Source organism: Balaenoptera physalus (assembly GCF_965194825.1).
Source record: "Balaenoptera physalus genome assembly, chromosome: 5".
Taxonomy (NCBI): domain Eukaryota; kingdom Metazoa; phylum Chordata; class Mammalia; order Artiodactyla; family Balaenopteridae; genus Balaenoptera; species Balaenoptera physalus.
In genome coordinates this window covers 150,189,912-150,243,461 of record NC_138884.1, presented here as the reverse complement: position 1 = coordinate 150,243,461, position 53,550 = coordinate 150,189,912, and the positions used below count along the sequence as shown (strand labels likewise).

The following is a 53,550-nucleotide window of genomic DNA, read 5'->3' as shown; positions in this document are numbered from 1 at the left end:
GTGCAGCGTCCCACTGGACGTGTGGAGGGTGACTTCCCGTCCACACGCTGGTGGACACTTGGTTGTTTCCAGATAAACCTGCCCCGAGCGTTCTTGTATGTGGCTTTTGCTGAACACACACACGTGTTTTGTGGGAGGAGTGCCGGTCTTGTGTTACCTTTGCTAGACAGACGGCTGGCCGGCATGGGCACCCCACCCCCACCCCCGCTCACACCGCCGCCGGCGCCCGGCCTTCCACGTGGGCTGCACGTGCTGCTGGCTGTGAGCACCGGCTCCCTGTGGGCTTGTTTAGTTGTGAAAATGGCACGTGTGGAAACACAGATCTTAAGTCAATAGCTGGATGAGTTTTGCTAAATAAATGTTCACACACATTAGCCAGCAGGCCCAGGTGGCCAGCGCCCCCGGCCCCTCCAGACTGTCTGCTTGCCCTGCGCACAGCCGTCGCTCCGGTTTTCATAACTTAGGTGAGTTTCGCCTTCACTAAAATCAAATCACGGACTGAGCTCTTGGTCCCTGACTCGTCTCACCCAGAAACTCCCGTGGTCTCTGTGGGCCACTGCTTCTCTATGCGCACCCGGCCTGGCTGTCCACCCCGCCATGGACACGCGGGCGGTTCCCGGGACGTTGGCACCCCCGTCTCTGGACATTCCTTCTTCTCTCCTGGGTAAAAACCTGAAAGTAGAGTCCCTGTGTCCTGGTGTCGTCACGTGTTTAAGGTCGCAGCCACCAAGGACTTCCTGGAGCGGCCACACAGCCACAGCCCTCCGCGCGCCCCACCTCATTCTCTTCTAGGTGTGTTTGTGCTCTGCGTTTCCTGGGCTGGGTCTGCCTCACTACCCGCTGACTGGTTAGTCATAACGCTGTCAAGCCTTCTGCCCCGTTTTCGTTGGATTACCTGTTATCTTAATTAGTAGGGATTCATTACATATTCTGGCTACCGACCCTTTGTCAGAAATATGTATATACACTTTATTGACACTGTCATTTGATCAGCCGAGGTTTTAATTTTAGTGAAGTTCAATTTATCAATTTCTTCTTTTATGGCGAATGCCTTTTTGTATTCTGCGAAATACTTGCCTATCTCAACGTCACAATGATATTCTCATATCTTCTAGAAGATTTAGTGTTAGCTTTTATGTTTAGGTCTGTGATGCATCACAAATTAACCTGTGTGTGTGGTATGAGGGAGAGGTTGAGGGTCATTTCTCCCCGGTGTGTTTATCCTGTTGTTCCAACATCAGAAGACTTTCTCCCCATTGAATGATGGTGGCTCCTTTGCTGGGAAAATCACCCCCCGACTCTCTCTGTCTGGGTCCGCGTCTGGATGTCCACACGCCACACTCCATCTCAGTCACTGGAACTTTAATGGAATTCTTGAACCCAGGGAGTGCGAGTCCCTTTTGTTCTACTTATTTTCTAGGTTTTCAAGATGGTGTCAGCTGCTCTACTTCCCTTGCACCCCCATGTAAATTTTAAAATCAGCTCGTAAAATTCTACCGGGAAAAAAAAACCAGTCTGCTAGGATTTAAACTGGAATTGCGTAGAATCTCAAGATCAATTTGAGGACAGTCTTAGTCTGCTCAAGCTGGGTGGCTGAGACAGGAGGATATTTCCTCACGGTCCTGGAGGCCAGAGGTCCAGGACTACGGTGCTGGCAGTTGGGTCCTAGTGAGACCCCATCCGTCCGGCGTCTTCTCCGTGTCCTCCCAGGAGGACACCGGTCCTGCTGCATCGGGGCCCCGCCCTTATGACTTCATTTAACCTTAATTGCCTCCAAACAGTCACACAGAGATATGGGTTGCGGGGGGTGGGGGGGGTGGGGGGGCCTGATTCAGTCCATAACAGGGACTTGAAAATCGGCAGTTCTGAGTCTTCTAATCCGTGAACACAGGCTGTCTCTCCGCATATTTATTCAGATCTACTTTCATTTCTCTCATTTACATTTTGTAGTTTTCAGTGTACATCATACCTTGCACATATTTTGTTAATTTAACCCTAATTATCTCATGATCTTTAACGCTATTGTAAACTTAATCTTTAAATTTACCTTTCCAATATTTCCAATATGGTAACAGACAGACATAGAGTGATTCTGTATATTGACCTTGTATCCTGTGACCTTGCTAAACTGCCTCATTAATCTTAGTAGCTTTTTGGTAAATTTTAAGGAATTTTCTATGTACACAATTGTATCATCTGTAAATAAAGACAGTTTACTTCTTTCTTCCTAATCGCATGCCTTGCTTCTCTTTTTCTTCCCTTCTTGTACCAGCCAGAGCCGCCAGCTCAGGGCTAAACAGGAGGGTGGACATTGTTGCCTTGTTTCCAATCTTGGGTGGAAAGCATTCTCTTTCACTGTTAAGGGTGATGCTTGCTGTAGGTTTTCCTGGGTGTTCTTTCTGAGGTTGAGGAGGTCTCCTGAAAATTATCACCATAAACTGATGTTGAATTTTGTCAAATGTTCTTTAGTTTGTCTAAGGAAATTACCATATGATATTTCTTCTTTATTCTGTCGTCATGGAGAATTACATTCTTCGATTTTGAGTGCTTAAACAAACCTTGCATTCCTGAGATAAATCCCACTTGGTATGTTATACTCGTAACATATTGCTGGATTTGTTCTGCTAGACCTTTGCTAAGCACATCATCTATAACGTACTCTATTATTTTGTAATGTCTGTAGGACATGTAGTGATGTGCCCTCTCATGCCCGTTGTTGGTCATTTGCTTCTCCTTATTTTTTCCTTGATCAGTCTAGCTAGAGTCAGTTTTCTATCAATCAGAATTTCTATCAATTTTATAGATTATTACAAAGAAGCACCTTTTGGATTATTTTCCCCTGTTGTTTGACTGTTTTGTTTCATTGATTTCCGCTCTTTATTGTTTTCTCCCTTCTGCTGATTTTGGGTTTAAGTGTTCTTTTTCCAGCTTCTTGAGGGGAAGATTAGATAACTGATTTGGGGCCTTTCATTTCTAACATAAACATCCCATACATTTTAATAGTTTTCATTTTCATGCAGTTCAAAACATTTTAGTTTCCCTTGTGATTTTTTTCTGTGACCCACAGACTATTTAGGTGTCTGTTGGCTAATTTCCAAATACGTGGAGATTTTCCAGATATTTTTGTTATTAAATTCTGATTTAATTCTGAAGACCTTCCTGTAACATTTCTTCCACCACAGATCTGCTGGTGATGAATTCCCTCAGCTTTTATTTGTCTGAAAATGATTTTATTTCACCTTAGTTTAGTTTTGGGGGGACATTTCACTGTACATACAATTCAAGGTTAACAGTGTCTTTTTTTTTTTACTGCTGCAAGGGTTTTGTTCCACTGTCTTGGAGCTTGTGTTGTTTCAGGCCGGATATCTGCTGCTCTCTTATCTTCGCAACACGCCTTTTCTCTCAGACTGCTCTTAAGGTGCTTCTTTGCCCCTGGGTTTCCACAGTTTGACTATGACGTGCCTTGAGTGGTTTTCTTCATGTTCACGCTGCTTGGGGTTTATCATCCTGAAAAATCCCGTTTGGTTGTCTTACAATAACTTTTTAGTTCTCACCACACTTCAGCTTGGCTAATTTTATTTATTGATTCAACATTCAACAAGTATGGAACACCTACTGTGTGCCTGGCATCATGATACAAGACAAAGAGCCCTGTTTTCATGGAGCATATGTCCTGAGAGCAGAAGAGGAAAAAACCCAATAACCTAGTAGTAAGATTACAAGCCTGTAATCCTGTGAGTGTGAGATAGAGCTGCAAGTACTGTGGGACAAAGTACAGGAGGTTAAGAAAAGGGCAGGCAGGCCGGGCGGGGGGCGCGGTGAGGGAGGCTTATCACAGCAAGGGAGGCGCGGGGCTGCAGGAGAAAGCGCTGGGGTGGCTCCAGGAAGCCTGACGTGGCTGCAGGGGTGAGCGGAGAGCAGGAGGGAGGAGGTGGGGCGGCCGGCACAGACCAGGAAGGCCCCGTGGGCTGATAAAGCCTTTTGCTTTGCTCTGGGATGGGAGCCACTGCAGGGGCGAAAGGGTGACGTGATCTGACCTTAGCCTCTAGAGGGTCCCTCTGGCTGCTGCAAGGTGAATGGACCCTAGGGGTCTGAGGGCGGAGTGGGCAGAGGTGACTGCAGTGACCCGCTGAGGGGGATGGTGGCAGGGACCTGGTGGTGGCCGTGGGTGACGGAAAGTGCTCCGGTTCTGAATACGTTCTGAAAGTGGGCCTGTCTGGACTTCCGAGTCGGGTGAGAGGAAGAAGGGTCCGGGGGACTCCAAGGTCATTGGCCTGAGCGAGTGGAAGGACAGACGACCATCCATCAGCTGACACCAGAGGGCGGGGGGCAGGTGGCTCAGGTGGTGCGGGCACAAGGCTGGACTGGGCCACACAAGCATCTTGGGCAGCCTGGGTCGGGGCCCGCACAGCGCTGGGGAGGAGCTGGCAAGAGTCGGGGCTCGTTAGGTCAGGAAGCAGTTACCCTGTAGCTGCAGAAGGGAAACAGCTCTTGGTGGCTTGGAGCAAACCCAGAGGCCTGAGGTCTGGGCACAGAGAGGGCGGGCGGCCACTTCCTCTCTCTTTTTTGTGTCATTTTTTAATTCATTTTGTCTTTTTCCTTCTTTCTTTTCCTTTCTCTTAATAGCTGCTTATTGAGATGTAATTCACATACCACAAGAGCCACCCTTTCAAAATGTACAACTCAACGTTTTAATACAGTAAGGAGGCTGGGCAACCACCACCTCTAATTCTAGGTCACGTCTGTCGCCCCAAGAAAGAACCCCTGTGCCCATCTGCAGGCGCTTCCCTTCCCTTCCCTCTGCTGTGGGTTTGCCTCTTCTGGACGTCTTGTCTAAGTGGCATCACACATTTGCTCTTTTTGACGGCCTCCTTTCACTCAGCGTCCTGCGTTTAAGGTCCCTCGTGTTGTGGCGTCTCAGCGCTTCACGCCGCTTTGAGAGGCTGGAGACAGGCGTCTGGTCACCGTCGGCCAGGGAGGGGCCCTGCCTGGGCTGTGCGCTAAGGCCGCGGCGCCCGCGCTCTGGGGCAGGCGGCCTCTAGCGCCGTCACCCGCTTCGGCCGCCACCCCGGCTCGCGGCACATCCCAGCTGCCCCCTGACGCCGCTCTGTGCCGGCGCCGCGGCACCCAGAGCCCGAGGCAGGCGGGCAAGAGCTGGGGAGGCCGCGGCGCTGCGGAGGGAGGGCCGGGCGCCCGGGGCCGGTGAGCGGGCGAGCGCCTCCCGAGGGCCTGGCTGCGGCGGGGGTCCGAGGACGCAGGGGCCGCCGGGGAGGGCGGCTGGGGTGCGGGGCCACCTGGCTGGGGGTGTCACCTGGCACCTGGGGTCCCCGGCCGCGTGAGGACCCAACGCCCAGCCCGGGGTGTCCCCGCCTCCGGGACGTTCGGCCACCGAGCGGGCGGGAGACGAACCAGGGAGGGTCTCCCGGGGAGGGTCCCCCGGACACGGCTCCCAGCGCTGCCATCGGACCCGGGAAGTGTAGCCGCCCAGGCGAGGCCCGTGCCGACAGCGGGGGCGCCACTCCTCGGGGAGGGTTGGGGGGTCATCTGCCGAGGCCCCGGGCCCCGGGGAGCCCGCGCCCCCTTCCGGGCCCTCCGAGCGGCGCCTGGGGAAGGGTCTCCGGCGCTCCCGGAGAAACGCGCAGCGGCGCCCACTCGGGAGTCCCGTCGTAGGGGCGGGGCCGGGCCGGGGGACCGCAGTCCTCCCGGCGACGACGCCGTGAACGCCGAGCTCGCGCCCCTCAGCCCGGCCCCGCCCCGTCGCCCGCGCACGCGGCTCCTTTAAGAACTTGCTGCGCCCGCCCGCCTCCTTTTTCTCGCGCGTTGCCCTCCCTGGCCACCCCGCCCCTGCCGGGAGCGCGCCTGCGTCACCGCGCAGACCTCAGCCCTGACCCCACGTCCGCGCCTCGGGGGTCAGGGCGAGCCATTGCTTGCCGAGCTCGGGGGCGCGTGACAGGAGGCGGGCGGGGCCTCCTCCGGAAGGGGCGGGCCAACTTGAGAGCAGCCGCGTCGCGGTGGAGACGCTATCTTGGCCTGGCCGACCTTCGCCCCCGCGCCGCCCGGGCCAGGGCAAGCCAATGACTGTCGCGATCTGGTTGCATGTGACAGGGGGCGGGCCCTTCGCCGGAAGGGTGAGGTGAGGCGAGCGGCCGGTGGCGCGGTAGGTACCGTGGTCCTGCGCCGCCGGGTAGGGGCGACGGGGCGGGGGCGGGGGCGGGGGACCGTAGGGCGAGCCCTCTCTCGGGGACGCCCCCTGCGTCCCCCCCGTGATGCCCCTACCGCACCCCTCACCGGACGCCCTTCCTCAGTCCGGCCGCTCCCCGGACTTCAGGACGGGGGCGGAGTCGGCCCTGACAGGGCCGTGGGTAGCCGGGTGCTGGCGTGTGCTCGGGAGAGCGGCTCCCGCCCCGGCCGCCGAGGGTCGCCGACGATAAACGTTACTGTTGGCGGGCGCGCCGGGAGAGGCTGCACCCACCTTCCCGGCCTTTCGTTCCACTGGTGAAGCCGAGCCCTGCAGCCAGCCAGGCGTCCTCGGCGCCCCAGGCTCAGGGCGACCCCGGCCCCTTCCTTCCTGCGCAAGTGCTGCGCGGGCGCCCCGGCCTCCGGGCGGCTCCCCGCGCGCAGATCGAGTCGCAGCAGTTCGCTCCGGGTGTAGAGGCCGCCTTGTGGCCTTTGGATGGATAGTCGTGTTGGCGAGGGAAGAGAGGCGGCGGTGGTCCTGTGGGAAAGCTAATTTAACTAAGTGCAACTTAGACCGTTCGGATCCTTGCCTTAGCGCAGTGCGTGGCCAGAGGCGGAGAGCAGCCGGGGCTGCAGCCTCTGCCGCGCTGGTGGGGTCGGACGGTAGAGCTCCAGAGCTCACGTGCTGTAGTTGCTCCTTTCCTCATTTCCACCAAAAAGGTCTTGTTGGGCTGACTCGGAACGTCACTTTGAATTGTATTTTAGCATCGGGGGTCACCTCCCAGAGGCCAGGGAGCGAGGACCCAGCCTTGCGCCCACACCCCGATGCCCAGCACACAGTGGAGCCCAGCAAACATTTGCTAATGAAACCCAGAGCCCTGAAGTACTGGGTGGTCATTTAGCCTGTCTGCGTTCCAGGTTTGTACATATGGACCAGAAACTTTCAGAGTTGGTGGAAGAGCTCACGACTTCAGGAGAGCCCCAAGTGAACCCTAAGAAAATGAAGGAGCTGAAGAAAATTTGCAAGTACGTCGTAAGCGTTCACGTTTTAGGTGACGGCTGCCTTAGCAAGCCCGTGACAGCCCTGGGAGATCGTGGGGCTCCCCCGGGGTCCGCCCTCCCCTGCCTGTCCCCACGATTGACCCTCTGCCAGGAAAGAACCAGCAAAGGGACACGCCCGGGACGTCTCCCCAGGGCCCTGCAGCGCCTGGTCGTGTTCTGGGTGGCGGTCCCAGGTGGGGGTGTGTGGCATGGGGAGAACCCAGCAGGGCTGTGGTTGGTGTCTGTTCACTCCCGTGTGTGTGTGTGTGTGTGTGTGTGTTCTTGAGCACACGTGTGTGACTTATGGATTAGTTACTGTTGGAACGTTCGACGGGTGGGAGGTTAGAGATCATAGCAGGTGGGCTCTGCAGGACCTGTTTTTCAACACCACCCCTTCTTTTCTCCCACTGCCGAGGGCCTCTCAGATGCTGGAAACATAAACCAAGGAGATTTACTGATCATTCTCATTCTGTGTTTTTAAAACAGGAGAATCTAAGTGATTGTGTTAGTGATTTACGTTTTGTTAAAAAGTAGTGGCTCAGATCAGGTTTCGCTGCACACCCCAGAATCCCCCCAAACAGCAGGGTGTGTTGAGGGGCAGGGATAGCCGGGAAGAGGAGCAACGAGGGGTCGGGGTGTGTGCCAGCCCCGCCAGGGCGGCTCCCAGAGGCCCACAGAGCTTTCTGGGGGTGCTGGGACGTGTGGTCTCCCCTTGGGGTGGGGTCTTTGCTACGCAAGTGCAGGGCCGGCAGACCTCTACCCGCGGGCCGGCCGGGCGGAGAGTCCTTCCGGCTCCGCAGGCGGTCAGGTCTGCTGTGGGCACTGGGCTGTGGACGGGCGGTCAGCCGCTGAACGAATGAATGGGCCTGGCTGGGTCCCAGTAAAACTGGGCACCCACGCTGAATCTCACATGTCAGGAGGGGTTACACTTTTGACTTGTCTTAACCAAAAAAAGGAAAAATTGTTCTTGACTTGTGGGCTATGCAGAAATAGGCAGGGGCTGGGTTTGGCCCGCGGGCAGTAGTTTGTCCACTTTGCCCTGGAGGAAGGGCAGAGGGCTGTGGGAGGGCCCGCGTCCCTGCCACCTGTGGGTGCGTCAGGCACCTGATGAGGATGGCTGTGTCCCCAGGTCTTCGGAGGAGCAGCTTGGTCACACCTACCACCTGCTGATGGCCCAGCTGAGCCAGGAGCACGCCGAGGTCCGCCTCTCCGCTTTCCAGGTCCTGGATCAGCTCTTCGCCAGGTCTCACCACTTCAGGATGCTAGTCGTTTCCAACTTCCAGGAGTTCCTGGAGCTCACACTGGGCACCGACCACGAGCGGCCCCTGCCGCCCCCCAGGGAGGTGGCACAGAAGCTGAGGCGGGCCGCCACCCGGGCCGTCCGCGGCTGGAACGAGAAGTATGGTACAGCCTATAAGAAGCTGGCCCTGGGCTTCCACTTCTTAACGCACAACAAACAGGTGGGCAGGCCCCAAGCTGCACTGCCCCTCCCCGCGGGGAGACTTGCCTGGCCCCCGGGGGTACTGAAGGGGGCGGGCCTCAGGGGCTCCCAAGACAGGAGGAGCAGCTTTGGGGGAAGAGCCTCAGCTCGTCCCCACGTGTAGGTGGTGCTGAGCCTTTGGACTTGGTTTCTAGGAAAGATGAAAAAGGAGGAGGGGGGAAGATTCAGCTGCTCAGACGCAGCCCTTTTCTGTGCTGGGCTCTGCGCTCGGACTGTCCCCCGCTTTCACTGTGAGTTGCTGCCTGGGCTGCCACGGGCTCTGGCCGGCCCGGGTGGATGGTACCTACCAGTAGCGGTAGTGCCAGCCTCCCCCACGTGCCCGTGCTCCCGGCCTGTGGCTGCCGCCTTTCCTGCTGCTCCCTAGGGGTCCACTCGAGCGTTGTTCTCAAGCCCCTCGGTCCAGCCAGCAGCCTTCTTTCCCACTAATTGGAGCGAGCTTGTTGCCTGCCTGCCTGCAGCACGTGTGGGGCTGGAAGTCTTTTACGTCTTATTTTACTAGGAGACGCTGTTGGCTGTGTTCTTTTCGGGGGTTAAACATCGCAGCTGAGCGTGTCGCTGTGTGTGTTAAAGCAGCGCGTGTGAACTTGAGACCCGTAGAGGTCATGGCTGTAGCTGGCGCGGCTGTGTCTTCCCTTACGCCAGTTTTTGTTGTTTTTTTTTTTAAATTCAGTTATTTTATTTATTTATTTTTGGTTGCGTTGGGTCTTGGTTGCTGCGCGTGAGGTTTTCTCTAGTTGCGGCGAGCGGGGGCTACTCTTGGTTGCGGTGCGCGGGCTTCTCATCCTGGTGGCTTCTCTTGCTGTGGAGCACGGGCTGTAGGCTTGCAGGTTTCAGAAGTTGTAGCACGTGGGCTCAGCAGTTGTGGCCTCACGAGCTCTAGAGCACAGGCTCAGTAGTTGTGGCGCACGGGCTTAGTTACTCTGCGGCATGTGGGATCCTCCCAGACCAGGGCTCGAACCCGTGTGCATTGCATTGGCAGGTGGATTCTTAACCACTGCACCACCAGGGAAGCTCCCTTAGACCCATTTTTGATTCTTGTTTTACTTGGGTTCATGATGGTCAGATCTGATCTTTACCTCAATTTCTCAGGTAGATTTCCACGATGTGGACGCTAGGACTCTGGCGGAGAGAAAGCGAGCAGAGGAGAAACAGAAGCGCTTGGACAGAATCTACAAGGAGAGGTCTGAGCAGGCCGTGCGGGAGATGGAAGGTGAGCTGTGGGGACCGGGGGTGCCCCCGCGCCCACCTGCTGCACCTTCCCAGGCAGAGCTCGGGTCTCCGCCCAGCTCTCCGTTCTCCCGTCCCGGGGTCTGGTCCCTGGCGGGGGGGGTGGGGTGGGAGAGGCAAGTGGGCAGGCTGGCTGGGTGGCGCTGGTTCAGGTTGAGGGCTGGAGGAGGCACTTAGCCACAGACCCCAGCCCTCCCCTCTGGAGGCCGGGCAGCAGGAGGCACCCTGCAGGCCATCCACGCCTCCCCCTTGGCCCTGGCGGCCGTGCTGGAGACGTGCACCCCGCAGTGGTCTGCGCACCCCTTCCATCTGATGCTCCCCCACCCCCCAGCCGTGGTCTTGCCGGCCTCCTCCCCAGATCCCCACCATTGGCCAGCCCTTCCCATGAAGGGCAGCCAGGGTAGGAGCACCTGGAGAAGATGCCTGGCCTCAGGACAGCCGCAGAGCAGGGAGAGGTGGTCGGCCCGGGGGAGATGCCGGGAGGGTGGGGGGCGGCCAGAGCGGGACGGTGGCGGTGTGCCCCCTCGGCTGGCTGATGTCTTCCAGAAGTACTGCCCACGGAGGCTCTTGCTGGGTGTCCGTAGACGCCGCCAGGCGCCGTCGCAGCATGAGTCAGGACTGAGGGTGGTACCCAGGACGTCTTGAAGGATGGCCTTGCCACCGGCCGGGTGGTCTCTGGAGCAGGGCGCCTGCCTGCCCCTGTGGAGGAAGTGGGCGGGGCTGGTGGCTGGTTGCATCCCCACCCTCGACGGCCAAGTCCTGATGGGACTCAGTGAGCCCCGTCTCGTCCTCCCAGAAATGTCCGGGGAGATCCGGAGCTGCCTCATGGAGCTGGAGAGCTGCTTCCGACTGCTGGTGCCCTTTGACCTTGACCTGACCCCGGGGGCTGCCTTGCCCGTCATGGCCGAGGAGGGTGGCAGGGACGAGGAGCAGCCCTGCTGCAGCAAGACCCTGGCCATCTGCGCCCGCCGCCCGGGAGCCGCGGGTGCGGAGGGGCCGCCCTCGGAGGACAAGGACGAGGACAGCGACCCGGAAGGGTTTGTGCGGCACCACGGGCTGGGCTCCCGCGGGTACACGCTCGAGGTGGAGCTCTCCGCAGGTACGCGCTGCGCCCACGCCCGGCCGCCTTGGCCACGGCCCCGGGCGCTTCCCAGAGCTCGGGTTTCTCGAGCTGTGGGGTCAGGGGTGACTCAGGCTCGTGGGTCCTGTGGCCCCCGCCCCGCGGCCCTCATTGCGACACACAGGCCCGGCAGCGAGGGTGGGCCTGACGCGCCAGTGATGGGGCGCCCCTGGGGAGGGGTCAGACGGTGGCTGGGAGAAAGAAGTCATTGAGAAACAGCTTGTCACCACGTTTGTGACGACACAGGTGGTGACAGGCGGGCCCCACGTGGCTCCTGCTTTCCAGCCACCGGTGGGGCAGGGGCACTGACCCCCCGTCCGACCCCACGTGGCCCGGGCCCCTCGGGCGGGGCTGGAGGACAGCCGGGCTGCAGGAAGAGCCCCGCAAGCCCCAAGGAACCGACGCCCTCTGGCCGGGGCCATGGAGGCAGGGCGTGCTGGAGGTTGGGGTGCCCGGCTGAGGCTTGCGGGCGTGGCAGAGCTCAGAGGGAGGACCCTGGGCCCCCGGGGTGCGGCCTCCACCCCGAGAGTAGTGCGGGGAGGGGTCGCCCGACCGCCTGGCGTGGAGGGAGGCCTTGGGGTCAGGCTAAATCCATCGTGGCCGAGATCACAAGGCAGCGAGTCTCCTTAGGGAGTCAGGTTTGGAGTCCCGGGTGACACGTGGCTGGAGCAGGGTGGGTGGCAGTGCGGGTGGCCCGTCAGGGGTGCCCGGTGACCTGCCCGGACGGTGGCCCCTCTGATGACCTGTGTGCTTGCTGCAGACGGCCTGAAGGTGCACGAGGATGAGGACAACCTGGTCGTCATCCACGTGGCCCAGGACACGCTCAGGCTCATCCAGAACAGGTTCCTGCCAGCCGTGTGCTCCTGGGTCCAGGTGGGCCAGGCGTGTGGGCAGAGGGTGCCAGGGTGACCCCGGGGGAGGGAGGGAGGGTGCCCGGCCTGCTGAGTGATTCCCCGTCCTCGCAGCTGTTCACCCGCGCAGGGGCACATGGCGGGCACTTGGAGGGTGCCATCGACCTGAAGGCCGAGCTGGAAACTGCCCTGCGGCGATCTCGGGAGCTGGATGTCATGCCTGAGGAGGGCTGCAGGAGAGAGGTGAGTGCCGCCGGCCCGTCTGCCCGTGAGGACAGCCAGGGGACCTTCCTCTGATAGCAGCTTGGCCTCCTAAGCAAGCAGGCATCCCTGGGGCCCCAGCGTTGTTCCTCCTCTTCCTCCCTGGGAACCGACTTCCCCGAGCGGGAGCCCTGGACTGAGCACCAGAGGCCACAGCCAGGCCCCCGCCACACGTGGAGGGACTGGGACCGGGTCTTGGCAGAAGGGCGAGGGAGGTGGGCTGGGCAGCGGGCGGAAGGCTCTAGCTGGGGAGGGGGCTCCCAGGGCCCAGGCAAGGATGTGCGGGAGGCGGCCTCGCTGAGCTGGGCTGCCGCCTGGCCCGAGCACCTAGTAGGCCCCTTCCCGTGAACTCGGTAGCAACTTCCAGCCTCGGGCGTTTCTCCTGTCTGTGCGTTGGGGCCGAGGGTGGCTGCAGGACACGGAAAACCAGGACGTCTCTCACACACAGAGCAGTGTCCCAGCCTAGGGCGGCCGAGTGGGGTGGACGTGGGGACTGGTGCCCGGGTTTGGGAGGCTGCTCAAGGCCCGCCATCTGCTGGGCATACGGCGCCGCCTCCCAGGTGCCACGTCGTTCGGGAGCGGGGAGCTGATCTTTGATGGCTGTGTCTGCAGCAAGGCTTGTGGGGCGGGGGCAGGCGTGTGGCCCTGGTCCAGGGGCCCTGGGGACTGGGCGGGGGTAAAGCCACCTGCTCCCGGACACCAGGCCCCCGTGCGGTGACCCCAAGCCTCAGAGGTGGTGGCGTCCAGGCCCCCTCCCGTGGGCTTGCACCAGGAGCTGGACCTTCTTGCCTGAAAGGGACAGAGAGAGCTGGGTCCTCCGAGGGTGTCCCAGGGGACCGTGGGAGGGTGGGGAGCCGCTGCAGCTGGAGGGTGTGTGTGGGCGGAGGTGACAGCCACAGCTGGATGTTGTCAGCGATCAGAGCCGAGAAGCCTCTGGTTGGAATCAACGAGAAAACAGGCAGCAGAGTGCACTGTGCCCCAGGGACACCCAGAGCCCAAACCCCACAGGGTTGAGCTGTGGCACCTGAAGGGGGAGGAGGGCGGGGGAGGGGCAGGTCCCTCCCCCGCCTCCCTCTCCCGTTTCCTGAGGAAGCCCTGGGGTTGGGAGAGCGCTGTTCTTTGCTGAGGAGAAGGTCAAGTTTGAAGCCCCTCAGACTTAGAGGGGAGAGTGGCCAGCACCCTGGGCCTTGGTGCCTCGTCCTTGCCCCCAGGGGCCCACGGGGATGGGCCCTGCGAGAGTTTCTGAGAGTTTCCGAGCCAAGGGCCGTCCTCTGCCCTCCTCTTTGCGGGTGTGCAGCCCCCGGGGACCGGCAGAGGGCGATCTTGATCTTCTCCCGAGACACGCGGGCATGAGGCCTGGTCGTCAGCTGGGGGCCTGGCCCTGCTTCCATGGCCGGTAGGGCTTTGCTCGGTGCATAACTGAACAGGAAATAAGTTCTGTGAATTTTGATCGAGATACTTGTTTCACAGTGAGAAAGGGTGCTTTCTGGGCCCGGGGGAGGAATTGGTCTGGTCCATGCATCCTCTCAGGTCGGGGGGGGCTTGTTTCTGAGCCTCAGCGGACTCGCGGCGTGGTGTCAGGGTGGAAGGCCGGGCCGAGAGCAGTGAGGGGTGTGGGGATCAGGGGTTGGCACCGTGTGTCCCCTTCACGGGCACCTGAGACCGGCTTGTCTTGCTCGTAGGCCGCCTTTCCCTCGCTGTGTCTGGCGGGGCTGGGGCAGCTCCCCCCTTTTCTGAGCAGCAGGCATCCTGGAGCAGCCCGGGCTTTGGGGGAGAGCCTCAAGGAGAGAGCGGGCAGCACAGTCTGGTCCCTACGGGTCTGGGGCCAGCCTGCACTGCCCAGGCCGGCAAGACTCGGAGCCCAGAACTGGTAGCAGAACCTTCCGGATGTCTTGACACGGCTCCCTTGAGGGCCACTAGGTGAGGCCAGCTGCTGGGAGCGAGCCCTGAGCGGCCCACTGGGTCTGGTTCCAGCTTGAGCATCAACGCATCCTTGACTGTGGCCGGGCAGCCCCAAAACCCGGGAGGCACGTGACAACACGGTCAGGTCAGAGTGCACTCCGTGCAGGGCGGCGGCTGAGGGCACGAGCTGGGGTGGCCGGGGTCTATCGGGGTGGGCGCGTGGTTGGGTGTGGGAGTGGCGCTGCCCGGTCAGGTTCCTCCAGGAGTTGATTCCAAAGGCCCTGAATCCTTGGAGAGCGTGCTCGCTGGTTCACTAGCAGTGGCGGCGGGCCTGTTGATGGAGTGATTGGGGCTTGGCCACTGAGTGGCAGCGCCCCGCTTGCTCGGGCAGCCTGCTTCCCAGAATAGACGCGGCTGCGGTCTCTGCACATCTGCGCCCGCTCCAGGCGGCCCAGTGGTGGTTAGAGTTACGGACCGGTGTTTCTTGCTCGCTCGTTTTCACGTAAAATGTCCGGGGCTTAAATCCTTTGCCTGGTGTTTCCCCACTTAGCGTGAGCCGAGCTGGGAGCGTGTGGTTAAATATTTGAGAATTTTAACAAATGTGGAAGAGACCGAAGCTGATGTGAAGGTCGTGCTGAAGCTTAGACGATGGCTCCGACCGCGACAAGGGTGGGTCGTGCAGGGGCTTCTCCTGGGCAGCCTGACTGCAGCCAGGCCAAGGGCCTTTTTTTCAGATTTCCTGTTTCAGTCTGTGTGTTGCCGTATTGTTTTCCTTTTGATGTACGCGTTCTGTCTTTAAAGAATACTTAAGCCAGCTTAAATACGTTTAACCGTTTGTTTTATAGAGTGTCTGTCCCGGTTCCTTGTGGAAGCGGGCCGGGGATAAATCTCAAGTAGATCGATATGGAGCGTCGTTTGGTAGATTTAGTTTCCAGTCCTGCTGCTAGAGGAGAGGTCTCATAGTCCATGGCTGCTACGTCCGTTAAACTGATAAAAATCCTTTGAAAACTTTTAAATTGCCTGCTGTTTAGCTATGTAGCTACGATCGCCACTTAACTTTGCATTGTGTAATTAACAAAATATTAATCTTCCCCCAACCAGTAAGTCAGAAAAAAATAACCCCGAGCGTCAGTCTGTTGAAGCTGTGGACTGTGGCGTCTAGTCAGTTGTCGGGCTCCTCGATTCCACGGCTGGAGTGCCCGCGCGGATGCTCTCGTTCTCACGGCTGGAGTGCCCGCGCGGATGCTCTCGTTCTCACCCCTTGGCCGTCTGAGGTGGCAGCCACAGGGTTTTAACTCAGACACACCCCGTCTCATCGCAGAAGTGGAGATCGCTCTCTTAACTCTGGGTGAGGTTTTCTTCCTGTTGTTCGCCCAGGCGGGTGTGCGGGCCAAGGCCAGGCTGCTGTCACGGCTGTGCTGTGCGCTGGAGGCGTTTCTCTGCTGCCGGAGCTGCGTGCTGGCTTCCTGTAGGTGAAAAGGAAGGAGCAGGGAACAAGGGGAGTGAAATGTTGACCGCGTCGGCGCCCCAGGGAAGCAGGGGAACTAAATCAGCCGGCAGTCAGGGCAGTCAGGACCTTGTGTTCGACAGGGCCAGTAAACAACCTTCCTGGTGACGCGCCCTCTCCATCACCACCTCGCTGAAGGCTGCTGCGTGAGGGCTGGAGCCGGGGGAGGGGGCTGCACACGTTCTCGCGAGGACCGGGAGCGTGTTAGCTGCTGGGGGGGCGGGGGTCAGCCGTCCCCCCCCCGCAGCCCCTGGGCCCTCCCTGCCCTGCAGCCCATCCTCCCCAGCGCCCTCCAGGGTGGCCGCTCTCTTCCAAACACTTTTCACGGGTGGTCCCGTTAATACCAAAATCAGCCCTATGAGGTCGATTCCATTTTCACCGTCCTCTGACAGATGGGAAGACTGAGCCTAGGGGGAGCCGCATGGGTCTTCTCGCCAAGGACCTCGCTCCTGCTAGGAGGTCGCGCTGAGGGAGGAGAGCGAGCATCGGGGCTGCGTCGGGGCTCCCGGGAGGAGGGCGCTGCCCATCTGCACGCGGAACAGGCTCAGGCCACCTGGCCTTGGCTTGGAGGTGGACGTCCAGGCGTTTGGTGGCCTCCTTGCGCACCCCCGGCAGGCTGGCCGAGGTGCCAGAGCAGCTCCCAGGGCTCGGCCGCGTGGGAGGGGGTGAGGAGGGGACAGTCGGTCTGACTGGTGGCCCTCAGGCCCCCGTGCAGGAGGTGAGCACACGCTCCACGCCCCGTCCGCCTCCTGTTCGCGGGCCCGTGGTGGTCACCGCGCGTCCTCTGCCCTCTGAGCTGCGTCCCGGCGGTGGAGATGCGCGTGAGATATTGGCCTGGCTGGGCAATTTGCGCCGCGTCCAGGGAGGGCATTAGCATATAAATAGCAGATGTGATGACGACCATCACAGCTGAGCACGTTTAATTTTTAGTTTATAAGATAGAATGGGGTTTTAAATGCGTTGCCATCAAGCCGCAGAGACAAATGCAGCTTGGAGCTCACTTGTCTGACGAGGCCTTACATCATTTTTTTTTTAAAAAAAGGGAAACACACACATATGAAACTGAACAAAAGTGATTTCTTGGGTGAAAAGTAATGGAGATGGTGCCCCGAGTTAATTAGATCGCACAAAATTTATTTAATGGTCCAGCTGTATCGGGCATGCCTTGGGCGGGCAGACCTGGGAGGTGGCTCTTCCCATCCTTCTCAAGTAATTAGCAACCCACTGCCCTACTTCTGTAAACGGATTACGTTGTATATCTTAGCTGTTTTTATTGCTTGTTTAATTATGATCGCGAAGCCTCATTTTTCTAAATCCTTTTAACTGTGGGCGAGAATCAATTTGTGTGAAACCAGAGGAAAGCCCAGGGCATCCTCCACACCTCCCTGCGGCCTTGGGAGGGTTCAGTTTGGGGCCTAGCCCTCACCCAGACTGTTGACCGCAGGGCTCGGACCGCCTGCCCGGGCCTCCGAGGCCCTGGGACTTGACCTGTTAGGGAGGGTGGGCGCACCCCCGGGGGCGGCCTGGCATGGCCTCCTGGCCCCCAGACGAGGGCGGGCTGCTTTCTCAAGCACGTCTGGTGGTCTTTCTTCCCCATTGGGAAGCTCAGCTCCCAGCGAGCAGCTCTCGAGAACCACTGGCGAGTCTGGCCCCGTTTTGAAGGCCACCCGCCCTCAACCGATTCCTCCCTAGGGCGTGACCTCCTCCTAGGCTCCTTGGGCCCCTCCTCACCCCTGCTCGGCCCGTGGCACCTCTGCCCGCACCCGGTGTGGCGTCGGACCTGATCTGTGACCTTTAACCTCGAGGGGAGGCTGCCACCGCGACTGCCTGGGACCCCTGGGCTGGCCCCTGGAGCACAGGTGGATGCTTTCTCGTGGGCCTCGGTGTCCCCAGCCATGTGCTTGTCGGAGGCCTGGAGAGGACTGTCCAGCCTGAGGGCAGGGGGTTTGCTTCCTCTGAACAGGCCCTTGGCCCCAGGTGTTCCGTCCGCAGGGATCGTGCCTCGGGACATCTTCACTGCTGTTCTCCCGTGCGGGTAGTGTGCCCAGAGCTGGACGCAGAAGGTCCCGCTGTGTGCCCAGGACATCAGAGCCCAGCCCAGCCCGTGTGAACTAGAACTCAAGAATGGGTTCGTTCAAGCTTGAGTTCAGTGTCAGCAGCGAAGCCCTTGCTTCCTTCTGCAGGGCTGTGGTTTGAGGGTCACCCCAGCTGCTGAGGGGTTTAGGACGCGAGCGTGGCAGCGATGGCCAAGGTAGCTCTCGTACGAGGGCCCCGGGGCCGCTCATGGCAAAGCTGTGCCCGAGGACCTGGCCGGGGGCCCTAAGGAGGCAGCTCTTGAGGGCCAGACGGTCTTCCTGGGTGCCATACGGCCTCATGGCCTCATCAGTGAGAATTTAAGAACAGAGGGAGCCAGGGCTTCGTGTTTAATCACGGGGATAAACAACTTTAGTTGGGGAGAGAGAAGGTATAATTCCTAATAGTTAGCTAAGCAGCTAAATATTTTCTAGGAAAGGAAAATTTAATGAAAGTCCCAGGTGAAATTCAAGGGTGTGAGCAATAAGCATAATATCTTATGAAAATGAGCCCCATGTTTAAAGTCTGGCACTACGTGTTATGCATCGTAGCACCCGGTCCACATCTACCTTTTAGAAAATTAAAACACATAAATTCTGTTTAGTGTTTGATACGCACTGCACTAGCCGGGACCGTGATGCCCTAAAACCTTGGGCTGCTTTCCACCTTTCATAAATTCCTGGGTAGGTTCTATACAAAAATAATTTTCAGGTCCGCGGCTCATTGTTATTCAAACGTGATTGATCGTCGTCATTTGCTCAGCTCCGGAGTTAAGTGCCCCTGTCATTTCCAAAGAGTATAATTGGGACGTTTCACAGGTCAGCGGCGGAGACAGGCTTCCCTTTTGATCAGTGTTAGACCGATAACAAAAATTACAGTTTCCAATGATTAATGTCTCCGTGCTTCCCAGACGCACGCTGCGGGTTGTGCCCAAGCTCAGTGCATTTGCATCTGATTAGGCCTTGCGGGCAGCTCCTCCGTGGATTCCGGGTCTGCAGGGCGTGGGGCGTCCCGGTCCTGGCAGTGCCAAGGGCAGCTGCGCCCCGGCTGGCCTCCTGCCCTGGGGGTCGGCGTGCCTGTGTGCCCCTGAGGCGTTGCTGTCGAGATGGGCTCTGGAGGGGGGGGCAAGTCTGATGGATACAACCATTGGTTGCTATCACCCCGACAGTGGGCTGCCTTTCTGGACGTTTCCTTCGGGTGCGCCTGAGAGGCTGGAGGCAGGCAACGCCCCCAAGTGTTTCAGGATGGCGCTGGCAGCGGGGCCGGGCTTCTGGGCGCCTTCCTGCCGTGACCCTCTCAGGAAGGACAGGCCCCACGCCCTGTCCTGGAGTGCGGGGGGTCGTTGAGGATGGGTGAGGGAGAAGGGGAGCAGGAGGCTACTCTGGCCTCGGGGGGGCTGCGCCTCCGGGTCTGAGCAGCATGGGCTGTCGACACCTCATTCATGCTGCACGTGGCCCCAGCACGTTGGCACGTGTGCGAGGCCGTCGGTCATCCTGCTTTTTGGAGGGCCCTCTGGTCCCCACGAGGTGAGCCCTCCGTGCTCAGGGTCCCTGCCGCTCCTACCCAGCTGGGCACTACCCAGGAGGGGGTGGGGGCAGAGGCGGAGGGGACGGATCTTGAACAGAACGCCCTGGGTGGTTCTTGGGTCCCTGGGCTTGAGGGGTGGGGGGGCTCCAGGCACAGCACAGTGACCCTGCCGCGCAGAGCAGCCGGGGAGGTTGGCGTTGTCCAGAGGAAGCTTCCTCTTCGGTGGTTTTTTAACAAGGCGTTTTGAGGGTAGAGTATTCCGGAAGTGCTGTGGTCACAGCGGCACCACTGGATGCCCAGGTGGGGAGCCAGCCCGGGGCAGGACGAGGTGCTTTGGCCTGGCTGGAGCTGGATCAGGGCCGTCATCCAGGCCCTGCCTGTGCGGCTGAGACCTGCCGCTCGTGGGGGCTCTGTGGGCCGAAGCAGTGCCCGTCCGTGCATCTCAGAGGGCCGGCCGGTGGAGGAGCGCGTGCGGCTTGTGTGGTTCAGGGACGGGAGCGGACCTCAAACACGGCCGTCACGGTCGACACTAAACCCCAGCCTGGAGAAAGTCCCCAGAAGCAGGACTGGGGTTGTCCGGGTCTCCGCCTGCGGTGTCCACTCACAGGGCTGGGGGTGTGTTCACAGGCGGCAGCCACGGGAGACAGGGACGAGGACGAGGACGACGAGGACTTCGTGGAGGTCCCGGAGAAGGAGGGCTATGAGGCCTGCATCTCTGAGCACCTGCAGCCTGAGTGTGGTGAGTGGCCGGGTTGGGGCCGGGCGGAGGTCCCGCGCAGGACGCTGCCCTTCGGGGCAGACCTCACGTCCGGCCTGGGGCCCGCCAAGCAGGGAGCTGGCCGTGGCAGGCACCCCGAGTCTGTGCCGCCTGGCCCTGCGGTTCACCGCGTCCCCGCCCGTCGACCCTGCGGAGCCGCTTTCATTGAAAACCACGTGATTCTCATTTCCTGATCGGGGCGCTCACTGGCCTGGGCCCCGCCCCGGGTTCCCGCTGTCCCCTTGGTGGGCAGGCCCTGCTGCCACTTGCTGTGGGTGCAGCCAGGCTGTCCACACACGGAGGCCCCCGACCCACCCCACAGGCCCACACTGAGCCCCCCGCCCTGCAGCTTCAGGCCCCACCACGGTGAGGGGCAGCCCTGCTTGGGGTCACAGAAGTCTCAGCCGTCGGGAGCGAGTCCAGGGTTGGAAGGGCACCCTCAGAGCAGAGAGCGCCTCCTGGGCTTGGGGGTGTTGGGGGCACGCGATGTGGTTCCCGCGGCGGTAGGGCCCTTTGGGCTGGGAGGGAGTCGGGGGGAGGCCACTGCCTCGGTGGGTGGGGGGCAACCACCCACGTTCTCTGGGCTCCCCTGCTGTCCAGTCTCCGTTTCTCAGGGGAGTCACAGGTCAGGCGGTGTCCTCCTTCCCGTTGATGGAGTCGCTGCCTGACGTCTGGCCCAGGAGCAATGACACACCTTGAGAAGGCGTGCTACCCGTGACCTGTCTTTCCCGTGTAGCATTCTTTTCTTTTCCAAAAAATCTCCAAAAGCCTTGACTGCACAGGAGGCATCTCTTGTCCAGAGGAAGCTAATAAAACCAAGATCGCGTGTGGGTTTGTGGCGAAGTGGACAAGTTGATTTGAATCGGAGTGTGTGAGATGAGATGTGAATTTGTTAGTTGAGACGCTCAGGCAGTTAGTTGGAGTGTGAGGACATGACCCGTTAGGCGTGTCACACCAAGTTACCACACCAGCTTCACGGCCCTCCAGTGTTTGGGTCCTGCCGTCTGCGCCACGTGACCCGCCTCCTGCCCTCCCGGCCCCCGCCCCGCCTTCGGTCCCGGCTGCGCCCACCACGCCGTCCCAGCAGTGGGGCTCCTCTGACCACAGGGCCACTCCCCGTGCCCTCTGTTCTGCCTCGTCCTCCAGGTGCCTGGCCTGCCCCCCGCGAGGCCTCGTCCCACACCCGTGAGGCTGCTAGGGGTGCTGGAGGCCCTGGGGTGCCATGACTGCCCTCCCAGGTCTCCCCTGGCCGCCCCGCCTCGAGGGAGCTGCAGCCCCGCCGGGAGGCTCCCAGGTCGCCAGGCACCACTGTGGGTGACCACCTCCAGGTGTCGCCGACCCGCTGCTTGTCTTCCCAGCGGGGCCCCAGGTGTGACAGAGCGGAGCTGAGCCATCCCCTGGTTGTTCGTGGGCCGGGCAGCCTGGGAGCCCTCGCACGACGGGACCTGCTGCGCTCCGGGTCTGTCCTGCGGCAGTGGGGGGCTGGGTGCCGTCCCCCCGTCCCCTGGAGGGGTCTGGGGCCTGGTCTGGAGTGCAGAGCTCGGGGCCGCAGGGCCACTGCAGGAAGTGCTGGGCGCGCCAGTTCATAACTGTAGTTGATAGTCCGTCACTGGTTTTTCAATTAAACTCAGGTGACTCTGCAGTAGATTCGGTCTAAATCCACAGCTGAGGAGACGGGTGCCGGTTTTCCTTCTCATTTCTTTCTCTGAATTTTCACTGAGGGGCTTTTATCTTCCCGTTAATCCTACCATTTCTGTCAGGACGTAATCTCTTTCTCAAATTTACATTTTAATTACAAGGCCAGCTGAACTAGGTAAAATCAATAGTGTCAGGCTCGCAGCCGAACTCCACGCGGAGCCCCCGCCCCTCCATTTCCTGCCATCGATCCCGCCCGCCCCATCTGCTTTAGCGCTGCAGGCACGGAGGTGCCACTTGGTCAGTTTAAACCAGCCCAGGGGCTTTGGGCATTCTCATGACTCTTCCTCAGAGCCACCGAGAGAGCAGATTTGAGCTGAGATCTGTGTTTGAGGCAGACGCCCCACGCGGGTGGGTGGGGCTGGCGGGGTTCGCCGTGACCTGCGACCTCTGGTCTCCCCGGACTCAGTGTTCTCCCCGAAAGCACAGCACCCGGGGCCGGGGGACACGTCTGCTTTTCGGACTTTTACCTTGCAAGTGTGTTAGGGAGATTGAATTTCTATAGCAGTGTGAGAACGGTAGTGTTTTTTTAGTGCTCTGAGTGTTTACCCTGCTTCAACATGCTCACCCATCTTTTTAATGGTTTAAAACAACAAATCAATGGAAAATATATTTCATGCTTGTAACTCTTAGGAATTCTCGTATCGATCTTTGGGTTGCGATTGTAGCCACCTACGTGAGTGCCACAGCGGCCACTTGCCAGTCCCGCCTCCCCGTGTGCGCGCGCCCGTGTCGGGGTCTGCGCCAGCTGCGACCGCTGCATTGTCGGCATGCCGCGTGGGGGCGTCTGGAAGGCTTTGTGACCGGGCCGGCTCCCTGCCGGCCTCCGAGAGCACCCAGGCCTCAGAGCTCAGGGTGCTGCCGGCTGACCAAGGTGGACCCTGCCACGCCAAGTGCTCTGCGCCATGTCCTCCACTCTCAGCCACGGGCACCTGAGAAGCAGGGGTGGACCCCGTACTCTCAGGGCCATGCGCAAACTTGGAGGGCGTCTGGAGCAGGCAGGGCAGGCGTTTTGGTGAAGGGCCTGGGGTAAATGATTTCGGATTTGTGGGCAGGACGAGGCCTCTGTCGCAGCGACTCCCTTGCCGTCATCTACAGAAGCACCAGACAGCACGCTGGCCGTGCACGTGGGCAGGCCACGTGCAGACACCGGGAGGACTTGGCCGCGAGGTCTGCCCGCCCTGCCGCGGAGAGCCCGGAGCTGATGGCGGCCGGAGCCAGCCTTCCCAACCCGTCCTTGTCGCCTTTCTCCCCTCCCGCCCCCTCCCGCTTCCCCTTCCTCCCCCAGGAAGCACTTCCCCTGGCGTCCAGCTCTCAGTGCTGTGTCATTTCCCTTCTGGTTTCTCTCTCTAAGCGGGGGATGTTCTCGAGTCCGTGCACGTGGACGGAGGGATGGAGATGCGCCATCAGGAAGGCCAGGCTCATGGCGTCACGGGCAGTGCTTTGTGTCGGTGTCGGTGCTGCTCTGCTCCCGTGGCGGCTCTTTGGCCCCTGGAGCTGCCTGCCTGGCTGTCTTGTCAGTTTTCCACGTGTCCTGGGAAGGACTTCTTAGACGTGAGGCCCCAGGGTGTCTGTCGTAGAAGCCACGACCTCCCTGACCCTTCGTCCACCCCCACTGGCCAGGGTCTGGCCGGAACTCCCAGGGCGCTCATGAGGCAGAGCCATTCACATCCGTGACACCTTCACACACTCTTCTTATGCAGCTTTTTGATGTAGAACCCAGTTTTTCTTGTGGTGACATCGGCTCAGCTTCCTTCTAGTTCCCGTTGGCACAGCGAGTGTCTTCTCATTTTTATTTTCTTTTATTTTTAGTCTCTGTTAACCTTTTGTTTTAAGTGGTACTTGCCAAAGTGGTAAATTGCTGATTGTTTTTAATTTCATCAGCGTGTCTTTTCGTTGACTTGAATCCATTGAGTTACTACTGTGTTCTCAGCTGGGGTTGCCAGTTTGCTGCACATCTGTTTGCCATTGTTGCTACTGTTTTGTTTTTTTCTTTTCCCTACCTTTTATTTGCTGGGTAAACTTTTTTTCTGCTGGTTTTGAAAGTGTTCGTCCAGTATAAATGAAACGATGAGTATTTTTGCTTCTGATGGTGGTGCTTGCTCGGGAGAGTTGCACTCACACTTCCCCTCGCCATGCACCTCGCAGCACGTCCCTGTGTCCACATCCTGCACAAGATGGGGGACATGCTGGCTCCTGCGCGCTCAGGCCCCCCAGCCTGGCACATGGGGTCGTCCAGGTACCAGCTTACTTCTGATGGTTGTGGGTACTCGGGTTTCGGGAGAGGCGGGAGTGAATCTTACCAAGTCATTTCTTGGCCTTTACTCCCCGTGTCTCGCAAACCCTCCTGAACCTCCAGGTGAGGCTGTGTCCTTCACCTGCATGTAGAAACCTAGCGTAGCTGGGTATAAAATTCCGAGTTTGATTGTTTCCCAGACCTTACACTCACTGTTGTTTTAAAGACACTGGTGCCTGTGGGATGCTTATGGCTTCCAAAGGAAAGCTTCTCAGACCTTTCTGTTCATCTCTCGCATTCCTGAACATCCTTGTAAGTGACTTGCACGTTCTTCCTTCTGTCTCCTTCCTGACACTCAGTGAGCCCCTCGGTCTTCCTCTGATTCCAGGAAGGTTGGGCTCTTTATTTCATCCACTCCAGTTATCTTTCCTCTTTCTGGGGTCCAGTAATGAGGAAGTTGATGCCTGTGTGAATGCCCTTCACGTCTCTGACCAGAGAGAGCTGCCCATGGGTGTGCAGCTGCCGTCCTGTCCTTCAGCCCGGCCTGGAGTCGTCCTCTCCTCTGCTTGCCTGCTGTCTTCGTCTTCCTGGCTCCCTCTCTGTGGGGCCCTGGGGGGGGTCTCCAGCTCCTCTTTCTTTCTCACCTTCCAGATATTTTGTTTCTTGTTCACCTCTTTCTTGGCAGCGGTTCCCTGTCTGGAGGAGAGTTTGGGGAGGGAGGCACTGCCCTTGCTCTCGGGATGGAGTGCCTCTGAGGTCCTAACCCACACCCTGCCCCGTGCCTCCTGGGCAGCCCCTGGCCCAGGTGCCCAACTGGGAGGGGCTGGCAGGGGTCAGGGACAGCCTGGGAATCGGCACAGGTGGACCAGTAGGCCCCAGTAGTGTCAGAGAAGCTGCCTTCCCCCTGCCCTGGGGACCTGGGCACGGACCCTGGCCTGCAGAGGTGGCCTGGTGGCCTTGCCGGTGAGATGCTGGCACTGGGGCCTCGTCTGGCTGGTGGGGCAGGTGCTGTGCTGATGGAGGGTTCGGCGCCCTCACACGTGCTGTGCCGTCACCGTGGGATGGGGACACGGCCCCCTCCAGGGGTCTGTCCGGGGTCTTGGGGATGGTGGCCAAGAGCAGATAACGTCTCTGTCGCAGGGCTGAAGAAAGACCCGGCCACACTGGCCTCGCAGGCGAGGAAGAGAACAGGGAGCAGCGAGGAGGCCTGTGACCCCACCTCTGCGGCCGCCCAGCTGCGTTGGCTCCAGCGCCACTTGCCCCCGGCCTTGCCCCCGAGCCCCAGGTGATGCCCGGACACCCGCCCCTGCCCAGGCAGCCCCGCGTGTGTGCCCCCGGCCGGGCAAGCGCCTGCCAACGTCCGTACTGGGGCGGGGGCTGCAGGGGCCGGGGGTCCTCAGCGCTGGTGTGTAGGCCAGGCCATGGGGGCGGGCCAAGGTTCTGGGGTTCAAGGGGGCAGGCGTCAGGACACCCCTGGGCCCAGCGTGAGGACCGCAGATCTGAGGCCAGCTCCCCTTGTGGTCTTGGGATGGCCAGCCTTTTCGTAGGGCTTCAGTGGCTGCCCTGGGTTCCAGGTCTGAGGTGGCAAAGGTCACAGCCCAGGTGTGTGACCGGGAGCTCCGGGGGGTGTGGAGAGGCAGGTGGCCGAGGCTGGCTTCCGGCACCACATCACTGAATCCTCCTCTGCTGTCTCCAGGGTGCCGCTGGGTCCAGAGGAGGCCGAGAAGCTGGCGGCAGAGCGGGCCCGGGCGCCTGTCGTGCCCTTCGGGGTGGACTTGTGCTACTGGGGCCAAGAGGAGCCGATGGCCGGGAAGATCCTCAAGTGAGTGCGGGCGTCCCGTGGGTCCTGTGGGCCACCCAGCCTGCCCCCGGCCTGGGCTCAGGGGACACACAGCTGGCGCAGAGCCCGGCTCTGCCATGCAGGCCCTCATGCGTCCCACCAAGCGCAGCTCTCGGGCTCTCGTAGGCACGGTGCCCAGGGTCATACAGCCCTGCCCAGAGGCCTGTGGACCTTCTTTGGACCTCCTTGTTACTCCCTGGGGGGATGTCCCCTGTTGTCTGCCCTGGTGGTTGGGCGTCATGACAGACGGCATGAAGGCTTGTCTGCCTAGGACTGGGGTCCGGCCCGGCCCAGCCCACTGCTCCAGGCTCTCCGCCCAGGCCCTCGTCACGACCACCCTCTGGTCCTCTGACTCGGATCTCTGCGGGCCGGGCCTGGGGCTCCGCAAAGAGTTTCCGGGAAGCCATCCCCGTTGCTGCGCTGGACGCTTTCTCTCCAGGGTGGGCACGGGGCGGGGGGTGGGTGGATCTGTTCTCTGTTAACCTCCGTCAGGGAGCCCCTGCCCCGGGTCCAGGCCAGGCTAGGGCGGCGGGCCGCCGGGGTGGGGTGGCTGGCGGTGCCCCCACCGTGCTAAGCGTCCCTGCTCGTCCTGGATGGACTCACAGGCCCAGGGGTGCCCCCTGCTCAGTCGCCCAGGCCAGCCTTGCTGCGGGTGCTGTGGTGGCCACCCCGTGACAGCGCTGAGCATCCGGTCCGTGTGCAGGTCTGACTCTGAGCACCGCTTCTGGAAGCCCCGCGAGGTGGACGCGGAAGTAGAGAGCGCCGCTGTCTCTGAGTCTCTCCGGAGCCGCCAAATCACCTTTGCGGGGCGATTCGAGCCCGTGCAGCACCGGTGCCGTGCCCCCCGGCCCGACGGCCGGCTCTGCGAGCGCCAAGACCGCCTGAAGGTGAGGAGGGTGGAGGGCTGGGCAGTGGGGTGGCCACCTCGGCCAGGCCAGGATGGGGCCGGAGGGAGGCGCTGGGCTCCAGCTTGCTGGTGCCAGGACCTTCCCCCGGGTGGGTGGTCTGACACGTGGGCACAGGGATGGGTTGCTCTGCCCTGGTTCCTACGTCCCCGCCCACATGTGTCTCCTGAGCGCGCTCTGTGCTGGGCTGGGGGTCCACGGAGGCGGCCCTGTGCGCCAGGCGGGGCTTTGGCCAGACTGACACCAGATCTCCCTCCGTTGCCTGGCTCTGTCACGGCTGCGCCCGAGGGCCCCTCCTTTGAGGGGTGTGTGGGCAGAGGGTGGTGTGGGCTGGCCGTCTCCGAGAGCCGTGAAGGTAGGGATGGCCAGTGACCCCCTCCCGCCTCAGAATTGCTCCGTTCTTCGCCTCAGTGCCCTTTCCATGGGAAGATCATCCCAAGAGATGACACGGGACGGCCCCTCCATCCGGAGGACAGGGCCCGCGAACAGAAGCTGCGGCTGCAGAGGCCGGCGGGGCGCCGAGGTAGGTCCGGGGGACGGGGTAAGGGCATCCACGGCGTGGGGGACACCCTGGACCCCGGCAGCCTACAGGGTGGCCCGTGGTTTCCACGGGTGGTCGCCTGCCGCCTCCCGCTCAGTCATAACTCACAAGCGTGCCCGGGACACACTGTCCTCGGGGCTAGCAGGACACTGAGCGCCAGCCTGACCACATTTTCACACGGCTCCTGACGGGCGATGTGGACACACCCACGGCCAGAAACCAGCTTGTCATCGTTTGTTTGGGTTCTGGGTTCTTAAACCTGTTTTTAAGCAAGTGGAAAAACTGAGGCGTGAAAAGTTAACTGGCTGAGCCCCGACCTGCCTCCAGGACGCCAGCTGCCCCCCTCCGTCATCTGCTGTCTTGCAGAGCATGCACGAGGGGCCGGGCAGGAGGGCTGTGGCGTGTGTGGTGTGCGATTTGCGTGCACGTGGACTCTGTGTGCACATGTGTGGGCAGAAGGTGAGGGTCCTGCCCGGTGGTCCCAAGCATCCTTGCTGAGCCTCTGAGCCTGGGGCGCTCTCTTGGGGACCTCCTCAGGGCCCCCGTTTTCCGGCCTGTAGGCTGTTTCGTGCCAGACAGAGAGGGGCTTTCGTGCCAAAGCCACTGAGACGCTGTTCTCCGCCCGTCAGGGAGCTCATCTCATCCTGGCATGTGAGCCGGTGCTGTGTTCTGGCGCGAGCCGCGGGTGGCGGCTGCTTGGCCCCCAGAGGCCCCTGAACAGCGGGCAGGGTGGTGACCCGCAGAAGCGGCATCCCTGGCAGGGCAGCACCCGGGCACGCTTGGGGTGGGGTTGGGGGGGCCCACCAGGGCAGCCCTGACCCGTGTCGACGTCCCGTGGTTTGTCAGATCTGGGCTGGGGTCTGGAGGCCGTGCTGCCTCAGGCCCCTTTTCTTGAAAGAAAGGCCAGACCCACGGTGCAGAGCCCCCCGAGGCAGAAGGCGACTGTGTCTGTAGGGGTGGTGCTAGTGTGGGTCTCAGCTGGCCCGTGTGTCCTCTTTAGCAGGGTTTTTCCCTTTGTCACGAGAGACAAATGTTAGATTTCGGCCTCACACGCAGGGTTGGCGCCTGGAGCCCTGGAGGGCGGTGGGGAGGGGCCCTGACCGATTAATCCGCGGGCGAGGCCTTCCCTGGTGGCCCACACTCGGGAGCAAATTAAGTGCCTATTTTTGTGTCAGCCCTGAAGAGTATCAGGTTCTGCAGCCCTCGGTGACTTGTTAACAACAGGTATCGGGCCGGGGCCGCGGGCCAGCGCTGGCCAGTCAGATGTGAAATAGCATCTCTTTACTAACTACAGTATCGATCCCCGCCTCCCTCACACGCCGGGCAATTTTCTTTTCCCTGGCGCTAACCTCGGTGACAATGCGCGCGGAGCTCCAGGGCCCGTCAGCACGCAGGACGGCCCCGCGGCCCAGCTCTTATTGATTTTTTTCAAAGGCTTTTAAATTGCTCCTTCATTTTACTGAGATGCTCATTTCATCTCTACTGGGTGCCAGCGTTTTTCCGTTGTGTTTAAACAATTGCTCCATTCACCGGGTTCCTAAACTGTGACGCCTTCTCGTTACTGGGGATAAACTGTTTGGACGGTTTCCCTTCATCTTGGATTAATCGCTCCTGTATCTGGAGTGTGCCGCCCCGTATTCCTTCACTTCAGAAATCAACTTGGGGAGGCCTCGCTATCTGTCTGGGCGCGTGGCTTCTCCCTGCTGCTGGACGTGCCCTGCTTGCTGCCCAGCCCCTCTGCCGCAGCCCCCCAAGGGGCTGTTGTTTGCATGGTGGGCGCCATCGGGCTTTGGGGTGTCCAGCCCCCTTCTGCCAGCCAGGGCCTGGGTCCGTAGGTGTGGGCACGTTGGGGGGCTGTGCTGTCACACTCCCGACCAGGGCGGCCTTCCCGAGCCAGCGGGCTAGATGGGGCCTGAATGTCAGGGACCTCCCCCGCCCCAGCAGAAGGAGACTGAGGCGGAAGTCGCTGCCAGGGCAGTGGTGGGTGGAGTTGGGACGCTGGCCTCTGACTCCGATGCCTGTGCCCGCCGCGTTGGGAGACCCCATTTAGACAGTTAACGCTTCCCGTCTTGGCAAACAGGCGCACTGACCTGTCTCTGTTGCAGCCGGGTCTGGTGAGACCAGGCCTTGGGGCTGGGTGACGTTTGTTTCCCTGCGGAGCACCGTCTTCTGACCTGAAGGGCCTGGGCCGTGGCGGGAGGAGCAGGGCCGCCTGCGTGAACCGACACCCTCGTCGCTGGGGCCTGGGGCCAAGTTATCTTTGGACCAGTAAAGAGGCCGTGGCCACCCTGCTGTGCATGCCCTCTGGCCAGCAGATGGGTCCGGAGGCCACGCCTGGGTTCTGGTGGGGCACCGTCAGCCTGGAGGCGGAAGCAGCCTGCGCGTGGCACTGCCCCTGGCTGCCAGCCTCGGTTGCCTTCCTGCCTAAGGGGTCAGTGGAGGCACCCACCTTGGCCTACGGGGGCCTTGCGCCCACTCCTCGGGCAGCCGGCGGCCCTCCCTGCCCCAGTGTCAGGGAGGACTCGGGGCTCAGGTGAGGTCGGCGCCGGGAGTTTTCTGCAGTGTCGGGTGTGTTTGCAGCCTGGCAGGACCCTGAGCTCATGAGGGACGTGGAGGCAGCCACTGGGGTGGATCTCGGCTCGTCCAGGCCCGGTGGGAAGGGCAGGCGGCGGCGGTCCGGCCTCACCGACCTCAAGCGGCAGGCGGACACAGCGCGTGCACGCATCGCCAAGAAGGTCTTCGCCAAGTAAGAGCTCCTCGCGGGGTCCCGCCCTCCACCTCAGGCCCGGTGTTGCTGGCGGCGAGAGTGGAGAGGCCGCCAGCCCGTGCCCCCACCGCCCACCCCCCACCCCGCACCCCACTGCTCTGGCGGCCAGAGGCGCTCCTCGCGGCGCTGCCAGGTGCCCTAGAAGGCGCGAGGGTGTCTGCGCCCAGGCCCCATGGGCGCCGTCCACCCCGGGCAGAGGAGGCGGCGCCAGGGCCCTGCCCGAGTCGGGTGAGCAGGAGGGCGGCTTCCTGAGCACCCGCGCAGAGCCCCCACGGCTCCTCGCCGCTGGCCTGCCGTGTGCGTCTGCATCCAGGGGAGGGCTCGGCCCCCGGGCTCCGGGCATGAGGCTGGCTCCCCGTGGCTCAGCCAGGGGTGATGGTGCCGTGGGTGCTGGCGCCCGGAGGAGCGGGGGCCGGGGGCGTCCTCCGAGGGGCCGGGAGCTGTGGCCGGAGCCTCTGTGATCTGTGAGGGAGGTCGTGCCTGACCCCTGGAGTGGTACCCGTGTCCGGGTCTCCTCAGTGCCAGGCCCCAGCGGCTTCCTCCCAGGCACAGGCGCTACCTCGTCACGGCAGCCAGGCTGGCCGTGAGACACGCGTTCCTCGCCGGGCGTCGGGCTCTGTGCACAGTGGGGCGAAAGCAAGCTGGACTGAGTGGATCCAGCGTGTCTTGACCGCCTCTGCCCACACGCTGCTTCCCGCCCGGTTGCTGGGCAGGTGGCACCCTCGTTCTGGTGTGCACCCTGGTGCTGGCAGGATTCGGGATCCTGGGAGCTGCCTTCAGGGCTCAGGGAGCGACGGGAGAGGTGCCAGGACGCAGCCAAGGCCACGTTTGGGGGCAGAGCCACTCACCGCGGTGTCCGGCTCTGGATGGGGAAGCTCTGGCTATTTCCGAGCTGTGTCACCTGTCCGTAGGGAGCGGACGGGCAGCCGGCCCAGGACCCATGCCTGAGCCCAGCCAGGCTGCAGTCAGCAGCCCAGAGCCCTGGCCGGTGCCTCCCTGATCACGTCTCGCTGTGCTTTCCCTGCAGGGCCGCTGTGCAGAGGGTGGTCACAGCCATGAACCAGATGGACCGGAAGAAGCATGAGAAGTTTGCAAACCAGTTTAACTACGCGCTGCATTAGAGCGCCAGGCCGGGTCCACTCTGGTCGTCAGCTCCTCTTCTGCTGCTGATGAGCTAGGATGGGAAGGCAGACCCGGGTCTGGGCTGTAACAACAGCCACAATTATAGTGTGTATTTAACGTGAAGAAATGGTGCACTTTCTGCTTAAAGCGCCCCAGAGGTGTGGACTCTCCCCTCCTGCGGGGGACCACGGCCATCGCTTACGGGTCTGACTGCCTAGTAGCCTGGGGTGAACTCGGGCAGCCGTGTCCACAGGTGGGTGTCTTGTACAGCCTGTGCCCTCTGTGGTGTGACTCAGGGTCGCTCATCATCCAGGACGAGTGCGCAGCCTCCAGCCCTGCCCCCCAGCCTTCTCCTGCTCGGAGGAAAACCCACATTTCACGTTGACACGAAGGGGAGCCAGCTGTTTGCTCTCAGCGTTGCCAGCTCACAGGCATGCTGGTGGTGGTTCCACGTCAGAATGCAGGGAACTACCTCACTCTTTGTTTTTCTGAAATCCACTTTAGTGAGACGTAACTCACGTACCGTAACGTTCACGCCTTTGAAGTGTAGGGTTCGGTGATGTTAACACACACTCACAGTGTTGTACAATCTCCACCCCTGTCTAGTTCCAGAACTTCTCATCACCCTAAAAGAAGCCCTGCTCCCAGCCCCGGCTCCCTCTGGCCTCCTGTATCTGGATTTGCCTTTGCTGGACATTTCCTGAGAATGGAGTCATAGCAGCCTGTGGCCCTTTGTGTCTGGCTGCCTTCACTTAGCACAGCGTGTTCAGGGTTCTTCCCTGCTGGGGCCTCTGTCCGTGCTTCATGCCTTTTTATGAGCGGATAACTCACCCCTGTAGGAACATACTGCACTTTGTTTATCCGTTCATTGTGGGCATTTGGGTTGTCTGCACTTCGGGGTGATTGTGGATGATGTTGCTGTGGCCACTTGTGTACGGGTTTTTGCGGGGGCATATATTTTCATTCCTTTTGGGTTTATACCTACAAGTGGAATGGCTGGGTCACGTGGTAGCTCTGTGTTTAACTTACTGATTGAATTGCCAAAACATTTTCCAAAGCAGCTGCACCGTTTTCTATCCCCACCAGCAGTGTATTAGGGTTCTCGTTTCTCCATGTTCTTGCCAACATTTGCTTTTATCAGTCTTTTTAATTTTAGCCATCTTAGTGGGTATGGAGTGGTGTATCATTGTGGTTTTGATTTGACTAATGATATTGAACATCTTTTCATGTGCTTATTGGCCATTTGTGTATTTTCTTTGGTGAAACATCTAGATCCTTTGCCCATTTTAAATTGAATTGTTGTTTTGAGTTGTAAGAGTTCTCTATATATTCTGGATACTAGATCCTTATATGATTTGCAAATATTTTCTCCCATTCTGTGTTTTCACTTTCTTGATCGTATTCTTTGAAACACAAAAATTATGAATTTTGATGATACCCAATATATCTATTTTTCCTTTTGTCACTTGTGATTTTGGTGTCATATCCAAGCAGCTGTTGCTTACTCCAAGGTCATGAATATATACTCTTATGTTTTCTTCTAAGAGTTTTAAGATGTAGCTGTTCATTTTAGGTCTTTGGTCCATTTTGAGTTAATTTTTTTTTTTAATTTTATTTATTTATCTTTTATTTATTTATTTTTGGCTGTGTTGGATCTTTGTTGCTGCACATGGGCTTTCTCTAGTTGTGGCGAGCGGGGGCTATTCTTCATTGCAGTGTGCGGGCTTCTCATTGTGGTGGCTTCTCTTGCTGCGGAGCACAGGCTCTAGGCGTGCTGGCTTCAGTAATTGTGGCTCGCAGGCTGTAGAGCGTAGGCTCGGTAGTTGTGGCTCGTGGTCTCTAGAGCACAGGCTCGGTAGCTGTGGCACACGGGCTTAGTTGCTCCGTGGCACGTGGGATCTTCCCGGACCAGGGCTCGAACCCGTGTCCCCTGCATTGGCAGGCGGATTCTTAACCACTGCGCCACCAGGGGAGCCCCATTTTGAGTTAATTTTTGTCTGTGCTTCATTCGTGTGGATATTCAGTTGTCTCAGCATCATTTGTCGAAAAGATTATTCTTTCTTCCATTAAATTGTCTGCACTTTTCTTGATCATCAATTGACAATAAATGTGTGAATTTATTTCTGGACTCTCACTTCTATTCCCTTCACCTATATATCCTATGCTACTGCTACAATGTCTTGATTAATGTAGCTTTATGGTAAGTTTCGAAATCCTCCAACTTTGTTCTTTTTAAACATTGTTTTGGCCATTCGGGGTCTTTTGCATTTCCAAACAAATTTTTGAGCCACCTCACGTGTCTGTCGCTGTTGCTAAAAATAAAGGGTAATGGAATCTCAAAAATGAATGAATGAATGAATGAATTTGTGCCACCAAAAAAAAAAAAGGGGGGGGCATCTGAGATTTTAGGGATTGTGTCGACCCTAGAGATCACTTTGGAAAGTATAGCTGACCTTTGAAAAGCACAGGTTTGAACTACACAGGTCCACTTACACAAGGACTTTTTCAGCAGTAGATACTGCAGGGCCGCGTGAGCCGTGGCTGGTTGACTCCTTGGAGGAGAACCACAGACGCAGGGGCTGACGGTGCGGTTACACGTGGATTTTTGACTACATGGAGGGTAGGCTCCCCTAAACCCTGAGATGTTCAAGGGCCAAGTGTAATGTCATTTTAATATTAAATTTTCTAATTAGTGAACTTACTATCTTTCCATTTATTTAGGTTTTCTTTATATTTTCTCCGTGTTTTGTAGTTTTCAGTATACAAGTTTTGCATTTATTTTGTTAAATTTATTCTTAAATGTTTTATTCTGTTTGATGTCATTGTAAATGCAACTCTTCTCTGAATTTCATTTTTGGATTGTTCATTGCTAATGCATAGAAATACAACTACTTTTTGTATGTTGGTCTTATATCCTGAAACCTTGCTGAACTCACTTATTAGTTCTAATAGTTGTGTGTGTGTGTAGATTCCTTAGGATTTTCTATACACACTATCATGTCATCTGCAAGAGAAAGTTGTATTTCTTTCTTTGCAATTTGGATTCCTTTTATTTCTTTGTCTTGCCTAGGTGCTCTGGCTAGAGCCTCAGTACAGTGCCAGATAGAACTGGGGAGAGCAGACATCCTTGTCTTGTCCCTGATCTGAGAGGAAAAGCTTTCAGTCTTTTACCATTGAGTGTAATGGTAGCTGGGTTTGTAGATGGCCTTGTATCAGATTGAGGAAGTTTCCTTATGTTCTTAGTTTGTTGAGTGTTTTTGTCATGAAGGGAGTTGAATTTTTGTCAAATGCACTTTCTACATCTATTGAAATGATCGTGTGGTTTTGGTCCTTTATTCTTTTCGTGTGGTGTGTTACGTTAAGTGTTTTTCATATGTTGAACCACACTTGCATTCATGGGATAAATCCCACATGGTCAGTTTCAGTAGTCTGTATATTTCTAGGAATTTGTCCATTTCATCTAGGTTATTTGTTATCGTTTGTTGACATACAGTTGTTCATAGCATTACTTTATAGTCATTTTTATTTCTGTAAGGTTGATAGTAATGTCTCTTCTATCATTCCTGATTTTAGAAATCTGAGTCTTTCATTAATTTTCTTGATTAGTCTAGCTAAAGGGTTATCAGTTTTACTGATCTATTCAAAGTTGTTTTTCTCTATTATTTTTCATTTTTTACTTAATTTCCACTCTAATCTTTATTATTTCCGTTGGGTTGCTTTGTGTTTAGTATTTTTCATTCTTTTTCTAGTTTCTTAAGTGGAAGTGTAGCTTATTGATTTGAGATCTATCTTCTGTGTAACGTAGGTGTTTACAGGTGTAAATTTTCATCTGAGGATTGCTTTAGCTTCATCCCATACGTTTTGGTATGTTGTGTATCCATCTTTATTTATCTCAAAAGTATTTTCTAACTTCTCTTGTGATTTCTTATTTTACCCATTTTTTTTTAAATTATTAGCACCTTTAATTATTATTTATTTATTTATTATTATTTTTTGGCTGTGTTGGGTCTTCGTTTCTGTGCGAGGGCTTTCTCTAGTTGCGGCAAGTGGGGGCCACTCTCCATCGCGGTGCACGGGCCTCTCACTATCGTGGCCTCTCTTGTTGCGGAGCACAGGCTCCAGACGCACAGGCTCAGTAGTTGTGGCTCACGGGCCTAGTTGCTCCACGGCATGTGGGATCTTCCAGACCAGGGCTCGAACCCGTGTCCCCTGCATTGGCAGGCAGATTCTCAACCACTGCGCCACCAGGGAAGCCCCTTACCCATTGTTTATTTAGGAGTTTGTTGTTTAATTTCCACATACTTGTGAATTTCCCAAATTTCCTTCTGTTATTTGATTTCTCATGTCATTCTGTGTAGCCAAAGAACACATTTTGTGTGATTTCAGTTCTTTAAAATTTGAGACTTACGATCTATCCTGGAGAGTGTTTTATGTGCAGCTGAGAAGATGAGTATTCTGCTGTTGATGGGTGTCCTGTAGAGTCTGTTAGGTCTAGCTGGTTTATAGTGTTGTTTAAGTCTTCTTTTCCTTATTGATCTTTACCCCAGCAGTTAAATCCATTATTGGAAGTGGGGTATTGAAATCTCCAATTATTATTGTTAAATTATTTATTTCTCCCTTCTCTGTCAGTTTTTGCTTTGTGTATTTTAGGGCTCTGTTAAGTGCCTATATGTTTATACTTCTTATTTCTTCCCGATGGGTTGACCCTTTATAGCGCAGCCTTCTCTGTCTCTAGTACTAAACAGTTTTTGCCTTAAGGTCTCTTTTGTATGATGTTAGCATAGGTTTTGGTTGTTTGCATGGTATATCCTTTTCCAGCCTTTCACTTTCATTGTATCTCTGAATCTAAAGTCTTTCTTATGGACAGCATATATTTGATCATGTTTTTAAATCTGTTCTACCAAGTCTCTGCTGCGTGAGTGGAGCGTTTAATCTATTTACCGTTAATGTAATTGCTGATAAGGTAAGATTTATGTCTGCCATTTTTCTATTTTTCTACATGTCTTTTTAAATCTTTCTTCCTCTGTTACCTTTTTTTCTTGTGGCTGTTTAATTCCCTTGTAATACTTTAATTCCCTTGTGTCTCTACCACTATTTTTTAAGTAATTTTTTTCAGTGGTTGCTTTGAGGACTACGATGAACAACTTAATACAATCTAGTTTGGATAAATAACAACTTAATTTCAGTAATGTACAAAAACTGCTCCATTAGAGCTCTGTTTCCTTCCAGCTCTTTTCTGCTGTTTTTGTCATACAAATTACATCTTAATAGATTGTAAGCCCATCAACATAGTTTTGTAATTATTGCTTTATGTAGTTGTCTTTTAAATCAGATAGGAAAAGAAAAGGTTTACAAACATAAGCACATTTATACTATCTCTTATCTGGCTCTGTAGTTCCCTTTCCCAGTGCCCTAATTTCTCTTTGAGGATTTGAATCTGGTATCTTTCACTTCAACCTGAAGCACTCCCTTCAGTGTCTCTTGTAGGGCAGGTCTGCTAGCAGTGAAGTCTCTTCATTTTTGTCTCTCTGGGAATGGCTTCATTTCTCCTTCGTTTTGAGGAATAGTTTTGCTGGATGCAGAATTCTTGGTTTAACAGTCTTTTTCTTGCAACACTTTGAGTGTGTCATCCCACAGCCTCCTGGGCTGCAGGGTTTCTGGAGAGAAGCTAGCTGTTAGTCTTTGGAAAGAAGTCTTGAACACGAGTTGGGTTTTTAATTGCTGCTTTCAAGATGCTCTGTTTGTCTTTATCCTCTGACTGTTCTAACCACGAAGTGTCTAGTTAAGGTCTCTGTGTGTGTCCTGCTTGGAATTTGTTGAGCTTCTTGGTTGTAGAGATTGTTTCTCATCTAACTTGGCCGCTATTTCTCCTAAGATTCTTTCTGCCTTGTTCCCTCTCTCCTCTCCTAGGACTCCCATCATGTATACACACTTGGTTGATGGTATCCATTGGCCTCTGAGGCCTGTTCATTTTTCTTCGTTCTTTTTTCTGTGTCTCAGACTGGACCTGTTGACTTATCTTCAAGGCAGCTTAGTGATTAGCTAGTGATTGGACAGAGATTTCCTTAAATGCTTTGATCCAGTGAGTCTGGCGGTTTTCCGACTAGCTGTGTGTGCGTGTGTCCGTGTGTTGGGCACACCTTCAGTGCTCTGCCAGCCAGTTGCTGACTCTGCCTTGGCTCTCAGTTGATGAACGTTTTGGTCTTTGCTCCATGGGAAAGTAGCATGTTATAGTTTTAATTGACGTTTCTCTTAGGAGTGAGAGCAAGCATTTTTCATAATGTTAAAGCGTTCATTGTTTATCCTTTTCTGTGAATTGTATTCCATACCCTTTGCCCATTTTTCTGTTAGCTTATCGGTTTCTTATTAAACTGTGGGAGCTCTTTATTCAGTAACAAGCTGTACGTGATGAGTCACAAATGTTTCCTCATTTTATCTTCTGACTTTGCTTATGTTGTTTTCCGCCATGTAGATTTTTTATGTAGTTGAATTTAACCAACCTTTCATGGCTTCTGAGTTTTGTATTCCTTCCCCACTCAAAGATTGTATTAAAAAATTCTTCCATCTTTTCTTCTAGTAGTTTTATAGGTTGCATTTTCATGTTTAAGTCACTGATCTGCTTACCATTTATTTTGATATAAAATATGGCTCTGGAAATTCAGTTTTTTATTTTAAATACCCATCCAGGTGTCCCAACACTAGTAATGAAATCATTTGTTTTTGCAAATTTAAAATACTGCCATTATCATTTGTTAAAGTCCCTACGTACAGTGGTTCTATTTCTGAACTTTGTTCTATCTCATCAGCTCGTCTGCCTATTTATATATCATCATACTGTTTTAATTACTGTGCCTTGGTAGTACATGCCTATGTCAAAGACCTCTTATATTTCTGTTCTCTTTTGTATAACTTCAGGTAAAGTTAGATAACTAGTGTTTTTATAAAATTTAATTCATGACCGATTTGTGACTGGTGCTCTTTGCATCGTATCTTTTAATGAATCTCCATGAGTGTTTATTAAGACAAACCTACAGGTCCACGTGTTTCTGGCTGGCGGGAGCAGCAGTGGGAGCTGGGCTGGCCCTTCTGGCCAGTGGGGCCCAGTGGACCGTACCTCGGGGAGCGGGCTCCACCATGCTGAGCCCGGGCACCCAAGAAGTGACTTGGTGCTGAGGGGGTCCTGGGTGGGTCCCACTTTCCTCAGAGGCCCCAGAGGAAGCTGCACCCCCTCCCTCGGTGCCCTCAGTGCCCCCCCCTTCCCACCTGTCTTGTCACGTGCTGCTCGGGACCCCATGAGTCAGGGAGGGGCAGGGGGGCCTGGGACAGCCTGGGCAGTAGGTGGGTTTGGAGCCAGCAGGGGAAGGCTACACCCCGAGTGCCTTGAGGAGCCCACCTACATGTGGGAGAGCAGGGTGCCCCAGTGAGGACCTGGCAAGCAAGAGCGGGACTGCCTGGGGCGGGGTGGGGTTCCAGGGCCTCCCAAGGCCGTGTAGCAGGGCGGCGTCAGTGCTGGCGTTTGGGCTCGGCAGGTTCTCGTCAGGAGGGCGGGAGCAGTGAGTGGGGAGTCCCTGTCAGCGCGGGTGGTGTGGGGCAGTGCGGGCAGGGCTGGTGGGAGCGGGTCCTCGTGTGGCGCTGAGAGCTCTGGCTCCAGCCTGGGACCATGGGGGCTGCCGTGGGGTGCGGGGTGGGATGGTGCTGTGCCCTGGTCCAAGGCAGACTGGCTGGGCCGGCCCAGGGAGTGGCGGAGGGACGGCAGGAGGGAGGACTGGCAGGGCTGTTACAGCGGCAGTCAGAGCTGGCTGCACAGAACGGAAAACTCTGAGTAACAGTGGCTTGTGAACACAAGGCTTTAAATGTGCTTCTGTCCTAAGGTGGTGCCCAGGCTGGGGAGGAGGCCGCACGGAGCCATTGGGCCTCATCCCTTCCCAGTATCAGAGTACAGGGCCTGCATCCCCAAGGCTACCTCTTGGCCCAAGGTGGCTGCTGGAGCTCCAGCCATCACTGGGTCTGCAGAAGAGGGGCAGGGGGTGTGTGCCTTGGGCTCAGCCATTTCCTGTGAGGAGCCTCCCTGGGAACCCCTCCAGCAACATACACTCTGCTCATGCCAACTGGGCCAAACCTAGTACATGGCATTGTCCAGCTGCCCAGAAAGCAGGAAAAGTTGTCTTTGGGGATGGGTGCCCAGCTGCCATCAGCCCTGTGTCCTGGCAAGAGGGAGAACAGGTCAGTGCCCAGCAGGGGCTTCTCCAAAGGGGGCCACCACATGGGTCTGGTATGGGGTGGGACATGGCACCCGGAATTGTGGCCTGCCTACAGGGGATGTGGCCATGGAAGGGACGGGACTTCCCCCCGCTACCCCGTGGACCTGTGTGCCTCAGCTCTGCACCCTCCCCTTGAGTGACGGTCCCTGCATCCCTGAGAATGACCTGTTTGATTCCTCCCCACCCCCTCCCTGCTACTACTCCCCTGCCTGCCCCCAGGTGCCCCGAGTTGTCTGTCCAGCCTTGCCCTTCCCCATGGAAACATCACACCCTCCAGGAAGCCGCACATGGCTGGGGAAGGTCCGTCAGCTGAGTGACACTTCAGTGGCCCAGGATGGAGACCTGGGTGCCACCCTGGGATGGGGGATGTGGTAGGTCACGCTGGCTGACCTGGAGCAAAGGGTGGGAACGGGGGAGGGGCACAGGAGGCTGAGTGATGGGCCAGCACCACTGGCCTGGGGAGGGCTGGGGGGCCTGGAGAGGGGGCCACAGGAGAGCTGCCATGTGGAGGGGGGACAGAGCAGGAGTTCAGTGTGTCCTGGGAGGGGAGTGAGGTGCGGCTGGGGGCACGTATGAGATGGGGAAGAGCTGGGCTTGGCCCTTGGGGCTCATCCTTGCCTCTGCAGGACAGGGGTGGGCGCAATGGGTCCCCCCGAGCTTTGAAAAGGAATCGGCAGCGTCCGTGGCAGGAAGAAGCAGCAGCAGACCTGGCAAGGGAGCAGGATGGGCTATGGGCAGGCAAGAGGGTGGTGTGATGGGCGGGGGGAGGGAAGCCAGCGTAAACAGCTCTTTTGGTAACTTCGGCTCTGAAAGGGGGCCACACTGCAGGCAACCGGGAAGCAATCCCGGGTCAGGTGGAGACACTAGAGCGTATTTGGACTCCAGTGCAGCCCGGCAAGGAGGGGTGGAGGGCCTGGGGCTGTGCCAGTCCTCATGGCCCTGACACCAAAGTGGGACTGTGGGGGGACAGGGATGAGGTGCCAGCAGGGCCACCATTGAAGGGGGAGGGGAGGGCTGCGGCAGGATGGGCAGGTGGCATGAGCCTGCCGTGGGGGTGGGGCGGTGGGCACTGGGGGTCCTGAGCAGGGAAGTGAGTACAGTGGGCCAGGGGTAGGCTGCAGTCCCGGTGAGTGTCCCCTGAGGGTGTGGCCGTGACTGGGTAAGGCTGAGGGTCCCCAACATGCCCAAACGGAAGAAAGCTGGTTAAAGTTAAGTGGGGCAGGCAGGCAGGGAAACGGGTGGAGCTGCTAGGGTGCTCTGCAAGGGTGGCAGGTCTGCTAGTAGCCCCCGCACCCACTCCCCTTTTTACCAGGAATGAGAGCGCATCTGCTAGAAAAACTGCATTTCCCAACCTCCCTCGGCTAGGAGTGGTCATGTGACCAAGTTCTGGCCAATGAGGTGTGAGCAGCTGTTACATGGGCTTCTGGAAATCGCCTTAAAAGGAGGCAGTTGTGCCCCTCTTCTCTCTTCCTGTTTGCTGCCTAGAACGTGGATGTGATGGCTGGAGCCTCACCCTCTATATGGGTCCATGAGGATGAGGGCCCAGCCCAGCCAGGATGAGGCAGTGGAGAGCTGGACAGAGCAGGTTCTCCAAGGACCCTGGGAAGGTGTCCTAGCTGCCCAGGGCTGCCAAAGGCCAGCATTCCCTCACACAAGAAAAAATAAACAATCTCCTTTCAACTTCTGTTCATTCAGATTTTCTCTTTCATGCAACCAAAGCCTAACTCACAGCAAGGGACCACAGCCAGCCAGCTGTGGGCTGGGCACAAGGAGGGGAGGAGGGCAGGGCTCAGCAGTCCCTGGGCAGGAGACTGGGGGGCAGTGTGGGGAGGGGAGCCCCCCAGGGAGGGCTCTGGGTGTCTGTGCTTGTCCGGGCTCGTACCTGCAGGGGCTGTGTCTTGCTTGCTCCTTCCACATGATGGAAACTACTTCAATACCATTCTGGGATTGGGGGTGGATGCTGTCTGGGGCCAGGGCTGGTCCTAGGGGCTGGAGGAGGGCCTTCCCAGAGTACATGAAGATCCTGGGGCTGTGCCAGTCCTCATGGCACTGACACCAAAGTGGGACCATGGTGGGGGCAGGGATGAGGTGCCAGCAGGGCCACCACTCCCCTCTGCTTCCAGCTCAGGAACCCCAGGCTGAGAACTGGGCAGGCAGGGTCCTCTCATGGCCTATTGGGAGCAAGGGTGGCAGGGCCAGCTGGAGGGTCCCTGGGGAAGCAGCCAGAGGAGCCTGCGCCCCCAAGTTCCCCAGGTACGTGGCGGATTCTGAGGACCTGATAGGAGAGTGAGCGGGAGGGCTGGGGTGGGAGCTGGGCCTGTGGGCACCTCCAGGAGGGAGCAAGGGCACCCAGGCCGGGGTCAGGGCCTGTTTCTTCCCATGTGACCATGTACAGATACCCGTAGCTCGGATGCCACTTGGGTGTGGGGAGGCTCAGATGGGCTGACACAGGGCCCAGCACATGGTAGGCATGCACCAAAGAGAGACTGGAGGGGCCCAGGGAAGTGACAGGGAGCCGTCCCCACTCCCGCAGCAGGGCCTGCACAGGTGCTCAGAGCGGCCCAGTGTACGCCTAGTGTGTGGGCCAATCACGGCTGTGGTATCAGCTCAGGGCTGAGTCTTCGAGCCTGGAGGTGGAGCCGGGCGGGCAGGGGGCGTTGATTCCCTGCCTCATGGCTTCCAACGGCCCCCTGCACCCATGTCCTGAGCCAGGGTTGATTGATGTTGAAGGGTCCAGCGGTGTGGCCGCCTTGTTTCTGGGCGACCTTGGTGAGTGAGGGCAGGATGTGGGATGGGGAAAGGGAGGAGGCCGGAGCTGTCGGGTCTCGAGTCGGAAACTCCCTCCCTCTTCCTCCCGCCCGCCCCACCGTGGACAGCGTTGCAGGACCAGGCCTCGTGGAGGGTCGGGAGCACCGGTCTTCCCTGACCTCTCCCTCTGTTCCAGCAGGTTCCGGCCCAGCAAGGTGGGCTTAGGGGAGGCAGGGGACCCCTGCGGGACAGGTCCGGCTCCTGCAAGGTCCTGATGGTTTGCCCTCCTCTGGCCTCTCCCCCCAGCTCCTGGAAGTGGAGGCTGTGGCTTCTTGCTTGGCAGCCCCTGGCATCCTGTTGGGGCTAAGTGCACAGTAATGCTGATGATTTGAGGCCAAGAGCCTTCTGGAACCTTCTGGAGCCTTCTGGGGCTCCTCTGTCAGCTGTCTACAGCCTGGAGGCCCAGGCCTCAGCAGTGAAACCAGGGCTGTCCTCACCCTTCTGCACCCCGGCCGCTTGGATTCGGGGACATTCCGGCTGCCCGCAGCTTGGGGGGAGGATTCGGATGGCGGCTAACCACTAGCAGCGAGAATACTCCGAGAATTTCAGCAGCACCAGCCCCGAGCTGCTGGAGAGGGCAGAGGCGGTGTCGTGCATGGGGGGGAACTCGGGGGGTCTGAGGCAGGTGAGGAGCAGCCTGCGGGAGGCCAGAGGCCCAGGCGGCGGGGGCTGCAGCAGTGGGCGGGGCGGTTCCAGCTGCCTCCGCCCTCCCCCCTGCGCGGTGGTCGGGGGCTGCTCCTCCCCCACCCTTGGCCCACTGGTGATGGAGAGGACAACGTGGGGCGCCCTCTCGTAGGTGAAGGCGGTGCGTGCGCGCCGCGGCTTCCGGGACTTGGGCCTGGACGGCGGTGGCTGTCACTCACCCGCCGCAGGGCCGTCCTGCTCCCCGCCCCTGGCCTCAGCCCCAGCCCTGCCCGCGGTGGGTGACGGGCTGAACGGCGCAGGGGAGAGTCCCTCCGAGAGCTCGCTAGTCGCACACGGAGAGGGATGTCCCCTGTGCGGGCGCAGGGCTCAGCCGCCGAGCAGCCACAGGGCGGGGCAGGCGCGCGGCTTCACCGCGCCGGCGTCCAGCGACCGTGGACACCCACCTTGAGTACCGGCGGGGCTGCGGCGGGGCCCCCCTCACCGCGCGGCAGTGCCCGCGTCCCCGAGCCTCGGCTCTCGCCTCGAGTCAGCCACCCGGCCCAGGCGCCGCCGCCTCTCGCCTCCCCTCGCTCCCCAGGGCTCCAGGAGCCCGCGTGGGGACCGCGCGCAGAGCTGGACTGCAGGCTGTCGGAGGAGAGGTGGCCGCACCGGACTCCCGCGGGCCGGGCTCGGGGTCCGGCTCAGGCGCCGCTGGGCAGGTGCTCCATCCCGGCCAGCCCCAGCTTTCCTCCACTGGGAAGCGGCGGGAGCCCCTTCCTCCTCAGGCCGGCCCGGTGCTCAGGGAAGGCCGCGCGGATGCGCAGCGGGGCGGGGGCAGAGTCGGCGCCCAGCGCGAGCGCTGCCCCCAGGCCCCACCGCCTGGGCACTGTGCCGCTGGGCTTCCCTCACCCCCAAGCGTCCTGGGCGGAAGAAGGGGAAGGGGAAGGGAAGGAGCGGGGACCCGGGGCTCCTGGACCGGAGCCTCAGCGCACACAGCACCGGGGCCGCGCGCCTGTTCCCAAGCGCGTGGGGGGACCCGGGCGACGCAGGACGGGGCGAGCTTGGCCACGGGACGCCGGGCGGCAGGGAAACTGGGGCCCAAGGCCCGCGCAGGGTCGAGCACCCCGGAGCGCCTCGGTCACGCCGAAGTCCCCACCGAAGGGCGGCGAGGAGGACGGGGCGCGGGCGACGCGGGAGCCTGAGGGACTTGGGCGCGGCCTCCTGCGGTTTATTGATTGAGTAGAGTTCGGCAAAGTGCTTCCCAGCGGGCCGAGCTCGGCCCCGACGCGCGCGGACAGTCGTTTATAAATTTAAAACTCTTCTGTAGCAATTGGCTATATACAGAGTCAGCCTTACAAAAGGGCCGACCGGCGGGCGCCCTCGAGTCCTGGGCGCGGCCTCGGGGGCGCGAGGGCCGCCCGGCCCGGCGTCCCGTCCTGTCCCAAGGCCGTGCTCAGAGGTGCGGCGCGTAGAAGGCGGGCGCGCCGTAGGTCTGCGAGCCCAGCACGAAGGGCGACAGCACCGCCGGGCTCGACAGGAAGGGCAGCTGCGCGGCGCACACCAGGCCGCCGGGGCCGTGCGCCGGGTACCCGGCCGGGCCGTGCATGGCGATCGGTGCGCCCATGGGCGGCGACGGGCTGAGCGGACTGAGGCCACCGGGCAGCCCCGCGCCCGGCCCGGAGCCCGGCCCCGGTCCCCCTCCGCCGCCGGTCGGCGCGCTGGTATCGGCGCCCGGGTTCTGCTTCTTCCACTTGGTGCGGCGGTTCTGGAACCAGATCTTCACCTGCGTCTCGGTGAGGCTCAGCGACAGCGCCAGGTTGAGGCGCTCGCACACCGACAGGTAGCGCGTCGCCTTGAACTTGTTCTCCAGCGCCACGAGCTGCTCGTAGGTGAAGGCGGTGCGCGCGCGCCGCGGCTTCCCGGACTTGGAGTCGGAGCCCGTGCGCTTCCGCTTGGGCTTCGTCGCCGTCGCCGCGCCCTGCTGGGTCGTCCCCGCGCCCCCGGGCGCCGCCGAGGCTCCCGGCGGGCCCGGGGCTCCGGGCGAGTTCCCACGGGGGCCGAGGACAGCGGCCTCATCGACAGCGCCTGGGGGCGCCTCGGCCTCGCCCTGGCAGCCCGACCCGCGGGCCCCGAGGCCACTGCCGCCTCCCCGCGCCTCCGCGCCGCACGCCGCCCCTGCCTCGGGCGCCTCGTCCTCGTCCTCGTCGTCGGGCGCCTCGTCCCCGCTGTCCGCGCTCGGGCTGCGGCCACCGCCGCTGCTGTAGCCGTTGGCCTCGGCCTCGTCCGCCTTGCAGGGGTCGCCGGCGTCTGCGGGCGGGGAGGGAGGACAGCACAGTTAGGACCCGGCGCCCTCCCTTTCGCTCGCTCGCCCCTCCGGCGCCCTGCTCCCCTTAACGAATCCCTTTTCCTGTTTCCGTTGCTTCTCTTCTTGCCTCCCTTTCCCCTTAGCGCATTCGTTTCCCTGCCCTCTTCCTTCCTTTTCTTCTCACCCTCCCGCGCTTTCTCTCTCCGTCCCCTGTGCATTTCTTCTCTCCAGAGGCCCCCCTTCCCGCCATCTCCCGAGCCCCGTGCCTTTGCCCCAGCAGGGCAGGACGGGGCCGCAGGGCTTATGGCAGAGGGACAGATCCCATCGATCCATGGGGCAGATACAAACTTAATTAAACTCATTTTGCGTAATGTACAAACTAGTTAACGGCCATTTAATTTATTTCAGCGTACATTACCCTCCAATTACCACAAGGCTCCAACAGAGCCAGCCAATTACTGGGCATTTAAGAGCGGGCCGGCCAGAGTCCTGGGGTGAGGTTGGAGCCCGCTGTGGGGAGGCGATTTCCGGGGACCAAAAAAGTTGCCCTGGATCCATCCCTACCTCAAGACTTGGGGCCCTAGACCTTGGCCACCCTTGGCCCCTCGGCTGAGACTGCAGCAGGCCCAGGCTGGTTCCGACCAGGAGGGCCTGGCCTGGGCAGTGGGGGTCTAGAGCAGAGCTGAGACCAGCCGGGTTGGGAGTCCCCAGTAGGTCAGGTCTGAGCAGCAGCTCCGGATCCTCCAAGCAGAGGCCCGCGCGGTGGCTGCAATCTGAATCTCAGAAATTTGGAGGAAAGCATCTGTCCTGGTCAGGGCCTGGCAGGGGTGGCGGGGAGGTGAGAGGAGGGGTGTTTCTATGCAGCCCCTGCTCCCACAGGTGGTCATACAACCAGGAGAGAAGCCAGGGCAGGCGCCCAACACCATGTCGCCCAGTCGGCACCAGGCCCCGGTCAGGTTGGCGCGGAGGACTGGAGAATAAAGGACAAATTCAGTCCTGGAAGATTCCTCCAGGGTGACCACAGGGGCTGCTCGGAGGCCGGCAGGGCAGATATCCTGGCCCCCACCCATACCCCTTAGCAGGAGGAGAGACGGTCCCCCAGGTGACCCTGACAGCACTTTGCCATCCAGCTTCTGCTCTGTCCAGGGGTGGGCTGAGGAAGGAGGAACCCTGACCCAGCTCCCTCCCTGAACTACCAAGAAACTGGGCATTCCGACTGGGTTGTCTTCCCCATTTGATGGATGCTCTGAACGGAAACTCCCAGAACCCTGGCCAGGCCGAAAGCCTGAGGGGCTCCCCTCCAGCCTTCCCGCGATTGTTCCCCCTTCATCTCCGCCCAACCGGGAGGAAGCCCAGTGCAGGTGCCGGGAAGCCCCTCGCCTGAAGAGGCCCACCCGAGCCCTGCCGGCCCTGCGTGCCTCTCCCGGCGGGGCAGAGGGCCCGGGAAGTTGGAGGGAGGAAGGGCTGGCGGAGGGGGCACCAAAAGCAATCAGGAGCCGGTCGAATGCAATTCTCGATCAATAGCGGCCCCTAATAAGTGTAATAGGTTTTAATCGAGTAATTATCCGAATTTTGACCCTATAATTTAGATGTTCGGGGGGAGTTTGCAAGGTGCTTGAAAGAGATATGCATGCAGCCGTAATGGGATATCGACCAGGTCGGGGTTGCGGGCCGCCCCATTACCAGCCGCTTTCCGCCGCTAAGCACATTTCCCCTTAACTGTAATCGAAGGAATTTAATTGTTTTTCCAGAGATAACCAGCGTTTTGTCACAATTAGTCTGATTTGTCCAAAAAAAGAAAGAGAGACAGAGAGAGAAAGGGGGGAGAAGGAAGTGAAAGAATAGAGAGAGGGAGGTCTCCGGAGGATGCGGTGGGAGTGGGGAGGTCACGGGCTAGCCGCCGCGCACGACTCCCCTTCCTCTGCCACCTACTGCCCTCCAATGCCGGGGGTGCGCGGTGGCCAAACCTGGGCCGGCCATGCAGCCCGTAGCCCTGGGCCCGGTCCGGGGGAGGCATCCCGGGAGGCACCGGGCGGTGCGGGCCCTGGAGTCCGGGTCGGACGCAGGCGGCGGGCGGGCTGGTGCGGGCCCCGCGCGCTGCGAACTTTCCACCGAGCCTTGGCGCCGGGCCGGCCAGGTTCGCCGAGGGGTCCCGGGAGCGCAAACGCGTAGACGCGGCCCGTCCCTCTACCCCCGCGACCCGGTGCCGGCCGTGCCCTACTCACGCGGCGGCTCAGCTCCGGTACCGGCTCCAGCTCCTCCGGCGGCGGCGAGGGCACGGCGCTCCAGCTCCTCGGAGCGCGGCGGGCGTCCCGGGGCGGCGGGGGCCGGGGCGCACGGGGCGCACGCCGCGGGCGCCACGGGGCCCAGCAGCACACAGCGGCGTCTTCTGCTGTTGAACTTATTGGGGTCCAGGATGTCCAGCACCGAGAAGGAGGTGGGGCGCGGCGGGGGGCCGGGCCGGGCCGCCCCAGCCCCCTCGGGCGCCGCGGGCACCGTGTCGCTGGCGGCGAGCGGCGGGGCTCCGGCCCGCGGGAAGGCGGGCAGCTCAGCGCGCCCGTCCATGGCGTCCCGGGCGGCGGCGGCGGCGGCGGGCGCGGGCGGTGCGGGCCCCGGACCGGGCCCGGGCGGCGGCGGCGGCAGCGCGGGGCCGTCCCCCGTAGCCGCCGGGCCGCTCGCGCTCATGCCGGCCTCCCGCCGCTCCGGCCGCTCGGGCCCCTCCGGCTACTGGGCTCCCATCCCCGGCGGCCCGGGCGCCGCCGCACGGTCTCGCGCCGGCGGCCGCGGCTCGGCTCGCTCCCCGTGCCGCCCCGCGCTCGGCCGGTGCTGCCTGGCGCCGCCTCCGCCGCCGCCTCAGGCGCCCGCCGCGCCCGGCCCGCTCATTTATGGCGGCCCCGCCGGCGGCGCCCACGCGCCCACTCGCCGCACACACGTGCGCCCGCAGGCGGCCGCGGGCTCCGCCGCCCTCGTTAGCGCGTGCGCCTAATTGGCTGCGAACGGTCCCGGGCGGAGGAGGCGGGTCCCGCGCGGGACACACGGACTGCGCCCCGGGCCCGACCGACAGACCCACAGCCCGGAGCCGGAATGCGGTCCGCGAGCGGCTGTCGCGGTTCGCGTCGTGCCGCTGCGCCTCCGCTCGTCCGGAAACGGCGCGCCGGCCTCCTGGGCGGAGGGGGAGGGGACAGCCCCGGCTCTTAAAGAATTGCGGGATTCGTCTGCGGAGGGGCCGCGGAGGCCCCCGGGCGCGCCTTAAGAGTTGGCTGGGGCATCCCGGCGGCCGGCCGGCCTCTCCCCCGCTACCGGCGCTCGGGGCCCTGGCGCCCTGGCGGCTCCCGAGGCTCCGGCGCCCCTCGGCGGCTGGGCGAGGAGTGGGGTCCTCGCGGGCCGACTCCCGGGGTCTTCGCCGCGTCGTCAGCCCCCTCCCAGGTGTTCCGTGGACCTCGGTCCCGCCTCTCTCCGTCGCTCCGCTCGAGGTCTCCTCTCGCGTCTCGGGGCCTCCCTCGCTCAGGGTCTCCGGCCCTCTGTCCCCTCCCGCCCCCGCCCCCGCCCCCTTCGCGTCGTCAAATTAGGGCCTGGCCTCGAGTCCCCTCCGGGGGCGGGGCCGGCGGCCCCCAGGGTCGCTCATTAGACGTGGAATCGAAAATGGGGACGGCTGGAGGGGGGGCCCTCCTGCCCCCGCCCCCCCAAAATGGGGACCGAAAAAATCGTACAGACGGCAGAAGGCCTACACAAAAATCGATAGCCTCAAGGAAGGAGAAACATCGCAGCAAACTCCCCCTTCCCACGCCCGGAGAAATAAGTCCTTCGGTCCGGGTCTTTATGTGTGCACATTTGTCTACAGCGGCGAGGTTTGCACCCCAGGGCCCTGCGGCCCTCGGGGTGGAGGGACCGGCTGGCGTCCGAGGGCGGAACCGCCGCTGCTCCCTCTTCCCTGCGCCCGCCAACGGGCACACCGGCCGACCGCGGGACCCAGGCGGGAGCCGGCGGTAGGAGCGCGCGTGCGAGTGTCTTCAGGGTGTGCGGCTGTGTGTGCGCGCGGGCGTGTGCACGAGCGGTGTGCGCCGCCTCACACTGCGGTCCCCGGAGCCTGCTCTGCGCACAAGGACGGGTCCTTTGCAATTACCGCGGGCAATGATCCTTTGGAAGCAGAAATTAAAAGTTGGGAGAAATAATGGGGGACCGATTGGCTGTAATTTGGGCCAAGCTCGGACATGCTGAGCCTCGAGGAGGCGAGAGGCGGGGGCGGCGGGGGGGGGCAGGCAAGGCCTCCCCTCCCCCAGCCGGTCCCCTCCCCCGCGTGCTGGTCGGTCCCAAGATTCTAATCAGACCCACAACACTGTGTCCTTCCTTGCCAGGACTTGATTATTCTTTATCTTTAAATTATAAATCACCTCTGGGGGAAGGAGGGTGGATAATCTCTCATCACAGAGAGGTAATTATCTCCTTCCCACCCCCACCTTCCTGGAGGGACTCTTAGGCTCTCTCCACCCCTCCCCCAGCAAAGTTTGAATATAGATGTGCACACGCATTCACACGCACTCACACACACACAGTCATTCTCCAGCGCGCGCCACACACGAGCGCAAATCCACTCATGAGCACCCGGGCACACCATGTGGAGCTTGTGGCTCACAAATGCACCCACCAGCTCCGGGCTGGGCTTGGAAGAGGGGCACACAAGGTCCCCTGTCCCCTGAGCTGCTGCCTGATCCCCCGTGAGGCACAGCTACTGGGCACCCTAAGGGGCCAAGTCCCAAGGGCTGGGCCCTGACCTGGCTCTGGGTGGCCGAGTCTGTGTGACACAGTGTCACAAGCCCCTCAAAGGCATGCTCTCACTCCATGCCTGTCCCTCCGCAGGTCACCAGGCGAGGCACAAACGCAGCAGTCCAAACCGCCACACCTTGCTGGGTGGGCAGGGGTCTGCTCTCACCCCCCTTATACGCACACGTGAGGAAGAGAAACGTGAGCTCTCTTGGTCCAACTTTCATTCAACATGAACACAAGCACACGTAAAATGACGTTTTATATAATGTGGATGTAGTATAATGTATGGGGATTACCACTAAAGCATAGTAAGTAGAATACAATATGTTAAGTACGATATGTAATAAGCATAGTGGAATAGTACACTGTAATACACAGCCACACTGCGCTCCTCGCCAAAGCACATGCCCACACTCAGCACAGCAAGGTGCTCTCCCTGCCGAGAGGTGTGGGCTGATCCCGGGCTGAGCGCTACTTGGATGAAAGCACTGTGCCTGTCCTGGAGTTTGGAGGTCCTTCCCTCCCCTTTCTTCCCTGCCCCTAAACATTCTGCTGGGAGCTTGGCAGGCAGGGAATGAATTGCAAAGTCTGCAGTCTGCAGTCTGGAGCAGGGGCAGGGCAGTGGGGTGTGAGGGGGACCTCCAGAGTCACACAGCAGACCTCGGGTCGCTTTCCCATGGGAAGGGGGGTTGCTGTGTACGGACGGGGATCAGGAAGATCGTGGCATCCTCTACTGCCCCACCCCTCTCCCATCTCTAAGGAACAACCTGCCATGGCGATGCACAGCACCCCTCCTCCTCTCCCAGATACCTGGAAACAACCTCCCATCTCCCCAACTTCAACCTAGAGCATCTGGGTCTATAAAGACGTCCTTTTGCTCCTAATCACAATTGATTGTCAATTAGACCGTCATTTGTGCAATCTCTGCCCATCTGCCATATCAGGTTATCTCCAAGCCACCAGCTTCACTTGTGGGGCCCCAGGTGGGCAATGACAGGTGAAATCAGTGCTTAAGTTGGGGATGCCTCCACCCACCCAGCGGGCAGGAAACCCCCCTTCGCTGCTAAGCCCACACACCCTGCACATGGGTCAGGGCCAGATGGGGTCACTGGTGGGCTGGCGGGGGGAGGGTGTCAAGGCAGGAACCGACATGGACAAGGGTAGAAATCTGGGGAGAGACTGGTGATAAAAGGCCTTCAAAGTGGACCCGGGAACATGAGTGAGTGGGGGCTGAGATTATGCAGAAGAGGGGAGGGAGGGGAGGCGTTGGAAGGGGAGGGGAGGGGGAGAGCGGAGCACGCAATCTCTTCAACCCATCGCCAGTATCCTCTCCTCAGCAACGAGTTTTGGGAGGTTTTGGAGCAGGAGGGAGATCGCACCATCTCTGCCGTTATCTCACCATGTGTTTGTGAGCCCCCTCCTCAATTTTTCATCTGTGAATTATGGGGCTTGGATTCCATATGACCTCTAAGGTCCCGTATCCTCCACTCGAAGGTCGAAGGGTGACGAGATTACAGCCTTCATTGTACATGGTGGTGGGGTGAGGGGCCTCCCTTCTCGTCTTGCTCCTGGAAGGGCAGCGGTGCTAGGTGTCCCCAGGGCGCATGGATAAGTAACCCCCAATTTGAATGATGTTTGATTCATGCAAAGCTCACCCCACTCCAGACCGCCCAGGGTCCTCTCAACATCGCTGTGAAATGTGCAGGGCAGGGGTCACCATCCCCTCTACAAATGAATGCTTCGGCTCCCCCAGCCCGCCTGGGTCCCGCGGCCGACGCTGTGCTCTCTGAACGGGCTACTGTCCTGTGCACGTGTGGGAGGGGGCAGAAGGTGGAGGCAGAGCCTGGAGACAGAAGCCCCCATGCTCCCTCCTCTCGCCTCTCCACCCCCAAACGACCCACACAACCGCTTTCTCACCTGGAGTTTGGCAAGTGAAAGGGGAACTTTCTGCTTATTTGTTTCCTCATCTTCTCTAACCTATACCTCTCCTGGGGTCTCCTGACTACTCGAGAAAGGGTACCCCACACTCAGAACACCAGAGAAGGGAGAGAATACGGGCTGCTGCGCTGCAGCTCTGGGGACAAGAGGGCCCCAGCCCCGCGCAGCCCGGGCATCAGGGCGTCTTCAGAACCATGGGCAGCGCGCGCGGAGCCCACGTTCAACACCGCGGACAGCGCCCCAGGCCCCAGGCGCCTTCGCCTCCCGGCACCGTCAACGCGCTGTCAGCAGCCCATTCACCAAGACCAAACCACGACCTACCAAAGGGCAGGGGTTTTCACTGCCTGGGTTTGAATCCGCCTGCTTGTAAGCTGCATGAGTTCAGAGATAAAGAGCATGTAGCGCTGGGCCTGGTTGGAGGCAAGGAATCAGTCAGATACAAAGGTGAGGTTTAAACCCTTCAAACAGGGCTTCCCTGGTGGCGCAGTGGTTAAGAATCTGCCTGCCAGTGCAGGGGACACGGGTTCCAGCCCTGGTCTGGGAGGATCCCACATGCCGCGGAGCAACTAAGCCCGTGCGCCACAACTACTGAGCCTGTGCTCTAGAGCCCGCATGCCACAACTACTGAGCCCGCGTGCCACAACTACTGAACCCGAGTGCCACAGCTGCTGAGGCCCGCGTGCCTAGAGCCCGTGCTCTGCAATAAGAGAAGCCGCCGCAGTGAGAAGCCTGCGCACCACAACGAAGAGTAGCCCCCGCTTGCCCAAGCCTGCGTGCAGCAATGAAGACCCAACGCAGCCAAAAATACAATAAATTTTTAAAAAATCTATAAACCCTTTAAAACAAACAAAAATCAACAACTGGGAGTGATGTCAGGCGGTGGAGGCCCAAGGGTGCTGTGTGTGGAGGGCAGGGGCACCTGGCTTCGGCACCCGGGCTGTAGAGGCAGCGGCCAGCTCCCTCTCCCGGCCTCAGAGGGCACCCTGGCTCCAAAAGGCGTTCCGACCAGAGGGCAGCCCAGGGGTGGGAGTCACCACCTTGCAGACGAGCGAACGGAGGCCGGAGAGGATGGATGATGTGCTCACGATCACTCAGCCGGCACGTGGAGGAGCTTTGATGTGAATGCCGGGCCCTTCTGGCGCCAGCATCTTTAATGTGCACAAACAGGTGCCACAGGGAAGGCAGTTCAGGTGGGGTGCCCGGTGGGGGGGGAGGTCCCTGCCTCTGCAGGCCTTGTCCCTCCTTGTCCCCCTTGTGGCCTCTTTGCGTGTCACTGTCCGTCTCTGAGGGGCAGCAGGGGTGTCCAGGTTTGACCCTGCCCAGCGTGGCCACCTTCCCTCCTGTCCCTCAGGGTCCTGCCAGCACCCAGAGCTCCAAGCTTAGGCATTTTCACCGTCAGTGGTCACTAGAGTTATTTGGGGTTTCTATGGATTTCTTTTCCCCAGGGTAATGCCCCTCTTGTCACCCCTCTGTCTGGAGGTGAATGGTGAGGAGACCCTCCCGAGTGGAGGGTCTGGGGTGCCTTTGGCCCTGGGTATCAGGATCTTCTGCTGGTGACCGCCTCTCCTGCCCCTGCCACAGCCCAGCCCTCCAGTCTATCCCCATCATTCTAAAACACAAATCCAGTCTCACTCCTCCTCTTCCAGAAACTCCTTAAGGCTGCCACGGCCCAGGGCCGACTCTGGGCTCTGCAGCCTGGCATCAAGGCCTTCCTGACTGGGTCCTGTGGGATGTGCTGCCTAGCTCCTAAGTCTGCATCCTGCGTCCAGGGCTCCTGATGAGCCTGGAGGGTCTGGCTGC

At 59.4% G+C, this 53,550-nt stretch overlaps 2 protein-coding genes across 4 annotated transcripts; one reads left to right on the top strand and one right to left on the bottom strand.

The window, feature by feature from the left end:
* The first annotated feature begins 4,443 nt into the window (after positions 1–4,443).
* Positions 4,444–38,012, top strand: UVSSA (UV stimulated scaffold protein A). 3 transcript variants are annotated; one of them, XM_082464082.1, is made up of 15 exons: positions 4,444–6,133; positions 7,096–7,203; positions 8,348–8,678; positions 9,809–9,929; positions 10,743–11,045; positions 11,827–11,939; positions 12,032–12,160; positions 19,815–19,926; positions 25,016–25,160; positions 25,412–25,477; positions 25,572–25,697; positions 26,419–26,602; positions 27,032–27,143; positions 29,742–29,907; positions 30,956–38,012. In XM_082464082.1, the coding sequence occupies exons 1-15, from the start codon at positions 6,075–6,077 to the stop codon at positions 31,047–31,049; spliced, it is 2,169 nt and encodes a 722-aa protein (XP_082320208.1). In that variant the 5' UTR covers positions 4,444–6,074; the 3' UTR covers positions 31,050–38,012. The 3 variants fall into 3 exon arrangements, with proteins under 3 accessions (XP_082320208.1, XP_082320210.1, XP_082320209.1); XM_082464084.1 differs by having other exon boundaries at positions 4,444–6,157; XM_082464083.1 differs by lacking the exon at positions 25,412–25,477 and having other exon boundaries at positions 4,447–6,133.
* Positions 38,013–44,060: 6,048 nt separating this feature from the next.
* NKX1-1 (NK1 homeobox 1) lies at positions 44,061–47,733 on the bottom strand (the record flags this gene model as incomplete). The annotated part of the gene is made up of 2 exons (XM_082462408.1): positions 44,061–45,050; positions 47,274–47,733. The coding sequence occupies 2 exons, from the start codon at positions 47,731–47,733 to the stop codon at positions 44,197–44,199; spliced, it is 1,314 nt and encodes a 437-aa protein (XP_082318534.1). The 3' UTR covers positions 44,061–44,196.
* Positions 47,734–53,550: the final 5,817 nt, after the last annotated feature.

Coding starts and splice junctions, on each gene's coding strand:
- UVSSA (XM_082464082.1), top strand. CDS start 6,075: ATGACTGTCGCGATCTGGTTGCATGTGACAGGGGGCGGGCCCTTCGCC. Junction 8,679..9,808: donor TCTTAACGCACAACAAACAG/GTGGGCAGGCCC, acceptor TCAATTTCTCAG/GTAGATTTCCACGATGTGGA. Junction 11,046..11,826: donor CGAGGTGGAGCTCTCCGCAG/GTACGCGCTGCG, acceptor TGCTTGCTGCAG/ACGGCCTGAAGGTGCACGAG.